This window comes from Eriocheir sinensis, chromosome 64 (genome assembly GCF_024679095.1).
Source record: "Eriocheir sinensis breed Jianghai 21 chromosome 64, ASM2467909v1, whole genome shotgun sequence".
Taxonomy (NCBI): domain Eukaryota; kingdom Metazoa; phylum Arthropoda; class Malacostraca; order Decapoda; family Varunidae; genus Eriocheir; species Eriocheir sinensis.
Window position 1 is genome coordinate 5,652,167 of NC_066572.1, and position 72,089 is coordinate 5,724,255.

A 72,089-nucleotide genomic window follows, 5' to 3' on the forward strand; every position below is an offset into this window, starting at 1 on the left:
CCATTGGCGAACCACAATGAAGGGAAACTGGTTTGCCATTAGAGTTATAGACCCGTGGAATAAGCTCTCAGATAATGTGGTATCTGCCCCTTCAATAGCCAGTTTCAAATTGCGGTATGACAGGCACTTGGATCAGGGGCATGAGGCTAACAGGTCTTAGAGGTGGGGAACACCAAAAGAAGTCGCTTCTTATTCCCCCACTATCCATTCATGGGTAGCCCGTCCACACCCTGGCCCTCCCCTCCTTCCTGTCCCAAGTACAGCCCGTCCACACCCTGGCCCTCCCCTCCTTCCTGTCCCAAGTGTAGCCCGTCCACACCCTGGCCCTCCCCTCCTTCCTGTCCCAAGTGTAGCCCGTCCACACCCTGGCCCTCCCCTCCTTCCTGTCCCAAGTGTGGCCCGTCCACACCCTGGCCCTCCCTCCTTCATGTCCCAAGTGTGGCCGTCCACACCCTGGCCCTACCCTCACTCCTGTCCCATGTGTAGCCCGTCCACACCCTGGCCCTCCCCTCCTTCCTGTCCCAAGTACAGCCCGTCCACACCCTGGCCCTACCCTCCTTCCTGTCCCAAGTACAGCCCGTCCACACCCTGGCCCTCCCCTCCTTCATGTCCCAAGTACAGCCCGTCCACACCCTGGCCCTCCCCTCCTTCCTGTCCCAAGTGTGGCCGTCCACACCCTGGCCTCCCTCCTTCCTGTCCCAAGTGTAGCCCGTCCACACCCTGGCCCTCCCCTCCTTCCTGTCCCAAGTGTAGCCCGTCCACACCCAGGCCCTCCCTCCTTCCTGTCCCAAGTGTAGCCCATCCACACCCTGGCCCTCCCTCCTTCATGTCCCAAGTGTAGCCAGTCCACACCCTGGCCCTCCCTCCTTCCTGCCCCAAGTGTAGGCCGTCCACACCCTGGCCCTCCCCTCCTTCCTGTCCCAAGTACAGCCCGTCCACACCCTGGCCCTCCCCTCCTTCCTGTCCCAAGTACAGCCCGTCCACACCCTGGCCCTCCCCTCCTTCCTGTCCCAAGTGCAGCCCGTCCACACCCTGGCCCTCCGCTCCTTCCTGTCCCAAGTGTAGCCCGTCCACACCTGGCCCTACCCTCCTTCCTGTCCCAAGTGTAGCCCGTCCACACCCTGGCCCTCCCCCTTCCTGTCCCAAGTGTGGCCCGTCCACACCCTGGCCCTCCCTCCTTCCTGTCCCAAGTGTAGCCCGTCCACACCTGGCCTCCCCTCCTTCCTGTCCCAAGTGTGGCCCGTCCACACCCTGGCCGTCGCCTCCTTCCTGTCCCAAGTACAGCCCGTCCACACCCTGGCCCTCCCTTCCTTCCTGTCCCAAGTACAGCCCGTCCACACCCTGGCCAACCCCTCCTTCCTGTCCCAAGTACAGCCCGTCCACACCCTGGCCCTCCCCTCCTTCCTGTCCCAAGTGTAGCCCGTCCACACCCTGGCCCTCCCTCCTTCCTGTCCCAAGTGTAGCCCGTCCACACCCTGGCCCTCCCTCCTTCCTGTCCCAAGTGTGGCCCGTCCACACCCTGGCCTCATCTCCTTCCTGTCCCAAGTGTGGCCCGTCCACACCTGGCCCTCCCTCCTTCCTGTCCCAAGTGTGTCCACACCCTGGCCCTCCCTCCTTCCTGTCCCAAGTACAGCCCGTCCACACCCTGGCCCTCCCTCCTTCCTGTCCCAAGTACAGCCCGTCCACACCCTGGCCCTCCTCCTTCCTGTCCCAAGTACAGCCCGTCCACACCCTGGCCCTCCCCTCCTTCCTGTCCCATGTGTAGCCCGTCCACACCCTGGCCCTCCCCTCCTTCCTGTCCCAAGTGTAGCCCGTCCACACCCTGGCCCTCCCCTCCTTCCTGTCCCAAGTGTAGCCCGTCCACACCCTGGCCCTCCCCTCCTTCCTGGGTATTATTGTAGGAGTACACCAGTCTAGAGATGGCTTTTCTTACCCTGACCATTAGAAAGAGCTCCGCATTCTGAGTAAATTCATCCCCATAAACACCCCTCGGAAATCATTTATAACGGAGGGAGGGAGGGAGGGCGGTCAAGGCCAGGACGTGACACACGACCGCTCTGATGGTTAGTTTTAGGTTAGGTTAGTGTTAGGTTAGGTTAGTTTTAGGTTAGGTTAGTGTTAGGTTAGGTTAGTTTTAGGTTAGGTTAGGTTAGGTTAGGTTAGGTTAGGTTAGTTTTAGGTTAGGTTAGGTTAGGTTAGTGTTAGGTTAGGTTAGGTTAGGTTAGTGTTAGGTTAGGTTAGTGTTAGGTTAGTTTTAGGTTAGGTTAGGTTAGGTTAGGGTTATGTTTAGTTTAAATGCACCTGTGTGGACGAAACTAGTTTTTTCTGGTAGATTTCGGTCTGTTTTGAATGAATGTGCTCTAAATTTTTTATCGCAAATCATTAGTCTCTTGGTTGGAAGGGGGGGGGGGGGGGTAAAAAAACCCACGTGATTTGCGATAGAAATGACACGCATATTCATTCAAAACAGGCCGAAAACTACCGAAAAAAACTAGTTTCGTTCGGAAATGCGAGACTGGTGAAGTGCTACAAATTTACACCGTCCACACCCTGGCCCTCCCCTCCTTCCTGTCCCAAGTGTAGCCCGTCCACACCCTGGCCCTCCCCTCCTTCCTGTCCCAAGTGTAGCCCGTCCACACCCTGGCCCTCCCCTCCTTCCTGTCCCAAGTGTAGCCCGTCCACACCCTGGCCCTCCCCTCCTTCCTGTCCCAAGTGTAGCCCGTCCACACCCTGGCCCTTCCCTCCTTCCTGTCCCAAGTGTAGCCCGTCCACACCCTGGCCCTCCCCTCCTTCCTGTCCCAAGTGTAGCCCGTCCACACCCTGGCCCTCCCCTCCTTCCTGTCCCAAGTGTAGCCCGTCCACACCCTGGCCCTCCACCACCCGCACACTCACCCTGGGGGCCTGCACGCCGAGGGGCTCCTCCTCCTCCACGAGAAACACTGCCAGGGCACTTCAGGGCACGCGGCGGACCTCGACCTTGATCTTGATGTCACAGGGGACTTGTTGGCTTCCTCCTCCTCTTCTTCTTCTCCTTCCTTTATAGCTTCTTGGCTCCTTCTTGATTGTTTCACTTTTCTGTCTCCCTATATTCAGACTTTCCTATTTTATCCTTTCCGATTGACCTATTTTCCCATTTCTTTATTTTATTTCCCTGTTTTCTTCTTTTCCCTTCTCCTCTTGTTTATCTGCAACAATAAACTATCAATCAATCAAATCTCCTCTTTGCACATCTTCTTAGGTCCTTCTTGATTCTTTATTTTTTCTGTGTACCTAGATTCAGATTTTCCTGTTTTCCTCTTCTGATTTAGTACATATTTTTTCCCATTTTTCTTTTATTTCCGTATTTTCTTCTTCTTTTGTGATGATCTGCTTCTTTTTTCTCTTCTTCACACTATATTCAGGTTTTCCTATTTTCCGATTTGCCTATTTTCCCTATTTTTTCTTCTTTTCTTTCTAATTGGAGACTTTTTATGCCCTAAGTTGTTGTCTTTTTATGCATTTTATTTATGGTCTTTTATTTCTTGTATTTTCTTTTCCTTACGCTTAGTTTTATCCTTGGAGGAATAATACATGGAGTGGCCCTCAGCGGGTCGCTCTCTTGGAGGAAGATTCTTCCTCCTCTTGAGCAGGCATTGCCTAACTTTGTAATAACTACCGATGAAGTCCTTAAAGCTCTACAGTCCCTTAAAACAAATACAAGCCCCGGACCTGACAACGTATATCCTATACTGCTTAACCCTAGAATGGAAACCGTTTGCCGTTTGGCACAAAATTAAGGGTTTTGAAACTCGCGCTCACTGTGGTTAACCTTGGCCGAATTTTTCAACTCATTCACGGGCATGTATTAGTGCGTCGGGTGCCCTGTTGAGGAGAGGGTATCACAGTCCTCTGCTCCTTCTCACTTCTCTGGTATGAGTGCCCGGTGTGCCATTCGGCACAGCGCGTTTCCAGTAACGTTATTTTTGTTGTCAAATGAAGTTTTGGAAGTACCCATTTTGACCCAGGTGTGACGACATGTAGGAATTTTTTTTGGGGGTGAGTATACATTAGCCTTTGTACTTCACAAAAACACTATATACAGAAGTTTTTTTTTATTCGGTGATGCGTGATAACGTCCATGTTACGAGACAGATCGTTCAGTGAGTATGACTTGGCAGCATTTCTTTGGTGTGAGGACGTGCTTTCATCACGTTGCCAGCAGGAGAATCGCCATTTTCCTTTGTCATTCGGTACATGGTTTCCTGGCGCCGTATGTTCAACCGGTCGTATCTCACCATTTGGTCCTAATTCCTCCATTGTGGTCGCATGTGCTGCTCCGTACGTGCGATGTTCAAACAAAGACTACATATAAAAGAAAGACAGGAAAGCTGAACGAAACTCTGTGAGCAGCTGGCGTCGGCTCGCTAGATGGCCTTGGTGTAATACGACAGCATCTCCTCCGAGGCAAACCCACTCCTAGATCTCGGGCGCTTTCCAATACACTCCTTGGCAGCTCGAAGAGTCACATTTGAAGGTATCCCACAGTTCTACAGGGTTCTCAAGGGAGCCGAGCACATTGAACTGATTTGAGACTGTCACTGCATAGTCTTGAGCACATGCCACGTCTTTCAGCCTTCTTGACCTGACATGAAGCTTGTGTGTTGCAACAACAAGCCTGTGGTCAGTTGCAAAGAACTCAGTAGCCTACTCCGGTAAACCCTGCAGTTCTGAAGGATCCTCCAACGAGTACTTACGAGGATGTGGTCAATCTCCTTAGCTACACCTACGGCATCGCTGTACCAAATCCAGCGGTGCAGCTCTGGGCCCGTATCCTCGAGAGCTATTAACTTTTACTCTTAAAGTTACTATCAAAGTTAATAGTGTTGTGCTGGAAGCTTCCCCCGGCGACCATAGGCCTCTAGAAGGCTCCCGGAGGAACGAGCAAAGGGGCGGGGAGCAAGGCGAGCCGTCCGCGCCCCACGGGGCGCGGCCAGGCGCCAGGCGGGAACTGTTGCCAACTCGCATATATTTTTGCTACATGTTCTTGTATGATCTGAAATATACTGTAATATTCTAGACTGTACTGTTCTGGATATATATAGGAGAAGAGGGCGAGAGAGGGCCAGTCCCAGTCATAGTAAGCTAGTGGAAAGTGAAGAGTCCGAGTGAAGTGTACTACTAAAGAAGAATATTAAACTACAGAAGCTGTGCAAAGTGTTTACATATCTCCCTCCCACGGAGTCTCCTGACGGCGACACGGAACCCAAGTAACACGTCCGGCATAACACTGGTGTCAGGAGTGTAGGCATTTCTTTTTCGCCATGGAGACTCGTTCCCAAGCTGCCCAGAGGGACGACATGTTGACTGAACTTTTGGAAGCCTTGAGACTACAGGGGGAGAAACAAGAAAGAGCACTCCAAGAACTCAAAGAACAACAAGAAAGAGCACAGCAACAACAAGAAGGAACACTCCAAGAACTCAAAGAACAACAAGAAAGAGCACAGCAACAACAAGAAGGAACACTCCAAGAACTCAAAGAACAACAAGAAAGAGCACACCAAGAACTCAAAGAACAACAAGAAAGAGCACAGCAACAACAAGAAAGAGCACAGCAACAACAAGAAGGAACACTCCAAGAACTCAAAGAACAGCTAGAAGATCGCTTCACAGGATTACAGCTACAGCTTAAAGCAGTACAAGATGGAAGTGAGTCAGTGCGAAGAGAAATGACTGATGTAACCACGAACTTGGGACAACGCCTGATAGAAGTGGAGAAAGAACACACAAATCTTCAACAAGAGATGGAGGTGGTACGGGAGACGACACACAAAGAAATATTAGAAGTGCAGGGAAAGGTGAACCGTACTGAACAGGCAGTTTGTGACGTAAGTGACAGAGTGAAGGCCCTTGAAGACTGCTTGGCTGGAAACGGACAGCCAGTGCCTGCAGGGGCTAGTTGTACCCAAGATGCTTCTCCTACGCAAGTCCGGGGTAGTTTGAGCCCTGTTTCGCCTGAGTTTATCCCGCAAGAAGTTCCGCCAGCCCCATGGGTCTGCTGGGTTCGCCTGTTAGAAAGAAGCCTCAGGAGTTTGATGGCAAGGTCTCCTGGGAGGCTTACCGCGCTCAGTTTGAGCTGTTGGCAGCTCGGAACGGATGGGATGACCAAGAGTGCGCGGTACAGCTGGCCACTAGCCTGAAAGGGGCGGCGCTGGAGGTCCTTGCTCAGCTCGACAATGCGACAAAGGGCAGCTACAGCGGGCTGGCACAGGCGCTGGAGCAACGATATGGGACCAAGCACCAGAACGAGCTCTTCAGGGTTAGGTTCAGAACCCGCAACAGGAGGCGCGGCGAGTCTCTTCAGGAACTCGCTCAGGACCTTGAGAGCATGGCGCACAAGGCATACCCAGGTGCCACCCCTGACCTGCTGACGGTTTTGCTGCGTGATCAATTCATCGATGCCCTGGACAGCCCTCAGCTGAAGATACAAGTGAACCAAGCTAAGCCAACATCAATGCAGGAAGCTCTGGCACGTGCCATGGAGTTTGAGTCCTTTGTTAGGTCTAGCTTGTCAAGCTTCAGGGATGACTCGACTTCTGGCTTTAGGGCACGAAAGGGCGCTGTCAGCGACACAGACAGGTTCCAAGGAACGTGCTGGTACTGCGAGAAGGTTGGGCACAAGGAGAACGAATGCTATAAGAGGAAGAAGGAATTATGAAGGTGCCGCTAAGAAGAAGCCCAGGGAAGGACCCAAGTGCTGGACCTGTGGAGAAAAGGGGCACTGGAAGAATGAGTGTCGGAAAAATGTACCAACGAGGACCACCACTCAGGAAACTAAGAAGGACTGGTTCACGGGGCAACGACCAGTCTGTCCTGTACATGCCCGAAGATATCAGTGTGCAGGAGAACCACCATGACAAGCTGCCAAGTGGAGGGCAAGGTTGACGGAGTGTTGTGGCCTGTGGTCGTCGACACAGGCTCGGAACGCACATTGGTGCGGCCTGACGTGGTGAGTCATCGTCGGCTTCCTAAGACGCCGCATCGACTGTGCGGAGTCACAGGACACTACGCAGAGCTCAGAGGCCCAGTGGACGTGAAGTTTGAGCTCGGAGGAAAGGAAGAGTTCCTCTCTGTATACGTGGCCGACATGGATGACCCCTGCATCCTAGGTATGGATTATCTTGTCTCCCACAGGTGCGAGCTGGACTTCCGCGCTAAGCAGCTGACTGTAAGAGGAAGGAGGGTGCCACTGACGACTGTGAACAAGGAAGACCTGCCAGTGACGGTCAAGCGCACCACCATTATTCCTCCGAGGTCGGAGATGCTGTTACCCTGTCATATTACGGGTGCCCCCAGCTAGCCTGTGTGTGGTAGAGAGTGAAGTCGATGCCCGGTAGAAAACGGGGTGATTGTAGGCAGTACTTTGGTAGACCCTGCTGCAGCGGAAGTGCCTGTCGTCGTGGCCAATGTCTCCTTCAGCCCAAAGAAAATAAAACAAGGGACCATGGTGGGGTTGTGCCAAGAGATCGACAGAAACCAAGAACCTGTGTCTGCAGGAGAACCCTGACGAAGCCCCAGGAGGAGCTGCCTGACTACCTGTGCGACCTGTTTGACAGGAGCTCCAAGTGTCTAGAGGAACCCCAAGTGGAACAGCTCAGGGAGCTTCTCGTGAGAAATGCAGATGTGTTTTCCACAGGAGACCTGGACTTGGGGTGTACGGACCTGGTAGAGCACCACATCGACACAGGTAGCCACCGCCCAGTGAAGCAAGCTCCTCGAAGGATGGCACCAGCCCGTCGCAAGGAGATGGATGAGGTAATGGATGATCTCCGGCAACAAGGGTTAATCGAGCGGTCCAGCAGCCCGTGGGCGTCTGCTGTAGTGCTCGTCAGGAAAAAGGACGGTTCCCTCAGGTGCTGCGTGGACTACCGAGCCCTCAACGATCTCACCATCAAGGATTCATACCCACTCCCACGGATCGACGACACGCTCGACGCCTTGGTGGGCTCCAAGTGGTTTTCAACACTGGATATGAAGTCTGGGTATCACCAAGTCAAAATGGCGGAACAGGACAAAGAGAAAACAGCCTTCTCCTACGGTCAAGGCCTGTGGCAGTTTAAGGTCATGCCCTTTGGCCTGTGCAACGCGCCGGCCACGTTTGAGCGGCTGATGGAGAGGGTGCTGGAGGGACTTCACTGGAAGACGGCACTCATCTACCTCGACGACGTGATTGTCTTTGGCCAGACCTTCGAGCAGGAGATGGAAAGGCTATCAGAGGTTTTCGCCCGGTTTAGAGTTGCACACCTTAAGCTCAGCCCGAAGAAATGCTGTCTGTTCCAAAAGGAGGTCCAATACTTGGGACACATCGTGAGCGAGTCTGGAGTACGCACTGATCCTGAGAAGGTGGCTGCGGTAAGGGACTGGCCGACACCCACCAACGTGAAGGAGCTGCGGAGCTTCCTCGGGTTGTGCTCATACTACCGCAGGTTTGTGAAAGGCTTCGCTACGATTGCTGCACCACTGCACCTCCTGACGAAGAAGGGGCGCAAGTTTGAGTGGACAGCGGAAACTCAGGTTGCCTTTGAGAAGCTCAAGGAGGCCCTCATCAGCTCGCCCTTACTCACCTACCCAGACCCCTCTAAGCCTTTTATACTGGATTGTGATGCCAGTGATGAGGGGATTGGTGGAGTGCTATCTCAGGCATGTGCCGACATGGAACAGGTTGTGGCCTTCTTCAGCAATAATCTCTACCCAGCCGAGAAAAACTATTGCGTGACCCGGAAAGAACTCCTGGCAGTAGTCAAGAGCCTTGACTTTTTCCATGCTTACCTGTACGGTGCAACTTTCACCATCCGCACGGATCACGCTGCATTGCGGTGGCTGAAGTCACTGAAAAACCCTGAGGGCCAGCTTGCTCGCTGGATAGGTAAACTAGAGCAGCATCACTACACTATTGTGCACCGATCTGGACTAACACACGGTAACGCGGACAGCTTGAGCTGGCGCCCATGCCTACCGGAGTGTCAACATTGCCTCCAGAGGGAAAGCGTCCAGAATATGTGCCGCCGCACTACAGTGGAACAGACAGCGGAGGTGCCATGGGAAGACTTGGGAAAACTGCAGCGGAGGACCGAGATCTGAGACCAATTATGGAGTGGCTGAGTCAGTCGTCAACGCGACCTGGGTGGGAAGTAATCTCGAGAGAAAGCCCTACCACCAAGAATTACTGGACTCAGTGGGACACTCTTCGGATAGACGACGGGGTGTTGCAGCGACGCTGGGTCTCTCATGATGGTCTTGACCACTACTGGTCCACGGTGTTACCTGTGAAGTCCCGGACGGCGTCTTGAAAGAAATGCACGACAGCATCACCAGCGGACACCTAGGGGTAAAGAAGACACTGAGTCGCCTGCGCCAAAGGTTCTACTGGGTTGGCATGAGGAAGGACGTGGAAGAATGGTGTCACGCGTGTGAGGTGTGCTGTGCAAAGAAGGGCCCCAAGAAACGTCACCGTGCCCCACTGCAACTATACCAGGTTGGAGCCCCCATGGAACGGGTGGCAGTGGATATAGCAGGACCCTTGCCTCTGACGACGAACGGAAATAGGTACATCTGTGTCACAATGGATTACTTCACCAAGTGGCCGGAAGCCTACGCCATCCCTGACCAGGAAGCCACTACCATCGCCAAGGTTTTGGTGGAGGAGTTCTTCTGTCGCTTCGGTGTGCCTAACGAGCTCCATTCCGACCAGGGAAGGAATTTTGAGTCAACAGTCCTTGCTGAGTGCTGCAAGCTTCTGGGTATCAAGAAGACCCGGACCACCCCTCTGCACCCACAGTCAGATGGAATGGTGGAGAGGTTTAATTGGACGCTGGGCCAGGAGTTGGCCAAGCAGTGCAACAATGATCAGTCTTCATGGGATCAGAAGCTGCCTGCGCTTCTCATGGCCTACAGGTCTGCCGCCCACGAGACTAAGGGGTGAAAAATAATCTCTGCTGTTTTTCAACAGAAATGGTTAGCAAATTCATTCAAAGCACAAAATTTACCAGAAAAAAATTGTGTGCCATTGTGAGTGGGTTCACTTGAGATTGGGCTCCAATACGCCTCCGTGGTCTAGTGGTCAGCATGCCTGGCTTCTACGCGGGCCCGGGTTTGAATCCCGGCCCGGGCAGTCGGAGTGCAGCTCACCCAGCTGATCATCCTCCCTCTCGGGCTGGTCGATAAATGACTACATGGGGAAACTGTGGTAACCCGGATGTCACACTGGCCCTGTGTCCCGGGGTAATGGGCTCCCTCCCACCACAGGCTCAAGGGCCAATGTTACGGAGATGAGCATTAGCTTATAACACCTTTAGGCACCGATCATATTTGCATTTTATGTAGTCTGTGATGCAGGCAGGATATTCATTAGCACCTAATTAGACTCATGCTGCTCTCCAGTGCTCTCTGATGAACTCACAATCAAAGATGTAGTATACCTATATGGTAGCATTGAGTAATCTTAGGTCACTTGGTAAAGTGTTCACCTAAGTCCGACCCAAGCTGACAACATAAACCTAAGCGTGTTTGCAAGCTGAGTGTTTAGAATATTGGCATAATAATAAAAGATGCTGAAAACTGGATTCCACTACTTTATTGAATATATGAATAATTATATACTGAATCTGTAATGGAGCCAAGATAAAAAAAGCTATGTTTTTCAGCGGTCATACCATAATCCCATGAAAATAATTAGGTTGACATATATAATTAATTACTACGTATTTTGGTATGATGACCATTGCACGTTAATACCATAGGTTTGCTAGCATTGAGTAATCTTAGGTCACTTGGTAAAGTGTTCACATAAGTCCGACCCAAGCTGACAACATAAACCTAAGCATGTTTGCAAGCTGAGTGCTTAGAATATTGGCATAATAATAAAAGATGCTGAAAACTAGATTCCACTAATAGAGTAATTATATACTGAATTTGTAATGGAGCCAAGATAAAAAGCTATGTTTTTCAGTGGTCATACCATGATCTCATGAAAATAAATAGGTTGACATATATAATTAATTACTACGTATTTTGTTATGATGACTATTGCACATTAATACCATAGCTTTGAATCCAATGATGAATATCTTCAAGCAAGACACAAATAACAACAGATTGGTCACCAATTCACTCAGTAAACACAATACTCCAGAAAAGTATACACTGAATTCACAGTAAAGTTGTTTTTCCACTTGGAACTTTGTAAACAGAAACCAAGTAACCTCGTTTTACTTCACTCATAAGTCATGATGTTCGCGATGTGGTCACCTCGACCTTTCGTTCCTCCTCCCTCACACTGGCAGACGTCTCTAACAAGCTTTCTTACCACCATTATCTCAATATGAATAACCGGCAGCAATAATTATAAATCATATTCTAAATGACATTTTAATGCAATTTTAATGTCATCTTTATCATTTGCATGTGTGTACCTGTCTGCTACAAATAAAGTTTTTTCCCATGTTCTGTTTTCCTTAACTCGAATATTTCACATTTTAATCAATAACAAAGGCATCAAACACTAATTGTATGTTCAAGCTATGTTTATTTTTTTTTTTTCTGTTGACATAAACTACATCGTTTTCCTTTGGTGCCATTATTTTCACATGGGTACAGTCTATCACTCCCACAACACCGGCAAGTTGGTAGAATTCTGCTTGCTTTACACGGATCTCCACCCTATCAAGGGGAGACTGGATAAACCTCCCGACTACCTACGGGTCACTGAGGGCGGCCAGAGTTTCCACAATCACCCTGCTTACACTACTCTGGCTTACCCCCTAACTCATCACTTGAACACTGCAGCATTTTTCCTGTAGCCAAGTATCTTTAAGTCAAAATCACTTTCAACCCCGGGGTGAGGGAATGCTCCCTTTGAACTGGATCTTGTAGCTCTCTTCTCACCAAATCAGTCACATACTCCATTCCTGCACGGTCTAATATGTATGTCTTGACAAGTTCACCATCGTTATACAGTTCCAAAGCGCCCTATCAAACTCTAAATTGCGGAGGCGGGCTGGACGAGGAAGCCCGGTGGCCATGTTGATATGGGTCTGGGTCTGGGATTCAATATTAACTTTACTATTAAGTGTTTAGAAGTCCTCGCCAGCACTCTCAAGTTAATACCAAAGTTAAGAGTAGGTATTAGGCTAATAGTTGTTGAGGATACACTTTGAGAGTGAAGTTAATACCAAAGTCGAAAGTTAATACCAAGTTTAGTATTAATAGTTGTCGAGGATACGGGCCCAGACCTTTCACAGGACCCACCAACCACATGAAGCCTGGGGTGGAAAGTGAATAACAGATCATGCCGTCACAGTCACCATTTGTTCCAATAGATGAATATTTTCTGTTCTCTGTGCTACACACAGCCCTGTAACACCACCACAACAAACACTTGCACTCACACACACAGCAGAACTGAATCAGCACAGCACCTCAGGAGAAGTGGACCTTCATGTGCCTGACAATCTCACCCTTAGTCATGAAACGTTTCCCACAAACATCGCACTTGAACCCTTTATGACCAGAGTGTCTGAAGACGTGCATGTTCAATATACTCTTCAGTTTGAACCTTTTCCCACAAACTTCACACTCATGACTTCTTGCATAAGTGTGTGTAACAAGGTGTAATTTGAGGGTACCCTTCTTACTGAAACATTTCCCACAAACTTCACACTCATGATTTCTTTCACCAGTGTGTGTAAGAGTGTGTACTTTGAGGTTACTCTTGTGATTGAAACATTTCCCACAAACTTCACACTCATGATTTCTTTCACCAGTGTGTGTAAGAGTGTGTAATTTGAGGGTGTCCTTCCGACTGAAACATTTTCCACAAACTTCACACTCATGATTTTTTTCACCAGTGTGTGTAAGAGTGTGTTTCTTGAGGGTACCCTTCTCAGTGAAACATTTTCCACAGATTTCACACTCATGATTTCTTTCACCAGTGTGTGTAAGAGTGTGTAATTTAAGGTTACCCTTCTGACTGAAACATTTCCCACATACTTCACACTCATGATTTCTTTCACCAGTGTGTGTAAGAGTGTGTAATTTGAGGGTACCCTTCCGACTGAAACATTTCCCACAAACTTCACACTCATGATTTCTTGCACCAGTGTGTGTAAGGGTGTGTGTGTTGAGGGTACCCTTCTGACTGAAACATTACCCACAAACTTCACACTCATAATTTCTTGCACTGGTGTATGTAAGGGTGTGTGTGTTGAGGTGACCCTTCTGACTGAAACATTTCCCACAAACTTCACACTCATGGTTTCTTGCACCAGTGTGTGTAAGGGTGTGATGTTTGGGGTTACTCCTATTACTAAACCTTTTGCCACACTCCCGACTTTCATGAGGTCTTACACCAGAGTGTGTGGGTGTATTTGTTGAGGTCATCCTTCCCTGCATGTCTTTTCTCACACTCTTGGCTTTGGTCAGTAAACTTGCTCTCATTCTCAGATCTTCTCACTCTTCTGAAATTCAAACTTCCCCCTTTGTGGATGAAGAGGCCAGCAGTTGTTGTTGTTGGTGGTGGTTGTGTTGGTGGTGTTTTTTATCACTCCTGAACCTCACACCAGTAGCAGTCTGCTCCTGCTGATCCCAGCCACTCCAGCTGCTGTCCCGCCTTGCAGCCTCCACTGCAACACTACTCTGGATGTGAGGAGTTGGCTGGCCTTGAGGAACCTCAGAGATGCTGGAGAAGGCGGCGAGGTTGCTTCAAAGCCACACTCAGTGACCAATTGAGCAGGCAAGGCGAGGGATGCACCAAGGAGTCCTGAAGTCAGCGGCAGCAGGGACGGAACAAGTACTGACCACAGCAACTGTCTCGATGCCTCACTTCAACACTAACACCAGTGGTGGACATTGGGACACAAAGTCATGTGCTGAAAAAAAAAAAAAAGAACATAAGAACATAAGAACGTAAGGAGTCTACAAGAGGCCGGTTGGCCTATACAAGGCAGCTCCTGTACACTCAACCCCACCTTACTTCACCATCCATGGCTTTATCTAACCTATTCTTGAATGTATCTATGGTATTGGCACCCACAACATGGCTCCCAAGCCTGTTCCATTCATCCACCACTCTATTGGTGAGCCAATTCTTGCCTATGTCTTTGTTGAATCTGAATTTGTCTAACTTAAAACCATTGCCACGCGTCCTACCTGGCTCTTTCACTCTCAAAATTTTATTGACATCCCCTTTATTAAATCCCTTCATCCATTTATAAACTTCGATCAAGTCTCCTCGCAACCTTCGCCTTTCTAGAGAGTGTAGATTTAACTGCTTCAGCCTGTCTTCATAAGGCAAGTTTCTCACCCCCTGAATCATCTTTGTCATCCTCCTCTGTACAGATTCTAACATCTTGATATCCATTCTATAATAGGGGGACCAGAACTGAACTGCATAATCGAGATGAGGTCTAACTAGTGCTAAGTAAAGTTTGAGGACGACTTCAGCGCTCCTATTGCTCACGCTCCTTGAGATGAAACCTAGTACGTACTCTGTTTGCCCGATTTTTAGCCTGAATGCATTGAGCCCTAGGACGGGGAAACTGAAGTTGGTGGGAGGGATCAGGGCGGCGGTGGGTGCACCGAAGGCAAGCCACAGGCCACCGGGTCAGGCAAATAGTGCATGTACTGATAATAAGCTAACGCAATAATATATTCATTGATAAATATGTCTTTTGAACTAACCTAAATAAATCTGAAGCGATATTCGTAACAATACTAAGACAGAACTACACGTAAATGGACAATATCCAGCGACCAAAGCTGCAAGCTTGATAGTTTTAAGGCCTGTTAACACATTAATCGCGTTTGGCAACTCAGCGCTCTTGCCTGCTCCGCGGAACTTTCACGGCGCCCACCACGCCAGTGTCCGTTGGACTTTTGCAGAGAAAGGAGTTATGTATCATGATGAGAGGATAGCCTGTATTATAGTGTAAAAATCCACGGTACAAATATAAACCAAATCGCGGACCACTAATATTTTTTCCCTCTGCCGCGTATTGGTGCACCAATGTACCAGGCATGGGTTGGCGCATATATGTACCAGTTCGCGAAGCACTGACGATATAGTCTTGTTTTGCTATTTGGTGCAGTTTTTATGATTATTATACGAGTTTGTGTTGATACAATATCTTACATTTTGATGAGCTGTACATAAAAAATCTATTAATAATGTTTTTTCCCTCCTTTTCAACAAAAATGAACCCGACCATCTTTTAAGGAGGGCGATCGGATACCTCATCTGGTGATTCAGATGATTCAGGTTTTTTGTCAGTTCAGATGACCCAGATGATGAGCTCTCCGAGGAAAGTGACAAGTTAGAAACAGATGAAGAGCAGGATGGGGAACATTATTTTCTTCTCTGTTATGAGCAAAATTTTAATTTATCAGGAAATTTTTTTTTTACGTTATTTGCGGAGTGGTATTTCCCTCTACAGTTCAGTAAAATACACTATAATAAATCAAACATTGGGATAATCTAATATTCCAAGTACTAGTAAGTAGTGATCTGGAGCATTATTTTTTCTGTTATGAAAGCAAGATTTTCATTTATTATGAATTTTTTTTTTTACGTTGTTTGATATGAGGGGCATTTGCCTCTACAGTTGATTACTGTTACATAATGAAATGCTTATATTTGGAAGCAAAATGGCACCAAACTTTAAATGTATTTTGGATGCCTTTACATAGCTATATATTTATTACCTTATCATTTTGAACTTATTACCTGGTACCATTGCAACACATCTGCAGTCATAATAAATACAAATTTACCCACAAATTGTTTATATACTCATGTTTGTAAAAGTTTATAGAAAGGGCTATTCGGGCCACAGATGTACCAATATGCAACAAGTGAAACATCTGCTCAGCACACTGGCGGCCCAGTAAGTGAACAAGGTATAAACAATCATATGTGAACATTTCATGACAATCAAATGAATACAAATGGCAAGACACATGAAATGGAAAAAAAAATTTAAGGAGCCAAAATCTTGAAAATTTGTTTTTTACACTTCAAAAAATTTCACAAAATCGACAAAACGTCTGACAGTCTTTTGTAAGGTATCAATATAATCTACAACTAAACGGCAATTTTTCTCATTTTGTACATTTTTTAAAATGTAAAAAGAAAACGGGAGAAAAAGTGGAGAAAATTATTAGTGAAAATAAATTTCAATTTTTTTTAACCCAGAACAAAAAATGAAAAAAATTACAAATTGATAAATGTAGATCTATACACAAAAGTTTCTATGGTATATTTTTTTCAACTAAAGTCTGTGAAAGAAAAATAAGATTTTATGCTTTGTTTGAGTCTCCTCTACACATTCACCCAAATTTCACAAAATTCACAGAATGTCATACACTTACACCAACAAACAACATACTAAAATTTCAAAGCCATAGGACATACTGTGTGCCCAGGAGGGACCCCCCCAGGCACCCTCCTTAAACCGAGAACGTGGGCAGACCCTTTTTTAGGCTTTCACGAGTCGTGGCTGTGGTACGGTGGACCCTAAAAAGGGCTCGCCATAAAACGCCTAATTCGAGCTAATTGTAGGCGGTGGTGGCATAGCGCAACCCTACGGTCTACGGCCTACGGGTTAATAAGGCAGTGAGGCCGCTGATCGGGTGAGCGCCGGCGATGACGTCATTGGACTCCCAGTGAATCACAAGCGTGTTTTCAGAGCTCAGCCAATCGTAGGGCTTCATCTGTGGCTTTAAAATGACCCGTTCTCTCTTTCTGTTTCCTTTCTTTTTTCACAGTACCAGGTGAAAGGTCAAGAAATTGCAGAGAACAGCTCCGTACATGACCTGGGGGTACTAGTTAGTAATGACTTTTCACCCACTGAGCACATTGACATCACAAGGACGGCCAGCAGGATGACAGGATGGATACTCTGCACCTTCAAGACGAGGGAACCCGAACACCTCCTCCCGCTCTGTAAGTCCCTGGTGTTGTCGAAAATGGAATACCTGTGCCATCTGTGGTCCCCACACAAAATGTACAATATCAAGCGACTGGAACAGACACAAAGGGTCTTCACAAGGAAGCTGAACTCAATGAAAAATCGGAGTTACTGGGACAGGCTCAAGACTCTGCAACTCTACTCCCTCCAAAGACGAAGAGATAGTACTACATAATTAACACTGAAGAAGCAAGTGCCTAACCCATCACCACAAACTGAAGGAGGGATAACACGCCAGACACACCCCCAATTTGGCCGCACCTGCCCCAGGACATCCATTGAAACAGTCAGTCAATGTCTTAGGTCCATACATGCTGCCAGCTTTACCAACGAGGGACCAAGACTATTCAACTGCCTGCCCAGGGACATCAGGGACACCTCAAACTGCAGCATGGAGACCTTCAGGAGAAAATTTGACCTGTTTCTGCAGGGGATCCCTCATGAGCCCCCTGTCCTACACACGACTACTCCAAGGGGGGCAGAGAGTAGCTCCCTCCCTGACCAGCTGAGGCACATTAGGGGCCGCTTTCACAGTCATTTTGTTTGTTTTTATCGTTACAAATGGCGGTGATTGCCGCTATAGTATTTCCACGTAAAACTGGCCTATGGGGTAGTGGAGGCTGCAGGTGAGCCCAGCCCGCACCTTACCACACACTCTCAACACCTCTCACCTCCTCTACCACTACCCCATAGGCCAGTTTCACGTGGAAAACTATGCGTTGATCACCGCCATTGGTAACGATCAAAACAAATAAAGTGAAAGCGGCCCTAGGAGTAGGGCACAGTGTTGGGGCGGTGGACTCCCAAGTCGCCCAAAGTGAACATCACCTACACTGCAACAAGACAAGACCCATAACTTAAAATACAGTTAGTTCCGTATTGGAGAGTAAGATGTTGGTATTTTCCTGAGGTCAGGGTGGCAACCCTACACACACGTGGCCCATCCACACCCTGGCCCTCCGCTCCTTCCTGTCCCAAGTGTACCCGTCCACACCCTGGCCCTCCCCTCCTTCCTGTCCCAAGTGTACCCGTCCACACCCTGGCCCCTCCTTCCTGTCCCAAGTGTAGCCCGTCCACACCTGGCCTCCCTCCTTCCTGTCCCAAGTGTGCCCGTCCACACCCTGGCCCTCCTCCTTCCTGTCCCAAGTGTAGCCGTCCACACCCTGGCCCTCCCTCCTTCCTGTCCCAAGTGTAGCCTGTCCACACCCTGGCCCTCCCTCCTTCCTGTCCCAAGTGTAGCCCGTCCACACCTGGCCCTCCCTCCTTCCTGTCCAAAGTGTAGCCCGTCCACACCCTGGCCCTCCCTTCCTTCCTGTCCCAAGTGTGGCCGTCCACACCCTGGCCCTCCCTCCTTCCTGTCCCAAGTGTGGCCGTCCACACCCTGGCCCTCCCTCCTTCCTGTCCCAAGTGTAGCCTGTCCACACCCTGGCCCTCCGTCCTTCCTGTCCCAAGTGTAGCCTGTCCACACCCTGGCCCTCCCGTCCTTCCTGTCCCAAGTGTAGCCTGTCCACACCCTGGCCCTCCCGTCCTTCCTGTCCCAAGTGTAGCCTGTCCACACCCTGGCCCTCCCCTCCTTCCTGTCCCAAGTGTAGCCTGTCCACACCTGGCCCTCCCCTCCTTCCTGTCCCAAGTGTAGCCTGTCCACACCCTGGCCCTCCCGTCCTTCCTGTCCCAAGTGTAGCCTGTCCACACCCTGGCCCTCCCCTCCTTCCTGTCCCAAGTGTAGCCTGTCCACACCCTGGCCCTCCCCTCCTTCCTGTCCCAAGTGTAGCCTGTCCACACCCTGGCCCTCCCGTCCTTCCTGTCCCAAGTGTAACCTGTCCACACCCTGGCCCTCCCCTCCTTCCTGTCCCAAGTGTAACCTGTCCACACCCTGGCCCTCCCCTCCTTCCTGTCCCAAGTGTAACCTGTCCACACCCTGGCCCTCCCCTCCTTCCTGTCCCAAGTGTAACCTGTCCACACCCTGGCCCTCCCGTCCTTCCTGTCCCAAGTGTAGCCTGTCCACACCCTGGCCCTCCACTCCTTCCGAGGACACTATGAAGGAGATATTCATTGTCCCAGTCCTTACCAAGAAAGAGAGAGAGGAGAATAACCAGCTGCGGGAAGAGCTCAGGAGAAGAAGAGAGGAAGGTGGGCAGTGGATCATCAGGAAGGGCAAGGTGGTAAGAGTTCAGAGGAGGGAGTGACGGGAAGGGAAGCATAATGACGTAAGTAGTACTAAGAATAAGGTATATAAGTATAATAATGGATTTGATCACATTGTGAATGTTAAACATGGTAATAGAAAAGAAGACAACTTCATCATTAAGGCTATTAACATTCAAGGCCTGACAAAGGTTAAAGTGAAGGAAATTGAAGACCTTATTGATGAGAATAGCATTATCTGCTTAAGTGAAACTCAGAAGAAAATAAGAGATGTAAGCTTCAGTAGTAGGGTCATTATAACAGAACAGATGAGAGAGTTGAAAGGCAAAAAAGGTGGAGGGTTGATGATTCTGCATAAATACAATAAGGATATACACTTTGATAAAATAACAACCAAATGTAAAGATATATTAGTAGTCAAAGGGAACATAAGGGGATGGGAAGTTCTAATTATAGTAGTTTATTTTAGTGTTACGGATGGAGAGAAAAACAAACTCATAAGAGCAGAAACAGAAAAGTTTGTGGAGAGTAGTACAGATGAACCAGTATTGATCATTGGAGATTTTAATGGCCATGTAGGATACAAAGGTGATCAAAGCCTAGATGCTAATGGGAAAATGATTTTAGACTGGCTAGAAAAGTATAAGCTCACAATGCTCAATGACGTTAAGTGTGAGGGGCTATATACATGGTCACGAGATAAACAGAAAAGTGTCATAGACTACGCCCTAGTGACAGATGAATTCTACAAAAAATATAGCAAAATGAGAATTGATGAGGAACAGGAAGAGTTTGATCTGACCGACCATAATCTAATGGAAATTCACCTAAGTGTGGGGCGGGAAAGGAAAAGGTATAACAGGAAATCATGGATAACAAGAGAGTATTATAAAACAGACAAAGCTTCACTAAAGATATATGGAGAAAAACTTACAGCCAGTGTGTTAGATGACAGAGTTAAGAACATGAGGGACCTAGAACAGAGGATAATCAAGACAGCCAATGGTTATCTCAAGGGCCATTACAGGCGGAAGAACATAGGGGTTGAAGAAGTCAGGGAAGGACCGGCATGGTTTACCAGAGAGATCCGGGAGGAGACAAAGGTGAGGAGAACGTACCATAGGAGGAGGAGGAATGCAAAGGAAGAAGAGGAAGCAGACAAGTGGAAACAAAAGTATATGGATCAAAAAGAAAACTACAATTATTAGTTAAAAGGGAGATGAGAATAAGTGATGAAAAGAAAGCAAGAGAAATAAAAGAGGACAAAAGTAATGGCAAGAACACTTGGAAGTATATAAGGATGTTACGGGGAGACAAAGAAAAGGAGACAGAAAAGTTGATAGATAATGTGTATAGCAGGGACAACAGAAAACTGGAAAGAGAAGAAGTAAGATTACAGGTTGAGACATACTGGAGAGACATATACGGGAAGCACCAAAACAACATCAACAAGGAGTGGAATGACAGGACTAAGGAGGAGTATGTAAAAAAGAGGGAGAATACTAAACTTGAGATGGTGAGGGGGAGACAATTTCAGGTCAAAAGTGGAGAGGAAGAAGGGAGAGATCTAGGGAAAAGTCCTATCCATATAGAAGCCTGTGCTACTGAAATAAGAGAACATATTGATATGGCTCTAGAAATAGGGGAGGGAGTGACATACCTATAAGATGAAATTATAACTGAAGAAAGAGTTAAAAGGTGCTTAATTAATCTAAGGAATAAAAAAGCTGCAGGCCCTGATGGAATAAAACCGGAGTTTTATAAAGTATTCCTAGAAGACAGGACATTGTTGGAAATGCTAATAGAAACATTCAAACACGCACTACAGACAGGGGAAATACCAGAGGAGTGGAAGGAGAGTGAAACAGTCATGATCCCCAAGGTAAGAAAACCAAAAGTAAATGAATATCGACCAATAGCTCTGACAAACATAGGATACAAGCTACTAATGGCTGTAATAAGGATGGGAATTGAAGAACAACTTAATAAAAATCACTGGGAAAAAGAAAATCAGGCAGGATTTACGGCTGGTGCGAGAATGGAGAACAATATTCTTATTCTGAGACATTGTGTAGAAAAGTCATTTATAAATAAAAAGCCACTAATAGTAATATCAATTGACTTTGCGAAAGCATTTGATAGTGTAAAAAGGGACTCAATGGTTAAAATGCTAATGGAATATAACATAAATGAGAAAGCTATTGACATAATCACAAAATTGTATGATGGGGACCTAACTAAGGTCAGGCTGGATGAAAAAGAAAAGCTGACGATAGAAGTCAGCAGCGGAATAAGACAAGGATGCACGGGCTCGACAACATTATTCAAATTAGTTACATATAAAATTATGCATCAGTTGGAGAAGCTGAACAAAGGGTACAGAGACGAGAACTTTAGCATAACATCACTCTTCTTTGCGGACGATGGAATGTTACTTGCAAGTAGTGTAGTAGATGCAGAAGAGGTGATAGAACAAGTATTGGCATCAGGGAGGGAATGTGGCCTAGAAATTAATAAGGAAAAAAGCAATATTATTATATTTAATATGAAAGAAAAACCCAATGAAATAGAAGGTATAAAGGTTAGCAACAAATTGAAATATCTAGGAATAACTGTTAATGACAGCAGAAACTTATTCAAAGAGCAAAAACAAATAATGCAGGAAAAAGCAGTAAAAATGGCCAACCTAACGTACTCTGTAATTGCTAGAAGTTGTGCAAGATTAACAATAGGAAAGGTGTATTGGAAAAGTATAGCCCTACCAGGAATCTTATATGGTGCAAATGTGATTGATTTTAGCAAAGAAGAAATACAAAAACTGCAAAGAATAGAAAACAGTGTGGGAAGGAAAATAATGGGAGCACCTAGCTACACACAAGAAGCGGCGTTAAGGGGAGAAATAGGAATCTCCAGCATGAAGGGAAGGATAATGGAGGGGCAGCTGAAATACTTGCAGCACATATTGAGAGGGGAAAGTAACAACCTCCAAGAGAGGGTGCTTGAGGAAATGAGATTGGAAAAGAGGAAGAATAAATGGATAAAGGGTTTGTTGGAGGACAGAAAATTAGCGGGGATCAGGGGAATGGCAGTAAGTAATGCTAAAGTTGGGGTAAATCCTAAGAATCACCACTCCACCCCCTCCACCACCCCAGCCCCCCCAATCCCCCAAGACAAGCCTGGGGAACTGTGGGGAACCGGGGTATTGGGGGGGGGAGCCCATATCACTGAAAAATGCCCTTCCAAAATTCCCCTAGAAAAATCCCTAAATCAGGAAAAATTCCCTAGTCTCGAAAGTAGGGAAAATCTCTACCGTATACTCACATGCGTGGGCTAATCGCTAACCAAGCATACCATCGCTAACCACCCCAAAACAGCCCTGAACCATGACTCAAGGTCATCCGGGACTCGGGCTGAACAGGCCCGGGCTATACCCGGCCCTCAGCATGGCAGCCGTTGGGCTACGTGTTCTAAAAAAATAAATAACCATGCGTGGTGGACCTGGTCTCACATGCGTGGGCTAGTCGCTAACCAAGCATACCATCGCTAACCAAGTGTACCATCGCTAACCAAGCGTACCATCGCTAACCAAGCGTACCATCGCTAACCAAGCGTACCATCGCTAACCAAGCGTACCATCGCTAACCAAGCATACCATCGCTAACCAAGCATACCATCGCTAACCAAGCGTACCATCGCTAACCAACCGTACCAACGCTAACCAAGCGTACCGTTGCCAACCAAGCGTACCATCGCTAACCAAACATTTGTAGAAAAAAAATATATGAAGAAGAGAAACACTGCCAGGGCACTTCAGGGCACGCGGCGGACCTCGACCTTGATCTTGATGTCACAGGGGACTTGTTTGCTTCCTCCTCCTCTTCTTCTTCTCCTTCCTTTATAGCTTCTTGGCTCCTTGATTGTTTCACTTTTCTGTCTCCCTATATTCAGACTTTTCTATTTTATCCTTTCCGATTGACCTTTTTTCCCATTTCTTTATTTTATTTCCCTGTTTTCTTCTTTTCCCTTCTCCTCTTGTTTATCTGCAACAATAAACTATCAATCAATCAAATCTCCTCTTTGCACATCTTCTTAGGTCCTTCTTGATTCTTTATTTTTTCTGTGTACCTAGATTCAGATTTTCCTGTTTTCCTCTTCTGATTTAGTACATATTTTTTCCCATTTTTCTTTTATTTCCGTATTTTCTTCTTCTTTTGTGATGATCTGCTTCTTTTTTCTCTTCTTCACACTATATTCAGGTTTTCCTATTTTCCGATTTGCCTATTTTCCCTATTTTTTCTTCTTTTCTTTCTAATTGGAGACTTTTTATGCCCTAAGTTGTTGTCTTTTTATGCATTTTATTTATGGTCTTTTATTTCTTTTATTTTCTTTTCCTTACGCTTAGTTTTATCCTTGGAGGAATAATACATGGAGTGGCCCTCAGCGGGTCGCTCTCTTGGAGGAAGATTCTTCCTCCTCTTGAGCAGGCATTGCCTAACTTTGTAATAACTACCGATGAAGTCCTTAAAGCTCTCCAGTCCCTTAAAACAAATACAAGCCCCGGACCTGACAACGTATAACGTATAAATCGGAATGGAGAAATGCTAGCTGAGTTTGTAAGTGAAATGAACTTAGAGAACCTGAATGAAACTCTGGCTGAGGGACGTGTGACCTGGAGTGCAAGAAATCAGGAGTCAGCGATTGATTATGTACTGGTAAATGGGAGAATGCGTGAATGTGTGTCTCGCATGTGGATAGATGAAGAGGGAATGATTGATAGTGTGTCTGACCATAATATGTTGACCGTGGAGTGCGGGCTGAACGGTAGAAATGAAATGAAAGAGAAGGACAGAAAGAAGTGGAGACTGAGAGATGTAGGGTGGGAAAATTTGTTGGTGGTAGCGAGTGTTCTAAGTGCTAATCGGTTCACGGATAGAGAAAGTCATATCCGCCAGGGTTACTTTATTGGACAGAACTTACACAGCTCATCACGACAAGGACAACACATATGATAGGTGTTTGTTTGTGTATGCTTTTATGTGAATGTTGTTTGTGTAGGTTAACATTTAAGTGTTGGTGTATGTGTGGAACAATGTGTGACGGTGGACAACAAGAGAACGTGGACGGACAGTCAAAGGTAAACGAATACAAGGAAAGTTAACGATGAAGACGCGACAAGACAGACTGGCAGACACAGTGACGATGGACATTACATGAAAACACTGAGAATCTTAAGTCTCTCTTTGCAGCACCCCATTTTCTTGTCACTGAGGGGAAGGAACACGGAATTTGAGCGGTGACTGCTACAGATTACTCCCCCCCAGTGACGAGGAAGGAGGAACGAAATCTTCCCCGGTGCTGGGGCGCTGTGGCAGACGGTGATGCGTTGCGATGAGTAGCGTTGTGTAGTTGTGTCGAGTAGTTCAGCTACGGTGAGTCGAGCTGGGGCGAGTAGTGCAGTGACAACAGCTACGGTGAGTCGAGCTGGAGTTAGTGCAGTGACAACAGCTACGGTAAGTCGAGCTGGAGTGAGTAGTGTAGTGACAACAGCTACGGTGAGTCGAGCTGGAGTGAGTAATGCGGTGACAACAGCTACGGTGAGTCGAGCTGGAGTGAGTAATGCGGTGACAACAGCTACGGTGAGTCGAGCTGGAGTGAGTAATGCGGTGACAACAGCTACGGTGAGTCGAGCTGGAGTGAGTAATGCGGTGACAACAGCTACGGTGAGTCGAGCTGAAGTGAGTAGCGCGTAGGAGACAGCTACGGTGAGTCGAGCTGAGATGAGTAGCGCAGTGAGGACAGCTACGGTAAGTCGAGCTGAAGTGTTGAGCAGCGATGAGTTGAGCAGCGAGGGGTTGAGCAGCGAGGAGTTGAGCAGCGAGGAGTTGAGCAGCGTGAGGTGGGCTGCATGAGGTGGGCTGCATGAGGTGGGCTGCGTAAGGTGGGCTGCGTAAGGTGGGCTGCGGTGAGTTGAGTGGTTGGCTGTTTAATAGATCCTGGAAGGCTTGAATCCGCACTCCCGAATCGCGAACCACGTAGACGGGTCCTGAGCAGAAGAGTGGTGCTCTGAAGGACACCGCCGTAGTAGAGGAAGAGTTGCATGTCGTCGTCAGGTATGGTGAAGTCGAGCGGCGTGGAGATGGGCAATAGGCACTGGCGTAAACGCGCCGGGGGCCACGGCAGTCAAAGAGTGCGTCGAGGGAACTGCGTGTGAAGGCGCTAGCTGACAGCGTGTCAGGGGCCTCGGCAGTCCGTGAGGGCGTCGTGATAAGGCGCTAGATGCCAGCGTGCCAGGGACCACAGCCGGTTGAGAATTGAGGGGCGCAAGCATATGCCAGGAGCCGCGGCAGTCGTGAGTGCGTCGAACGACTGCGTGGGAAGGCGCTAGATGCCAGCGAGCCGGGGGCCACAGCGAGTTGAAAAGTTAGGGGCGCTAGCATGTGCCAGGAGCCGCGGCAGTCCGTGAGAGTAAAACGAACTGCGTGTACTGTAGGCGCTGACACGTGCCAGGGGCCTCTGTGGCTCGGGGAGTGTACCAGTGTTCAAAAAGGCACTGTAACACAACACTGTACACTTAGTGGGTAGCACTGTGACACTAACTGTTGCTGGGGACGTGCTGCACTGAACTGTTGCTGGACACACTGCACTATATATGAAGATCCACAGGAGAGTAAGGTAATACAAGAGGGCGGTGGTAGATCCAGGAGGCGGTGGTTAATCCAGGGGGCAGCTAGTAGTCCCAGTGGGGTGTCACACTGTGTTTGCGTGTCTCTCTGAGTCTGTGTGGCGTGTGGCGGCGTATACACTGAGTCTGTATGGCGTGTACACTGAGTCTGTGTATGGCGTGTACACTGAGTGTGTGGCACTGTGTCTCAGTAATGTGTCGCACTGTGTTTGAGTGTTCACTGAGTCTGTGTAGTGTGTCACACGGTGTGCGTGTCTCAGTCGCCGGACCAGCAGAAAAGCAGGGAGGAGGAAGGGTGGGGGTGGGTGGGTGAACGCCGGGAGAAGCACCATGGGGCACAAAAGATGCCTGAAGGGCGCTGAAGATGCCTGGAGGAGGCGCACAGAGGGTGCCTGGAAGAGGCGCAAAGAGGGTGCCTGGAAGAGGCGCACAGAGGGTGCCTGGAAGAGGCGCACAGAGGGTGCCTGGAAGAGGCGCACAGAGGGAGCCTGGAAGAGGCGCACAGAGGGAGCCTGGAAGAGGCGCACAGAGGGAGCCTGGAAGAGGCGCACAGAGGGTGCCTGGAAGAGGCGCACAGAGGGTGCCTGGGGAAGGCACAGAGGGTGCCTGGGGAAGGCGCAGAAGGCGCCTAGGGGAGGGCGGGGGAAAACCCTGAAGGTGGCAACTACGCCTATGGCGTAATGTTTCTCCCGACCTGAGTGCTCAGCCCCACGAACCCCGAATGGAGGTGAGGATTTTTGCCCCAGGAGAGGGCGGACGAATGGACAAGTTACCCTGCCCAGGTCCTCCACTCTAGGAGAGAGTGCCCTTAAAACGGCACCGGCTATAAGCCACCTTGAACCATAGCAACACTCCAGGGTCACCAATTGTTGGTGGTAGCGAGTGTTCTAAGTGCTAATCGGTTCACGGATAGAGAAAGTCATATCCGCCAGGGTTACTTTATTGGACAGAACTTACACAGCTCATCACGACAAGGACAACACATATGATAGGTGTTTGTTTGTGTATGCTTTTGTGTGAATGTTGTTTGTGTAGGTTAACATTTAAGTGTTGGTGTATGTGTGGAACAATGTGTGACGGTGGACAACAAGAGAACGTGGACGGACAGTCAAAGGTAAACGAATACAAGGAAAGTTAACGATGAAGACGCGACAAGACAGACTGGCAGACACAGTGACGATGGACATTACATGAAAACACTGAGAATCTTAAGTCTCTCTTTGCAGCACCCCATTTTCTTGTCACTGAGGGGAAGGAACACGGAATTTGAGCGGTGACTGCTACAAATTTTCAGGTAGACTTGAGTGAAAGAAATTGGGAGCCGGGTAGTTTGAATGATGTGGACGCTTTGAATGAAAGGCTCATAGAGAATGTGAGAGGAGCTGCAGTCCAACATGTAGGGTATGTGAGAACAAATGGTAGAAAGCGTGTAAGGAAACCGTGGTGGAACGATGATATTAGGACAGCTAGGAAAGAACGAAAGAGACTAAATAGACTGTGTAGACGAATGAGGAGGAGGCAAGAAAGCGAAGAAGCTGAGGGTGAATACCAGAATGCATGGGAAAGCTATGTGAGACACCAACGACTGACAAAGCGGAAGATCATGAGTGCAAAGGTTCAGTGTGAAAGAAGTGTGATTCAGACCCTGAGAGAGAAAGGGCTTGAGTGAGGTCGTGAGTGGTATAGATTCCTGAGTGGTGAGAGGATGAGTAACAGTGAGAATGTGGAAAGTCTGAAGCTGAATGGTGAAAAAATTACAGATAAGGAGAAAATGAGGGAGTCAATTAGGGAGTTTTGGGAAGAAATAGGAGGAGTAGGGGAAGTATTTGGTGTGAGAGGAGGATGTGTGACTATGGAGAGGAAAGATGCAAATGAGCTGAATGAAAGGATCAGTAGGGAGGAAGTTGAGAGATGTGTGAAAAGACAGAAGAATGGTAAGGCTGCAGGACCAGATGAGATCCCGTATGAGTTGTATAAAAATGGAGGTGAGGCTGTGATTGAGAGGATGACTGAGTTATTCAACCAGGTATGGGAAGAAGAGAGAGTGCCAAGTAAATGGAATGAATGTAGAGTGACTCTGACCCACAAGGGCGGGCATAAGAGTAAGCAGGAATTAAAGAACTATAGGCCAATCTCTCTGGTAAACTCAATAGGAAAAATCTTTAGTGCTGTGTTGAATGAAAGGTTGTGTAAATGGATTGAGAGTGCCAGGGTGCTGGGTGAGGAGCAGAACGGATTCTGAGTGGACAGGCGAGCGGAAGATAATATGTTTGTTGTGAATGAGCTGATTGAAAGGAAAAAGAGAGAGGGAGGGAAACTGTACTTAGGCTTCCTAGATATAGAGAAAGCTTATGACAGGGTGAATAGAGATGTGTTATGCAGAGTGCTTGAAAAAGTTGGGCTGAGTGATAAGATTGTTCACATAATTAGAAGTATGTATGTTGGTACAAGAGCAAAGTATAGACTAGGTGATCTAGAGACAGGTTGGGTGAAGAGTGAAAGAGGAGTGAGACAAGGCTGTATATTATCACCAACATTATTTAGTCTTTTCACAGAGGAATTAGCAGTCAGAATGAGGAGAATGAATGCAGGAGTGAAAATTGGAGAGGATAAAGTATGTGTGTTGTTGTATGCGGATGATGTGGTGGTTATGAGTGAGTCTGCTGAAGAACTATAGAGTCTCCTAGATGTGGTAGGGGGTTATGGAAGGGATTTTGGGGTTAGGTTCAGTAGTGAGAAGAGCAAAGTAATGATAGTAAATAGGTCAGAGTACGAGAGAGAACAACTTGGAGACTGGAAGGGGATGAGTTGGAACAGACGGAAGAATACAAGTACCTAGGGGTGTGAATGGAGGTAAATGGATGCGGCAGGGCCAAGAATGTAAAGATAAGTATGGCAAACCAGTGGGTAGGCCGTTTAGGGAGTGCAGCGAGGATGAGAGCGAGCAAGTATGATGTCATCCGTGAGGTTTGGAAGAGTGTGGCTGTCCCGAGCATTATGTATGGAATGGATGTGATGACATGGAATGACAGTGAGATACAAAAATTGGAGGTGGGGCAGAATAGGGTAGCAAGAATGGCACTGAATGCACCAAGGTTTGCAGCAGTAGAGGCTCTTAGGGGTGACATGGGATGGAGCACGTTTAGGGAGAGACTAGTAAAGGCAACCTTGAGATATAAAGTGAGACTGGAACAAATGGAGGATGCAAGATTAGCAAGAAAAGTATACTTGTGGAATATAAGAGATGGCAAATGGGCAAATAAATGTGGGCGAATGATAGACAGGAATGTTATGCTAAGTAGGTGGGTGTACCGACCCTTTGAGGATAGGCAAAATGTGTTTGAATGGAGAGTAACAAACAGAAATGGAGAGGGTTTTGAGTGGGATGTAAGAAAGTGGAAGAATGTGATAGATATGGCAGTTAAAGATGAGGGATTGAGCAAGTGGAAGAATGAGATGGAAAGAAAGGAAACTCTCGACTGGTATAGGGAGAAAGAGGCCCCAAAGTGTGAGGTGTGGTATGAGGGAAGCCTGGGAGGTGATCTTCTTTTCCGTGCTAGAGCGCAGTGTCTGGATGTGAATGCAAGGAACTATAGATGGTCTGAGTCCCGCAGCAAAGTGTGCCAGATGTGTGACTGGGGTGTGGACGAGACTGTGCAGCATGTAGTGCTGGAATGCAAGAAGTATGACAGGTAGAGAACGAAGATGATGCATGTGTTTCTGAGTGAGATGGGACGTGGAGTGAACGGGAGGACGGCAAGGGGGTGGATGGTGCCGCTGCTGGGGCTCAGTGGAGAGATGAGTGGACGAGTGATTGAGGCAGTGAAAGAGTTCTTGGAAGGCATGTGGCGTGCAAGATGTAGGGAATGATATCTTGCCCCGAGAACATTGACTTCCCGCATGTTTTTTTGTTTTCTTTTCACAGGAGCTGCCGCTACAAAGGCCTGGCTGGGGAGAAATCCCGAACCACCTGTGACATCAAGATCAAGATCAAGTGTAGCCCGTCCACACCCTGGCCCTCCGCTCCTTCCTGTCCCAAGTGTAGCCCGTCCACACCCTGGCCCTCCCCTCCTTCCTGTCCCAAGTGTAGCCCGTCCACACCCTGGCCCTCCCCTCCTTCCTGTCCCAAGTGTAGCCCGTCCACACCCTGGCCCTCCCCTCCTTCCTGTCCCAAGTGTAGCCCGTCCACACCCTGGCCCTCCACCACCCGCACACTCACCCTGGGGGCCTGCACGCCGAGGGGCTCCTTCTCCTCCACGAGAAACACTGCCAGGGCACTTCAGGGCACGCGGCGGACCTCGACCTTGATCTTGATGTCACAGGGGACTTTTTTGCTTCCTCCTCTTCTTCTTCTCCTTCCTTTATAGCTTCTTGGGATTGTTTCACTTTTCTGTCTCCCTATATTCAGACTTTCCTATTTTATCCTTTCCGATTGACCTATTTTCCCATTTCTTTATTTTATTTCCCTGTTTTCTTCTTTTCCCTTCTCCTCTTGTTTATCTGCAACAATAAACTATCAATCAATCAAATCTCCTCTTTGCACATCTTCTTAGGTCCTTCTTGATTCTTTATTTTTTCTGTGTACCTAGATTCAGATTTTCCTGTTTTCCTCTTCTGATTTAGTACATATTTTTTCCCATTTTTCTTTTATTTCCGTATTTTCTTCTTTTTTGATTATATGGTTCTTTTTTCACTTCTTCACACTATATTCTCGTTTTGCTATTTTCCGATTTGCCTATTTTCCCTATTTTTTCTTTTCTTTCTAATTGGAGACTTTTTATGCATTTTATTTATGGTCTTTTATTTCTTGTATTTTCTTTTCCTTACGCTTAGTTTTATCCTTGGAGGAATAATACATGGAGTGGCCCTCAGCGGGTCGCTCTCTTGGAGGAAGATTCTTCCTCCTCTTGAGCAGGCATTGCCTAACTTTGTAATAACTACCGATGAAGTCCTTAAAGCTCTCCAGTCCCTTAAAACAAATACAAGCCCCGGACCTGACAACGTATATCCTATACTGCTTAACCCTAGAATGGAAACCGTTTGCCGTTTGGCACAAAAATTAAGGGGTTTTTGAAACTCGCGCTCACTGTGGTTAACCTTGGCCGAATTTTTCAACTCATTCACGGGCATGTATTAGTGCGTCGGGTGCCCTGTTGAGGAGAGGGTATCACAGTCCTTCTCACTTCTCTGGTATGAGTGCCCCGTGTGCCATTCGGCACAGCGTTTCCAGTAACGTTATTTTTGTTGTCAAATAAAGTTTTGGAAGTACCCATTTTGCCCTCTTTCGGATTCTATCCCTCTCTCTGTTCCTAAGGCTCTTCGTCTCATCAGCTCTCCTCCTCCTACTGATAGCCTTCTACCTCTTAAATTCCGCCGCGATGTTGCTTCTCTTTCTATCTTCTATCGATATTTCCACGCTGACTGCTCTTCTGAACTTGCTAACTGCATGCCTCCACCCCTCCCGCGGCCACGCTGCACACGACTTTCTGTTCATGCTCATCCCTACACTGTTCAAACCCCTTATGCAAGAGTTAAGCAGCATCTTCACTCTGTCATCCCTCACGCTGGTAAACTCTGGAACAACCTTCCTTCATCTGTATTTCCTCCTGCCTACGACTTGAACTCTTTCAAGAGGAGGGTATCAGGACACCTCTCCTCCCGAAATTGATCTTTCTTTCGGCCACCTCTTTTAATTCTTTTTTGGGAGCAGCGAGTAGCGGGCTTTTTTATTATTGTTTTCTTTTTTTGTGCCCTTGAGCTGCCTCCTTTGTTGTAAAAAAAAAAAAAAAAAAGCCCGACAACACCTGGGGAGGAACGATACAACAAGTCCTCGCAGGACAAGATGCGTTGTCGAACGGACCTTTGGGATCCTCAAGTCAGGGTGCAGGTGCCTACATAAGTCAGGAGGAAGTTTGCAGTATGACCCCAAGAAGACTATGAAGATTGCGACTTCTTGTATGCTCCTGTACAACTACTGAGTGGATCGCTGCAGAAGAAGTACCAGTTCAGCCTGTGAGAAACAACAGACAGATTCCTGGTCAAGTTGTCAGGCAGGAAATTATTAGAAACTTCTTTTCCTGAGTACAGGTAGGCATATATGTAGACCTTGCAGTTAGTAATAGATTACTTTCAAATGTAAATGTGCACAACTCACACTCGGAGGCATAAGACCAAAACAAGAAATCATAATGGCCACATGTTCGGCATTCTTGATCTTAATTTATATGGCGATTATTATTAATATGTAATTAATATCAGCTTACACCTGCAGATTGCGTATGGTGCACCGGTGGGAGTGGTCAGCGTGTGTACGTGGTGATCCAGAGGACTCGACTCCCACTGCAAGACTCTGAGAGTTTTCAACCATTGACAAGTGACGGAGGGTTACCAACATGCTGCCTAACAGATCTTCAGTCAACCCTAACTTCAGTGTCTTTGATCAAGAGGGGCACCACCTCCACACCACACATTCTTATCACCTAGTTTGATACCCTACTTGTCCATCTCACATGGCCCATGTATCTCAGCATTCTGCACTCTTGGCTCCATGTCATCCTCTTCAACTTGTTGCTTCGAATAGCATAACTGGCCTCACATACATAGAAGTGTTCAATATACCAAGGCTATAACATTATATTTAAGGACTCTAATACGAGGTATCGACCTAGACAGAGGTGTCGAAGTAAGTCTGTCTGATGGTAGGCCGGCTGACTCAAGGCAAGTATAGAGAAGGTATCGTCATACAGGCGGGAGGAAATCGCTCTTTGGCAACTCCTATAGCCTTCACCCTTGGCCACGCCCCATTCTCGCTGTCTGCCCAAACCGACGACTTCACACACCTCATTCCCACCCTGTTTCCTGACCCCAACATTATTTTTTACGAAAACCTGAGACCACCATCATCTTCCTGAGAAGATTCTACATCACACTAACATAAAATTGTAACAATAATGTAAAATTACACATACGAAAATCAGAGTTAAATGAAGTAGGGAATAAATATTGTCTTGCACTTATTTCCCTTCAACTCCTTAGTACTCAGCTGGTTTTCGTCGCATCACTTTTATAAGCACAGATTCTAAATCTGCATGCTTTTCTGCTTTTGATGGTGTGTGGTACGTCCCGAGGTAAAAATATACAGTCAGTCAGTACAGTCAGACTCAACGCTCAAGTGAGGTGAGCGGCGAGTCTGACTTGAGTAAACAAATGCCGAGGCGAATGAACTCCGTCACGGCTTGGCTTATGTTCGGAGGTGATTTTGACCCTCTGTATATTTTTACCTCGGGACATACCACACACCATCAGAAGCAGAAAAGCATGCAGATTTAGAATCTGTGCTTATAAAAGTGATGCGACGAAAACCAGCTGAGTACCATAGCTGGGCGTTATCGCAATAAGTTATCGCGATACTTTATCGCTGATAACAAAATCGGATTATCGACCATCCGCTACTTATTTAAATATATATCGGTATCTTCGTTACTTTTGTAACCAAACTAGCGATAATCGCTACTTTTTTTCCGCCTCTCATGAAAACTTTTTTGTCTCCTTACTGCGCATGCGTGGCCCGGTGTTGTATGAAAAAACTTCGCGGTATGAAATATCTTCGGTGATGAGATTTCATACTTAGGTCATGAAAATTAAAACACTAGGTTATTATTTTTTATGCTACTCAAAATTCAATATATCATAGAGAAAAATCATTTAACTTTGCCCCAAAAATGATTATTCACTGCCTCAAATTTGATATTCCATATTCGTTTGTGAGCATGTCATGGTATTGAAGGCACCCGGTGTTGTGTTATTTGGTGTCCCATCGTCAAAAGTTGGCTCTTTTGTGTACAAACACTGGTCTCTCGTGAACTGCGCATGCTCAGACCATTAAGTGTAGACCTGTACAGTCTCACAATGCTTTTTTAACACATTAAGAGTTGCTGGAAAGCTGAATCAAACATACAGTACCACCATCCTCGCTGTTTCTAGAACGACGTACACTCTGTACATATAAATACAACTCGTACAGAGTGTCGTCCTAGAAACAGCGAGGATGGTGGTAGTTGTACCATATGTCTGATTCAGCCTTCCAACAACTCTTACTTACGGTTTAAAAGCTTTGTGAGACTGTACAGGTCTACGCTTGCTGGTCTGAGCATGCACCGTTCACGAGAGACCAGTGTTTGTAAACAATTTTTGACGGTGGGGACGCCAAATAACACAACACCGGTTCAGGCATTTCTAGTATTAACGTCCATATGTACGTGTCAACGTGTGGTTTTAAGGTTTTGTAAGTTTCCTAAAATACAGATAATGAAAATTTGAATTGATCAATGTAGTTCTATCTGAAATATCAATATAATATCGTTTTCGCCATTTTACTTTGAGGACTATAGTGTTACGAATGTGCTGTATGTGAATGATTGTATGTGTAATGTGAGGAAATTGTAGCATGATGCAATGTTAGCTCAGCATGGTGCAACTCTACTTGTTGGGACAAGAGAGACAGAGGGGAGCCCGGGGCCTCCGGCCGCCGGGCAGGAAGTGCTGAGTCGGCAGAGTGGAGGGTGGCGAGCGAGAGGCGCTGAGGAGTTGTTGGAGAAGACGCGTTTCTGGGCTTGAGAGAGTGTTGAGCTGCTCCGCTCGCGAGCTGTGTGCATCCGGTGTGCGTGTCTGCCGTGCCCCTGTACTGTGCCTGATTAACTAACTGTTCTGTGCCTTTGAAAGTTGCTGTACTCTGTACTGTGTGAGGAACCTGTCATTAAACTAGAACTTAGTGTTGAACGTGTATCCTTTGTGCCCTGCCTCGTTCTCTCCTCCCCTCGGTGTTCGATGTGGGCCGCTGTGAGTGACCGGTGCCCGTGTGGTTGTTCTGGTGGGGATTACGCCACCTGCCTGCCCGTGGATGGTGTGTGTGGGGGGGTGGCGTAACACTTGGTGTCAAAGGAGTGGGATAAGTGAACAGTGAAGCGCGCCGAGTCGTCATGGCGTCCCCCAATGGTCGCCGTGAGGGTGAGGAGAAGGGCAAGGCCGAGGCTGACCCGGGTGAGGTGAAGCCGGGCCAGATGGAATTGTTCGCTGCCATGCTGGCCAGTATGAGGCAGGATTTGGATCAGAGGGCAGACGAGAGGGCACGCGAGCAGGCCCAGAGGGCAGAAGAGAGGGCTCGCGAGCAGGCTCAGAGGGCAGAAGAGAGGGCAGACGAGAGGGCACGCGAGCAGGCTCAGAGGGCAGAAGAGAGGGCAGACGAGAGGGCACGCGAGCAGGCTCAGAGGGCAGAAGAGAGGGCTCGCGAGCAGGCTCAGAGGGCAGAAGAGAGGGCACGCGAGCAGGCTCAGAGGGCAGAAGAGAGGGCAGACGAGCAGGCACGCCATCTTGCCGATATCCTCCAGAGCTGTTTCTCGTCGCTGAAGGTGGAAACCCAGCAGTACACCGACCAGGGCTGCGACAGCGCGAGGAGTGAACGGCTGGAGGAAGTGCGGACCCAGGAAGGCGAGGTCCGAGGCCTGAGGGAGGCGGAGGGGCAGCTGCGAGAGATGGCACCGTCGCACGCGGAGGAAGAAGGCTCAGTTCTGGCAGGAAGCGCCGGGGCGGTGGTCCTGCAGGGGCCTATCTGGGGCTCCTGGCAAGGACTCCTGGAGCCTGGTAGCGTCGTGGCGGAACCAGTAGCTGCCGCAGGAGGTCGGGGAGCCCCCGCCTCGTTGCCTCCCTCACCCCCTCCCTCTCCTCCATGCCAGCCGGCTCGCAGGTCACGTAGTCCGCTCTCTCTCCCATGGCAGCAGCGAGAGGTGGCAACGTGGTGCGGGGAGGAACAAGAAGTGTCACGTGTGCTGGCGGCGGGTGCACGGGTGGCGGACTGGCGGGGCTCCGCGTGGGGCCCCTGAAGCCTGGTGGCGTCGTGGCGGAGCCGGTGGAGGCTGCAGGAGGCTGGGGAGCCGTCGGAGTCGCTCCCTTGGGTCCAGCTGGTGCTGGAGTCGGACCCATTAACCCTGCCTCGTTGCCTCTCTCACCGCCTCCCTCTCCGCCATGCCGGCCGGCTTGCAGCCCACGTGGTCCGCCCGCTCCTCTCTGCGGCCCCTCGGCCTCCCCGCGCTCAGGGAGGCTTAAGCCAGCGGGGCACGACGGGAAGTTGGCGTGGAAGGCCCAGTTCAAGATGCCAGCTGCTGCCCAGGGCTGGGGCGAGGATGAGAAGGCGCTGCTGCTGACGACAGCGCTACGGGGCTCAGTGGACGGGCCCGGCCGCTTGGTGGGGAGCGCCGAGAGGACCTTGGGGCGGCCTGACATGCCGGCCGCTACACGACTCCAGGACGCTCCACAGAGGCTGTGTGGCGTCACGGGGCACTGCGTGCAGTCTGAGGGCCCAGTGGAGGCTCGTATCGGCGTAGGCAGCGCTGTGGAGCGCCGGCCGATGGACGTCGCCGATCGAGACGAGCCGTGCGTGCTGGGCCTCGACTACCTGCCGCAGGGCGAGGCCTGTGCCGACCTTGGACGGGAGCTGGAGAGGCTGCGCGGACAGGCGCCTCTGCTCCCGAAGGTCGGCTGTGCAGAGGTAGTCGCGGCGGAGCGACTGCACCTTGCCCCGGGAACGGAGGCCAGGGTCCTGTGTTGCCGGTCGGACGCGATGCCAGCGGAAGGCACGGTGGAGTCCACGGAGGGCCTGCAGCTGCCTGATGGTGTGGCAGCCGGACGGAGTCTCGAAGGAGCGGGGGAGGAGTCAGTCACGGTGCTGGTGGCTAACTCCTCCGACGAGGCTCGGAAAGTACCCGCTGGTGCCAAGCTGGGCACCTGTGAAGAGGTGGAGCAACAAGAGGAGGCGTCGGGGAGTGCGGGGTCGGCCGCTGTGAGGCCGCTGCCCGACTTCCTGGAGGATTCGGCGCACCGGAGCGCCGCTCACCTGACGGAGGCGCAGACGAAGGTGCGCCACACCCTGGCTCGGTGCGCGGACGTGTTCAGCGGGGGTGGATTGGACCTGCTGGGCTGCACGGGGTTGGTGAAGCACAACATCAGCACGGGAAATGGTGCGCCCACCAGGAGCCCGCCCCGACGTGTTGTGCCGGCCAGGCGGGAGGAACTGCAGTGCGCCGTCAACGAGCTGGCGGCGCAGGGGGTGATGGAGCGGACAGACAGTCCGTGGCCCTCAGCAGTCGTTCTGGGTATGAAGAAGAACGGCACGCAGCACTTCTGTGCGGACTGTCGGGCGCTGAGGGACGAGACTGACGAGGACTCTCACCCCCTGCCGTGGACCGACGACGCGCTGACGAGGGCCTTGGAGTTCGGGGCATTGACGACGATCAGCGGCCTAGCGGCGGCTGCCCCGCCCTGCCATGACTTCCGGGGCCGGATGGCGAAGGTGAAGATGAAGGCAGCGTCGATGAAGGCGAGCCCGGAGGGTCTCCGTGGCTCGTGCAGTCGGTGCCTGGGGGAGCGAAGGACGCGTTCCCTCGACCGGCTGAGCCCCGACGCCCTCCAGCCGCGCTGTAAGGACTGTGGCCAGTCAGGCCACCGCTTGAGTGCCTGTCCCAGGCCCAGGGACGCGGCGCGGGCGGGAAGCGCGGACGGGCTGGAGAAGGGAGCCGACCTCCAGCCGTCTCCCGCCCTCGGGCCCCGCCTTGTGTAAGCTGCCGCCGCCCGACCAGCGTGTTGCCAGTGGGAGGCTTAGCAGTTGTAGCCACGACGCGTGACAGTGGACACCGGGGGCTGAGGAGTGCTCGGCGCGGCCTGACCCGGGGTAGTGTGTGCTGCTGGAAGGGCCAGTGGAGGCTCGTATCGGCGTAGGCAGCGCTGTGGAGCGCCGGCCGATGGACGTCGCCGATCGAGACGAGCCGTGCTTGCTGGGCCTCGACTACCTGACGCAGGCCAGTAAGGCTCGTGGTGGCCTCGGACGGGAGCTGGAGAGGGTGACCGGAATGGTGCCCTTTGCTTCCAGAAGGTTTTCGAGCATGGCTGCGTGGGGAGGTAGTCACGGCTGAGCGAGGGCACCTTGCCCCGAGGGTGGAGGCCAGGAGCCGGTGTCGACTGTCCCGAGCGTCACGTGGAGTGGATGGTGTGGAAGAGCCCACTGAGGACTGACGGCTGGTCGACGGCGTGGCTGACAGGCGGAGCCCCTTGGGGGCGCGAGAAGAGACTGTGGAGAACGTGGTGGAGGACAGACTGATTTATGTGTATTGCATGTATTTTTCTGTGTTCAATGTTTGGCCGGGAGCTCAGGCTACCGGTGGATTTGGCCACGGGGCTGCCTCCCGACGTGAGCTTGCCCACCGTCACCTCTGGCTTCTCAGCGGCACTGCAGGAAAGCCTGGCTGAGGTGCACCGACGCCCGTGGGGCAAGCTCAAGGGGGCAGGCCAGGCCATGAAATGAAGGAGACATACGACCGGCGTAAGAGGGACGTGAGCCCCAGCAGCAGCGAAGGGGACGTGTCTGAGGTCGACCAAGGGGCGAACGAGAACATGGGCGGTGCGGGCGAAGCGGCAGATGTCAGTGACAACCCTGAGCAAGGACTTGGGGCTGACGACGCCGCTCTGGGTGCCACCGCCTGCCTGCCGCCGCCCGCATCCCAGCGGCGCCCTCGGCGAGAGAGACGTCGGCCGGGATGGTTAAGAGACTTTAGTGATGTCCCAGGGGACTGATTAGTTTGATTAATTTCATGTTTTGTTTGTTGAATGTTGGGGCAGCCGGGTCGACTGCCTTCTGAAGGGGGAGATAGTGTTACAAATGTGCTGTATGTGAATGATTGTATGTGTAATGTGAGGAAATTGTAGCATGATGCAATGTTAGCTCAGCATGGTGCAACTCTACTTGTTGGGACAAGAGAGACAGAGGGGAGCCCGGGGCCTCCGGCCGCCGGGCAGGAAGTGCTGAGTCGGTAGAGTGATGGGTGGCGAGCGAGAGGCGCTGAAGAGTTGTTGGAGAAGACGCGTGTCTGGGCTTGAGAGAGTGTTGAGCTGCTCCGCTCGCGAGCTGTGTGCATCCGGTGTGCGTGTCTGCCGTGCCCCTGTACTGTGCCTGATTAACTAACTGTTCTGTGCCTTTGAAAGTTGCTGTACTCTGTACTGTGTGAGGAACCTGTCATTAAACTAGAACTTAGTGTTGAACGTGTATCCTTTGTGCCCTGCCTCGTTCTCTCCTCCCCTCGGTGTTCGATGTGGGCCGCTGTGAGTGACCGGTGCCCGTGTGGTTGTTCTGGTGGGGATTACGCCACCTGCCTGCCCGTGGATGGTGTGTGTGGGGGGGTGGCGTAACAATAGTATTTACTCTATCTCTGTATTCATTCCCATCTAGTGCTTGGGCAATGTTCTCCATCCCCACATTTTATTGTTTTATTGTCCAGGGGGAGGTACCGCCCCCTCCCTTGATGTGCTTTCCTTCCTACCATTGTATCTTTTTAGTTTCATGGTGCTCCCTACACATGTATTAATAGTTGTATAATCACACTCTGTCCTGCCTGGGGGTTGGGATGGCATGTTCCTCCCTTCTCCCTTGTTGTTTACCTGCAACAATAAACTATCAATCAATCAATCAATCTATCGGACTTATCGCTAGCTAGTATCGGAATTGTGGATTTATATCGGGTATCGGTTATCGGTTATCGCCTATATTTGTGTCTCTAGTTAACGAATATCGGTTATCGCCGTTAAGGTTTTTCATTATCAGTTAACGGTTATCGGGAATAAGGTTTTCTGTTATCGTGCCCAGCTATGCTGAGTACTAAGGAGTTGAAGGGAAATAATTGCAAGAAAATATTTATTCCCTACTTCACTTAACTCTGATTTTCGTATGTGTAATTTTACATTATTGTTACAATTTTATGCTAGTGTGATGCAGAATTTTCTCAGGAAGATGATGGTGGTCTCAGTTTTTCGTAAAAAATAATGTTTGGGTCAGGAAACAGGGTGGGAGTGAGGTGTGTGAAGCCGTCGGTTTGGGCAGACAACGAGGATGGGGCGTGGCTTAATTAGGCTCGAGGAAGGGGCGGAGCTTATCGAGATGCCAGCCAATCATCGTCCAGGATGAGATGCCGTGAATATTTCTCTATATATTTTTTATTCACCGACAATTGCTTCATAGGGTATGTAACAAAAAATCCACATCTTATTTTATTTCATTGTAGTAGTTTATAACATTAAAAACATCCGAGAGGTCCTAATAAAAAAGCTCATTTCAAAATTTGGTTCTTCACGTTCTATGAGAGTGACGATACCTCTCTATACTTGCCTTGGGCTGACTGCTGTCGGGACCCAAGCCAGCATGCCCTGGGGGTTGTGTGCGGGAGGAGGAAAGAGGGTAAAGGACAAATGGTGTGTGTGTCATTATCAGGGGTAACCACGGTGGAGCGCAAACACTCGGTAGTTGTAGTCAAGGCTTAATTAAGTTGATGAGTGACGTTAGACTGAGTGAGCAGGTTTTTTACCACGTTAGTGGAAACACTTGATAGGTTTTCTTCGTGTGTTGGTGCTACTTGTTTCTTGTGTTTATGTTAGTTTATAATTAGACTAAGTTCTAAGTGTTATGAGCGACAATTTAGTCTTGTATGGCTGAATCCTGTCCCTTGACCCTTAGTTCATCATCAGAATCTCTAAACAAATATATTTACCTTAAGTAATAGTGTTAAAGTCACGCTACCCATATTATTTGGCAGATGATAATCCTGTGTGCGATAACGGTGCCTTATTAGACTTGGTAAATGAACTACTAATTTTACTCTCTGCTTTAAGTGATCAACAATTAATTCTACTTTGAGGTATAATTAACCAACATTATTAAGGAGTGCCCATGCCAGGCACGACATTAAGAATATTTTTCTGTTGACCAGCAGACTTACTATAGTCAAACCATTTCCAATAGTCTGTTGAGGCAGTGGCTTCTGCAGGTCCTTTCCTCCCTTCTGCTTTGCCACACAGTTCCAGTTACCTATTTCCTCCGTTTCCTGTCCCGTCTTTCACAAACTGGGCACCTGTAATGCACCACTACTTGATTTACATTTCTCAGCCCTGAGCATCTCTTTGTGGCACCACTTATCACCCCCTGTGCACAGGGCAGAGTTAGTAGCCATTTCTCTTCCACACCAACTACCTTCCTGTATAGATGATTTCTCAGTAATTACTTATTTGTTGTGCTGTATCAGCTGTTACGTGCTACATCAAGCTGTAATACTCAAACTGCAGGTTAATCCAATAAAAAAGTGAATGACTAAGTCATGTGTTATTATTCCCAAGCTCCATTGGCAATGGCGAGTACACATTATATAACTGAAGCATATTACACATTCATTGAACACAATTAAAACTAACTACCCTAATCAAATTAAATGTAACCTAACTTCATCTGACCTCATTAAACTAAATATAAGGTAACCTAACATAACATGGCCTTTATGCCTGCTCCCAAAATGAAATAAATGGAAATAAATATGATATTAATTTGAAAAATATATCTGAGGAGCAAAAAGAGGGAAAATGACAAGAATTGAACTATGAAACAAGAATTGTTGGCTTCAAGATGACCTCAACTGACTAAGAATGACAAGATCTATGCAATGTGACAGGTCAGAATTGAGTCTTGAAAATGATTTCTGATGATTAAGAATGACATGATCTACTGAATGACAACAATTGTCTGCTTTGAAAATGACCCCAGCTGAAATAATATTGCATGCATTTAACCTTTTTACATCCCTCTCCAACATCCTATTCCATTCAGTCACAACTGTTACCATAATCCCCTTTTCTCTTATATACATACAACACTCAAGTAGCATGAGCACAATCATATCGTCACCACTCTTTCACACCAACATGAATGTCACACCTTGGGACTAACAACTTGACACCATCTGCAAGAGGATGTCCTCCTCCCGGCACCACCACACTGCACTCAACCTCCCACCACTATCATTCCAACCTCCCACTGATGTGTTAGATCCCTGAACCCCTACCTACTGTTCTTACAATGTGTTTATAATGTGTACATTTTAGCTTAGCGGCTGGTAAGACCAAATACACTATATTATTACTATTAACACACACACACTTGACCAATAAGCCCAGGCCACAACAGCCAGCCCAGCACAGTCACCAAAAAGATCAGACCTTTCACAGGACCCACCAACCACATGAAGCCTGGGGTGGAAAGTGAATAACAGATCATGCCGTCACAGTCACCATTTGTTCCAACAGATGAATATTTTCTGTTCTCTGTGCTACACACAGCCCTGTAACACCACCACAACAAACACTTGCACTCACACACACAGCAGAACTGAATCAACACAGCACCTCAGGAGAAGTGGACCTTCATGTGCCTGACAATCTCACCCTTAGTCATGAAACGTTTCCCACAAACATCGCACTTGAACCCTTTATGACCAGAGTGTCTGAAGACGTGCATGTCCAATATGCTCTTCAGTTTGAATCTTTTCCCACAAACTTCACACTCATGACTTCTTGCATCAGTGTGTGTAACAAGGTGTAATTTGAGGTTACCCTTCTGACTGAAACATTTCCCACAAACTTCACACTCATGCTTTCTTTCACCAGTGTGTGTAAGAGTGTGTAATATGAGGGTACTCTTCTGACTGAAACATTTCCCACAAACTTCACACTCATGATTTCTTTCACCAGTGTGTGTAAGAGTGTGTAATTTGAGGGTACCCTTCCGACTGAAACATTTTCCACAAACTTCACACTCATGATTTCTTTCACCAGTGTGTGTAAGAGTGTGTAATTTGAGGGTACCCTTCTGACTGAAACATTTTCCACAAACTTCACACATATAATTTTTTTCACCAGTGTGTGTAAGAGTGTGTTTCTTGAGGGTACCCTTCTCAGTGAAACATTTTCCACAGATTTCACACTCATGATTTCTTTCACCAGTGTGTGTAAGAGTGTGTAATTTGAGGTGACCCTTCCGATTGAAACATTTCCCACAAACTTCACACTCATGATTTCTTTCACCAGTGTGTGTAAGAATGTGTAATTTGAGGTGACCCTTCCGATTGAAACATTTCCCACAAACTTCACACTCATGATTTCTTGCACTGGTGTGTGTAAGGCTGTGTGTGTTGAGGTGACCCTTCTGACTGAAACATTTCCCACAAACTTCACACTCATGGTTTCTTTCACCAGTGTGTGTAAGAGTGTGTAATTTGAGGGTACCCTTCTGATTGAAACATTTCCCACAAACTTCACACTCATGGTTTCTTGCACCAGTGTGTGTAAGGGTGTGATGTTTGGGGTTACTCCTATTACTAAACCTTTTGCCACACTCCCGACTTTCATGAGGTCTTACACCAGAGTGTGTGGGTGTATTTGTTGAGGTCATCCTTCCCTGCATGTCTTTTCTCACTCTTGGCTTTGGTCAGTAAACTTGCTCTCATTCTCAGATCTTCTCACACTTCTGAAATTCAAACTTCCCCCTTTGTGGATGAAGAGGCCAGCAGTTGTTGTTGTTGTTGGTGGTTGTGTTGGTGGTGTTTTTTATCACTCCTGAACCTCACACCAGTAGCAGTCTGCTCCTGCTGATCCCAGCCACTCCAGCTGCTGTCCCGCCTTGCAGCCTCCACTGCAACACTACTCTGGATGTGAGGAGTTGGCTGGCCTTGAGGAACCTCAGAGATGCTGGAGAAGGCGGCAAGGTTGCTTCAAAGCCACACTCAGTGACCAATTGAGCAGGCAAGGCAAGGGATGCACCAAGGAGTCCTGAAGTCAGCGGCAGCAGGGACGGAACAAGTACTGACCACAGCAACTGTCTCGATGCCTCACTTCAACACTAACACCAGTGGTGGACATTGGGACACAAAGTCATGTGCTGAAAAAAAAAAAAAAAAAAAAGACTGGTAAGGAAACTGAAGTTGGTGGGAGGGATCAGGGCGGTGGTGGGTGCACCGAAGGCAAGCCACAGGCCACCGGGTCAGGCAAATAGTGCGTGTACTGATAATAAGCTAATGCAATAATATATTCATTGATAAATATGTCTTTTGAACTAACCTAAATAAATCTGAAGCGATATTCGTAACAATACTAAGTCAGAACTACACGTAAATGGACAATATCCAGCGACCAAAGCTGCAAGCTTGATAGTTTTAAGGCCTGTTAACACATTAATAGTGTAACATACCTGCCAGCATACCAACACCGTGGACGCCAGTTAAAAGCCAGCTGGGAAAATTGGGAATACCCCCTTGTACTTGGCCATGGTTATTTACCGGATCCAGTTTCTCCTCAGCCAAAACAATACCCGTAGCGGTTAATATGTTATAAGTAGGTAAGGGAAGAGAACGAGAAATACGAACCACAGCTTGAGTTGGCACCCCTGATATAAATCCACTCTAACCATATATTTTTATATATTTATACGTTACGTCTTAGAAAATAAGGGAAAATTAAGTTTAGAATCAACACACAAAAAGACAACCTCAGAAAGGCAGAGGAAGGATAGATTAATGTACCAAGCTGAAAGGCGAGAAGGAAAAGTGTTAGAACCTGGGGAAGGCCACGTCAGAGGGAAAGGTAGCGAGGCAACCGCTCCGGCTGGCATGATTCATTCTAGACTTAACCTTCCCGCACGGCGGAGGTAAGCTCACAGCTCGCTAGAGTACGGCTGCCTGGGAGTGAGAGATAGCCCTAGCCGACGTTCATTAGTGATTCATTCTAGACTTAATCTTCCCGCACGGCGCAGGTGGCGAGAGACAGCTGAAGGCCGGTGTCCAGGGGTAGGGAAGGCGAGTGCCCGCCATCTTGAAGCCGCCCAATTGAGTCGGGAATGGACCCAGACGCCAGTGGTTGACAAGGGTCATGCCCTCAGTCATGAGTGCCTGAACTGAGCAAAGGTAAGGGCGAGACACTCCAGTCCCTGCCGCCCCCCGGGAGACCAGCAGGCTTGTGATGGGAGTAAACGGCTCCACAACCCCCCCTGTAGGCAAGGCACGACAGCATATTGTGTAGCTCTCAGGCCTCCACCAGCCAAGGAAATTGTGTCAAATGGGTAAGGGGCACCCGCTGTGTGGACGAGGGGCTAACAGTGACCTCACCCCCCCCCCGTTAGCTGTAACAGTCTGATCTTTCCCTCATACTAAACTCTTTTCTTCCTATTTTTTTATGAGTGTTTTTTGGTGTGTGTGCACGCCGATGCAGGAAGTTGATATCGGATTGTCTAGCCAATCGGGCGGTAGCCCTGTGATATATACCTACATATGTTCATCTCTCTCGTGAGTAGCATTTATCCATAAGAATGTTAGGGATTAGAAGAAAGGTTTTCACAGTTATAAACAAAACATGCTACACTTCCCTCGTCTAGTGAGGATTATTGTTAGGGGGAAGGAAACTTGGGAAACAAACCAATAAATTGTATTCTGCCTATGTCCTGTATTAATGCATACAGCCTTCCTAGCCTACGGTGCAGTCTCGCAATCTCCCCCACCACGACCTCCGAAGGTAACCACGACCCCACACTACCAAACTTTGGACTGAGGATACCATCTACCTCAAGGAACAACCCATAGTAAGCTGGGGAGCGACGGACACTATCTACCAGGTGGGACAGTTGTTAAGGTCAAGTGTTACCTGGCCTGCAAGGGCAGGGAGAGTCTGGGTACTAAACAGTTAGATTATTTCCGTCCAACCTGGTTCATAGAACTGCCGTTCCTCGCTTACAGGCTTTGGGGGTTGTGCCATATTACAACCTCCTGGTGGCAGCTTACAGAGAGAGAACAGCAGGGAATCAAACCCAGCCGTACACTCTCTGTGAGGCTGAGGAATAATAGCGTCACTATTCTTCCTCTTCCTTCCCTTTTTTTATTTTTCAACCTGTTATGACCAGGGGTCGAACCTGGGACTGTTACAATAGCGTTTGGCAACTCAGCGCTCTTGCCTGCTCCGCGGAACTTTCACGGCGCCCACCACGCCAGTGTCCGTTGGACTTTTGCAGAGAGAGGAGTTATGTATCATTATGAGAGGATAGCCTGTAGTATAGTGTAAAAATCCACGGTACAAATATATACCAAATCGCGGACCACTAATATTTTTTCCCTCTGCCGCGCATTGGTGCACCAATGTACCAGGTATGGGTTGGCGCATATACTGTATGTACCAGTTCGCGAAGCACTGACGATAAAGTCTTGTTCTGCTATTTGGTGTAGTTTTTATGATTATTATACGAGTTTGTGTCGATACAATATCTTACATTCTGATGAGCTGTACATAAAAAAAACTATTAATAATGTTTTTTTTTACCCTCCTTTTCAACAGAAATGAACCCGACCGTCTTTTAAGGAGGGCGATCGGATACCTCATCTGGTGATTCAGATGATTCAGGTTTTTTGTCAGTTCAGATGACCCAGATGATGAGCTCTCCGAGGAAAGTGACGAGTTAGAAACAGATGAAGAGCAGGATGGGGAACATTATTTTCTTCTCTGTTATGAACAAAATTCTAATTTATCAGGAATTTTTTTTTTTTTTACGTTATTTGCAGAGTGGTATTTCCCTCTACAGTTCAGTAAATTACACTATAATAAATCAACCATTGGGATAATCTAATATTCCAAGTACTAGTAAGTAGTGATCTGGAGCATTATTTTTTTGTTATGAAAGCAAAATTTTCATTTATCAGGATTTTTTTTTTTTTTTACGTTGTTTGATACATTTGCCTCTACAGTTGATTACTGTTACATAATGAAATGCTTATATTTGGAAGCAAAATGTCACCAAACTTTAAATGTATTTTGGATGCCTTTACATAGCTACTATATATTTATTACCTTATCATTTTCAACTTATTACCTGGTACCATTGCAACACATCTGCAGTCATAATAAATACAAATTTACCCACAAATTGTTTATATATTCATATTTGTAAAAGTTTATAGAAAGGGCTATTCGGGCCACAGATGTACCAATATGCAACAAGTGAAACATCTGCTCAGCACACTGGCGGCCCAGTAAGTGAACAAGGTATAAACAATCATATGTGAACATTTCATGACAATCAAATGAATACAAATGGCAAGACACATGAAATGGAAAAAAAAATCTCAAGGAGACAAAATCTTGAAAAGTTGTTTTTTACACTTCAAAAAATTTCACAAAATCGACAAAACGTCTGACAGTCTTTTGTAAGGTATCAATATAATCTACAACTAAACGGCAATTTTTCTCATTTTGTACATTTTTTTAAAATGTAAAAGAGAACGGAGAAAAAGTGGAGAAAATTATTAGTGAAAATGAATTTCAATTTTTTTAAGCACGAACAAAAAATGAAAAAAATTACAAATTGATAAATGTAGATCTATACACAAAGTTTCTATGGTATATTTTTTTCAACTAAAGTCTGTGAAACAAAAATAAGATTTTATGCTTTGTTTGAGTCTCCTCTACACATTCACCCAAATTTCACAGAATGTCATACACTTACACCAACAAACAACATACTAAAATTTCAAAGCCATAGGATATACTGTGTGCCCAGGAGGGACCCCCCCGGGCGCCCTCTTTAACCCGAGAACGTGGGCAGACCCTTTTTTAGGCTTCCACGAGTCGTGGCTGTGGTATGGTGGACCCTAAAAAGGGCTCGCCATAAAACCCCTAATTCGAGCTAATTGTAGGCAGTGGTGGCATAGCGCAACCCACCATGAATGCCCTAGGTCAATGTGGTGGGTGGGTGATCTTGAGGTGGGCTTTTTTGTCATAGGTATTGTCATTGTCATAGTATGTGTAAATAAGGCGACGCAATGTCCCTCCCCCTTCCTCCACCAGCAGTGGGCAGCGGCTGTCAGTCATGGCAGGCCACAGAAATTTTAGGGCTGGGTTAGGTTAGGTTAGGACAACAACATGTCTTTGAACAAAAATAAATTTGAATTAATAAGATATGGGGAAAATGGCCACCTCAAGATCACAGTACCAGGTGAAAGGTCAAGAAATTGCAGAGAAGAGCTCCGTACATGACCTGGGGGTACTAGTTAGTAATGGCTTTTCACCCACTGAGCACATTGACATCACAAGGGCAAGAGCAAACTACGAGGGGCTTCGAAGACATCTTGAAGGGGTAAACTGGGATAATTTAGGGAGTCATGAGGGCCAGAACTGCGGATTGGAGAGCCAGGAGAACCAGGTAGAAATGTCTTACAATAATTTAGTTAGAGTAATAGTAGAGGGGCAAGAACAGCATATACCACAGCGAACACTTAGAAAAGAAAACAATGATCCTAAGTGGATGACTCGTGGACTAAAACACGAGATTGGGTTAAAGAAGGGAATTTATCAGAAAATAAAGAATGGGGAAACGCATCTCAGGGGCTGGTACGTCGAACTATCTAGATTAGTTAAGAAAAACACCAGGATAGCAAAAAAGAACTATGAGATCAAAGTAGCAAATGAGGCGAAAAGTAATCCTAAGGGCTTCTTTCAGATGTATAGAACAAAAACACGGGAGAAAATTGGACCGCTGAAAACAAACACAGGGAGCTAGTAGAAAATTACGAAAATATGAGCACATTGTTGAACGACTACTTCCTTTCAGTATTCACACAGGAGGATCGAACGACTATACCGGAAAGAGTTCAGGTGTACGAGGGCGGTAATGGCGATAAATTGTGGGATATAATCATTACCAGGCAAGTAGTTCAGGATGAGATAGATAAGCTTAAGAAGAACAAGTCGCCAGGTCCTGACGGGATATTTCCGAGGGTATTAAAGGAGTTAGGTGATGTAATCAGTGACCCACTAACCGACATCTTTAAGATGTCGGTAAATACTGGCTATGTGCCGAGCCTATGGAAAGTAGCTAATGTGACGCCGATTTTTAAAAAGGGGGACAGGTCAGTTGCCTCAAACTATCGCCCAATTAGCTTAACATCGGTTATAGGGAAGATGCTGGAGTCCATAATAGCCAGGAACATTCGGGAGCATTTAGAGAAACATAGCTTAATTCACGACTCGCAGCATGGGTTCACAAAAGGTAGGTCATGCCTCACCAATCTCTTGTCCTTTTACAATAAAGTATTTGAGGCGGTTGACAGAGATGAAAATTATGATGTAATCTATCTTGATTTTAGTAAAGCGTTTGACAAAGTTCCTCACCATCGACTGTTGCTTAAATTACAGGCTCACGGAGTAGAGGGTAAAGTTTTCAACTGGGTCAAGGCATGGCTTATCAATAGGAAGCAAAGAGTGCAAATCAATGGTAAAAGATCTGACTGGGGATGTGTTACGAGTGGGGTCCCACAAGGTTCGGTATTAGGTCCACTTTTGTTTATTATTTATATCAATGACTTAGACACAGGAATTAGTAGTGATGTTAGTAAATTTGCAGATGATACCAAGATCGGTAGAGTAATCGAGTCGGATCAGGACACTAGTATTCTCCAAGGTGAACTCAACAGATTATATGACTGGGCGGATAAATGGCAGATGGAGTTCAATGTAGGGAAGTGCAGTATTCTGAGTGTAGGTAGGAACAACCCCTCACATAACTATTGCTTAAATGACACTCTCATAAGTAGGTCTGGGTGCGAGAGGGATTTAGGGGTCTTAGTGAGCTCTGATCTCCATCCAAGGGCACAATGCATTCAAGCTAGAAATCGAGCTAATAGGGTACTGGGATTTATTTCAAGGAGCGTAAGCAACAGAAGCCCCGAAGTCTTCCTCAAACTATATTTAGCATTAGTTAGACCTCATCTTGACTATGCGGTTCAGTTCCGGTCACCCTACTATAGAATGGATATCAAAATGTTAGAATCGGTGCAGAGGAGGATGACTAAGATGATTCAGGGGTTGAGAAACTTGCCATACGAGGAAAGACCCAAACAGTTAAACTTGCATTCTCTAGAAAGGCGAAGGGTGCGTGGAGACATGATTGAGGTTTATAAATGGATGAAGGGCTTTAATAAGGGAGACATTCATAAGGTTTTGTTGGTAAGAGAACCGGGTAGGACACGAAGTAACGGGTTTAAACTGGATAAATTCAGATTCAACAGGGACATAGGCAAAAATTGGTTTACTAACAGGGTGGTGGATAAGTGGAATAGGCTTAGCAGTCATGTGGTGAGTGCCAATACAATTGTCACATTCAAAAATAGACTAGATAAATTCATGGACAGCGATATTAGGTGGGGTTAGATACACGGGAGCTTAGGGTCAAAGGAGCTGCCTCGTACAGGCCTACCGGCCTCTTGCAGACTCCTGCGTTCTTATGTTCTTATGTAGGACGGCCAGCAGGATGACAGGATGGATACTCTGCACCTTCAAGACAAGGGAACCCGAACACCTCCTCCCGCTCTGTAAGTCCCTGGTGTTGTCGAAAATGGAATACCTGTGCCATCTGTGGTTCCCACACAAAATGTACAATATCAAGCGACTGGAACAGACACAAAGGGTCTTCACAAGGAAGCTGAACTCAATCAAAAATCTGAGTTACTGGGACAGGCTCAAGACTCTGCAACCCTACTCCCTCCAAAGACGAAGAGATAGTACTACATAATTAACACTGAAGAAGCAAGTGCCTAGCCCATCACCACAAACTGAAGGAGGGATAACATGCCAGACACACCCCCAATTTGTCTGCACCTGCCCCAGGACATCCATTGAAACAGTCAGTCAATGTCTTAGGTCCATACCATATCAAAATAGCTACTAACAATTATTTAACAGCAAGTTAAATCATTCTTAAGCTGCTGGAGAGCAAAATAAAGCCCTGGGCAAAAAAATACAAAACCTCCAAGCTAGTATTTTGTCTGTTTGGGCTGCTCAGGAGACTGCGGCCCCCGGCACATTTGCCCCTCAGTGGTCACACACACCACACACAGATGCAACCTTAAAACCTTACCAGCAAAGGGTAAATACATTTTTTTTCTACCAGCAGGTACCACGTTTGGACATTTGGCTCCAAACGACAGCCAGTATTATTTTTTCCCGAAATAGAAAAGAGGATCAGAGTTAAGTCAAAACAGTACTTGTCTCTGAGTCACCACCAGAGAGCCAATATGGTCCCTTGAGCTATGAAAAGAATACAGGACATTAGGTTCATTCTGTTTCCTGTTTTATTAATTTTTCACAGATAATGACAATTTTTCTTGGCAAAATGAAGAAATAGTTGAGGAAAAGTATCAAAAATAATGTTTTCCTGCATGAGTTGAGGGAGATATTTTTTTCAGGAGTACAGTGCATCAATTACGCTATAAAAAGGATGCGGAATTTAGAGCGAGATTCCCATGTGTGTGTTTGTGTGTGTGTTTACCTAGTTGTAAGGAAAAGAGCCATACTTAGCCTCATGCTGTCATCCCGTCTATATCTTTTTCTATCCAACTTTGTCTTAAATTCATGTATTGTTTTTGCACACACAATCTCATGAAGTTCATTTCAAGCTGTTATACTTCTATGTGGAAAACTGTGTGTTTCTTTGTCTTTTCTGAATGTCGTCTTTTTCAGTTTCTTGCTATGCCCTCTTCTACCACTTAACGTCCTTCGTCACTAGGTCTTCTCTATCAATCTTCTCCATATCCTGTGTGTGTGTGTGTGTGTGTGTGTGTGTGTGTGTGTGTGTGTGTAGAGGGAGAGATGTATCTCACCATGATGCTGTGATTTGTCTGTTGTATAGTATAGAGGGAGAGATGTATCTTACCATGATGCTGTGATTTGTCTGTTGTATAGTATAGAGGGAGAGATGTATCTCACCATGATGCTGTGATTTGTCTGTTGTATAGTATAGAGGGAGAGATGTATCTCACCATGATGCTGTGATTTGTCTGTTTCATAGTATAGAGGAGAGATGTATCTCACCATGATGCTGTGATTTGTCTGTTGTATAGTATAGAGGAGAGATGTATCTCACCATGATGCTGTGATTTGTCTGTTGTATAGTATAGAAGGAGAGATGTATCTTACCATGATGCTGTGATTTGTCTGTTGTATAGTATAGAGGGAGAGATGTATCTCACCATGATGCTGTGATTTGTCTGTTGTATAGTATAGAGGGAGAGATGTATCTCACCATGATGCTGTGATTTGCTTTTGATTTCTTATGGAAAGAATATATTTTGCATCATATAATGATTATCGTCTTATTTATAGCACTTATATGACACATTCTAGCAGTAAATTAGCTCACACTTTGCCAATCTTAAATCTTGCCAGTGTAAGACATATCAAGGTCAAACAGCACCATGTCAAGCAAAGTTGAAAGGTTGAGTGCTTGATATGAAGCAGCAAAATTACATTTTAGTATTTGAGTTGCATTTTTCATGTTGATCCTTAGGTCTGACAATCTTTGGGTTCACGGATGTTATAATTTGCATTCATTTATTTTTCATGGATGCTTGCAATATGTGTCCAGTCATATAACCACCATTATTGAATGTGGTCAAAGTTACTATGCAACATAGATCATTTTTTGGCCTCATTATTTAATAATATACTATTGTATTATCAAAGATCTAAAATGATCCAAAGAAAATGGATGACAAATTATAGCATCTGTTAGAACCCTAACACTTGAAAATCCAGAATACTGGCATAATATGATTTGATAATCCCATTTCAGTGTTGTGTTTGCAGTTATTTGTTGTCTGGATTTCATTGTGATTTTAACTGTTCTCAATACCACCCCGCTTTGGAGCTGTGATTTTCCTTTTGCCTTCTTGAAGCTTCATCTCATTGACTGTGTATGTCATTAGAAAACAATGTTATGGAGGAACAGCGTCTGTTACTTCATAAGGTCTTCTTCTGATGACATACATAGTCAATGAGATGAAGCTTTGAGAAGGCAAAAGGAAAATCACAGCTGCAAAGCGGGGTGGTAATGGAAACAGTTGGTCCATGTTGGCCTGCAACCGGCTCAGAATTGGCCCGGCATTGGTATTAATAGAAGGCTGCATAGGCCCAGTATTGGCTGCAGTATGGTTACGGAATGCCAATATAGATCTGTTTCTGGCCCGCAGCGTAACCGATTCAGGCCCGGGGTGCAAACATATATCGGCAAGTAAATGGCCCGCTGTTGGGCCCATTACTACGTGATGGCTTACCGATTCAAAACCGATTTGGTTTATGATGACTTGCCAGCACTGGCAAGATGCAGGCCCGGCATAACCATGTTTGCTGGGTCCTTCCTGTCCCAAGTACAGCCCGTCCACACCCTGGCCCTCCCCTCCTTCCTGTCCCAAGTGTAGCCCGTCCACACCCTGGCCCTCCGCTCCTTCCTGTCCCAAGTGTAGCCCGTCCACACCCTGGCCCTCCCCTCCTTCCTGTCCCAAGTGTAGCCCGTCCACACCCTGGCCCTCCGCTCCTTCCTGTCCCAAGTGTACATCTTAGTATTTGTAAGGAATTTCCCTACATCTAGGGTATTTTTCAACCCCTCATAACTCAAAAACTATGCATTTGCAACGCATTTCATGTTTACCACCGCATTCCCCGAAGTCTCAATGGCCCCCTAGCCAATTTTGGTTGCGAGGGGTGAGTATGGGCAAACACTAGAATAATACCCCCAAGTGTAGCCCGTCCACACCCTGGCCCTCCCCTCCTTCCTGTCAAATGTGGAGCCTGTCCACACGCTGGCCCTCCCGTCCTTCCTGTCCCAAGTGTAGCCTGTCCACACCCTAGCCCTCCCCTCCTTCCTGTCCCAAGTGTAGCCTGTCCACACCCTGGCCCTCCCTCCTTCCTGTCCCAAGTGTAGCCTGTCCACACCCTGGCCCTCCCTCCTTCCTGTCCCAAGTGTAGCCTGTCCACACCCTGGCCCTCCCTCCTTCCTGTCCCAAGTGTAGCCTGTCCACACCCTAGCCCTCCCTCCTTCCTGTCCCAAGTGTAGCCTGTCCACACCCTGGCCCTCCCTCCTTCCTGTCCCAAGTGTAGCCTGTCCACACCCTGGCCCTCCCTCCTTCCTGTCCCAAGTGTAGCCTGTCCACACCCTGGCCCTCCCTCCTTCCTGTCCCAAGTGTAGCCTGTCCACACCCTGGCCCTCCACCACCTGCACACTCACCCTGGGGGCCTGCACGCCGAGGGGCTCCTCCTCCACGAGAAACACTGCCAGGGCACTTCAGGGCACGCGTAGTACATCGACCTTGATCTTGATGTCACAGGGGACTTGTTTGGTTCGTCTGCCTCTTCTTCTTCTCCTTCCTTTATAGCTTCTTGGCTCCTTCTTGATTGTTTCACTTTTCTGTCTCCCTATATTCAGACTTTCCTATTTTATCCTTTCCGATTGACCTATTTTCCCATTTCTTTATTTTATTTACATGTTTTATTATTTTCAATTCTCCTCTTGTTTATATGCAACAATAAACTATCAATAAATCAAATCTCCTCTTTGCACATATTCTTAGGTCATTATTGATTCTTTATTTTTTATGTTTACATAGAGTCAGATTTTCATGTTTTCCTATTCTTATTTAGTAAATATTTTTTCCCATTTTTCTTTTATTTCCGTATTTTCTTCTTCTTTTGTGATGATCTGCTTCTTTTTTCTCTTCTTCACACTATATTCAGGCTTTCCTATTTTCCGATTTGCCTATTTTCCCTATTTTTTCTTCTTTTCTTTCTAATTGGAGACTTTTTATGCCCTAAGTTGTTGTCTTTTATGCATTTTATTTATGGTCTTTTATTTCTTGTATTTTCTTTTCCTTACGCTTAGTTTTATCCTTGGAGGAATAATACATGGAGTGGCCTCAGCGGGTCGCTCTCGTGGAGGAAGATTCTTCCTCCTCTTGAGCAGGCATTGCCTAACTTTGTAATAACTACCGATGAAGTCCTTAAAGCTCTCCAGTCCCTTAAAACAAATACAAGCCCCGGACCTGACAACGTATATCCTATACTGCTTAACCCTAGAATGGACACCGTTTGCCGGTTGGCACAAAAATTAAGGGTTTTGAAACTCGCGCTCACTGTGGTTAACCTTGGCCGAATTTTTCAACTCATTCACGGGCATGTATTAGTGCGTCGGTGCCCTGTTGAGGAGAGGGTATCACAGTCCTCTGCTCCTTCTCACTTCTCTGGTATGAGTGCCCCGTGTGCCATTCGGCACAGCGTTTCCAGTAACGTTATTTTGTTGTCAAATAAAGTTTTGAAGTACCCATTTTGCCCTCTTTCGGATTCTATCCTCTCTCTGTTCCTAAGGCTCTTCGTCTCATCAGTTCTCCTCCTCCTACTGATGGCCTTCTACCTCTTAAATTCCGCCGCGATGTTGCCTTTCTTTCTATCTTCTATCGATATTTCCACGCTGACTGCTCTTCTGAACTTGCTAACTGCATGCCTCCCCCCCTCCCGCGGCCACGCTGCACACGACTTTCTGTTCATGCTCATCCCTACACTGTCCAAACCCCTTATGCAAGAGTTAACCAGCATCTTCACTCTGTCATCCCTCACGCTGGTAAACTCTGGAACAACCTTCCTTCATCTGTATTTCCTCCTGCCTACGACTTGAACTCTTTCAAGAGGAGGGTATCAGGACACCTCTCCTCCCGAAATTGATCTTTCTTTCGGCCACCTCTTTTAATTATTTTTTGGGAGCAGCGAGTAGCGGGCTTTTTTATTATTGTTTTCTTTTTTTGTGCCCTTGAGCTGCCTCCTCTGTTGTAAAAAAAAAAAAAAAAGCCTGACAACACCTGGGGAGGAACGATACAACAAGTCCTCGCAGGACAAGATGCGTTGTCGAACGGACCTTTGGGATCCTCAAGTCAAGGTGCAAGTGCCTACATAAGTCAGGAGGAAGTTTGCAGTATGACCCCAAGAAGACTATGAAGATTGCGACTTCTTGTATGCTCCTGTACAACTACTGAGCGGATCGCTGCAGAAGAAGTACCAGTTCAGCCTGTGAGAAACAACAGACAGATTCCTGGTCAAGTTGTCAGGCAGGAAATTATTAGAAACTTCTTTTCCTGAGAAAAGGTAGGCATATATGTAGACCTTGCAGTTAGTAATAGATTACTTTCAAATGTAAATGTGCACAACTCACAGTCGGAGGCATAAGAACAAAACAACGTGGTGATCCAGAGGACTTGACTCCCACTGCAAGACGTTGAGAGTTTTCAACCATTGACAAGTGGCGGAGGGTTACCAACATGCTGCCTAACAGATCTTCAAGAGGGGCACCACCTCCACACCACACATTCTTATCACCTAGTTTGATACCCTACTTGTCCATCTCACATGGCCCATGTATTTCAGCATTCTGCACTCTTGGCTCCATGTCATCCTCTTCAACTTGTTGCTTCGAATACCATAACTGGCCTCACATACATAGAAGTGTTCAATATACCTAGGCTATAATATTATATTTAAGGACTCCTATACGAGGTATCGCCCCAGACAGAGGTGTCGAAGTAAGTGTGTCTGATGGTAGGCTGGCTGACTGCTGTCGGGACCCAAGCCAGCATGCCCTGGGGGTTGTGTGCGGGAGGAGGAAAGAGGGTAAAGGACAAATGGTGTGTGTGTCATTATCAGGGGTAACCACGGTGGAGCGCAAACACTCGGTAGTTGTAGTCAAGGCTTAATTAAGTTGATGAGTGATGTTAGACTGAGTGAGCAGGTTTTTTACCACATGTTAGTGGGAACACTTGATAGTGTTGTGCTGGAAGCTTCCCCCGGGGTCTATGGGACTCCGGAAGGCTCCGGGAGGAGCGAGTAGAGGGGCGGGGAGCAAGGCCCCACCCGCGCCCCGCGGCCAGGCGCCAGGCGGGAAGTGTTGCCAACTCGCACATATTTTTGCTACATGTTCTTGTATAATCTAATATATACTGTAACGTTCTAGACTGTACTGTTCGGTATATATAGGAGAAGAGGGCGAGAGGAGTTAGTCCCAGTCATAGTAAGCTAGTGGTCAGTGAAGAGTCAAGAGTGAATTGTACAACTAAGGAAGAATATTAAACTACAGAAGCTGTGCAAGGTGTTTCCATATCTCCCTCCCACGGAGTCTCCTGACGGCGACACGGAACCCAAGTAACACGTCCGGCATAACAATAGGTTTTCTTCGTGTGTTGGTGCTACTTGTTTCTTGTGTTTACATGTTAGTTTATAATTAGACTAAGTTCTAAGTGTTATGAGCGACAATTTAGTCTTGTATGGCTGAATCCTGTCCCTTGACCCTTAGTTCATCATCAGAATCTCTAAACAAATATATTTACCTTAAGTAATAGTGTTAAAGTCACGCTACCCATATTATTTGGCAGATGATAATCCTGTGTGCGATAACAGTGCCTTATTAGACTTGGTAAATGAACTACTAATTTTACTCTCTGGTTTAAGTGATCAACAATTAATTCTACTTTGAGGTATAATTAACCAACATTATTAAGGAGTGCCCATGCCAGGCACGACATTAAGAATATTTTTCTGTTGACCAGCAGACTTACTATAGTCAAACCATTTCCAATAGTCTGTTGAGGCAGTGGCTTCTGCAGGTCCTTTCCTCCCTTCTGCTTTGCCACACAGTTCCAGTTACCTATTTCCTCCGTTTCCTGTCCCGTCTTTCACAAACTGGGCACCTGTAATGCACCACTACTTGATTTACATTTCTCAGCCCTGAGCATCTCTTTGTGGCACCACTTATCACCCCCTGTGCACAGGGCAGAGTTAGTAGCCATTTCTTCCACACCAACTACCTTCCTGTATAGATGATTTCTCAGTAATTACTTATTTGTTGTGCTGTATCAGCTGTTACGTGCTACATCAAGCTGTAATACTCAAACTGCAGGTTAATCCAATAAAAAAAAGTGAATGACTAAGTCATGTGTTATTATTCCCAAGCTCCATTGGCAATGGCGAGTACACATTATATAACTGAAGCATATTACACATTCATTGAACACAATTAAAACTAACTACCCTAATCAAATTAAATGTAACCTAACCTCATCTGACCTAATTAAACTAAATATAAGGTAACCTAACATAACCTGGCCTTTATGCCTGCTCCCAAAATTAAATAAATGGAAATAAATATGATATTAATTTGAAAAATATATCTGAGGAACAAAAAGAGGGAAAATGACAAGAATTGAACTATGAAACAAGAATTGTTGGCTTCAAGATGACCTCAACTGACTATGAATGACAAGATCTACGCAATGTGACAGGTCAGAATTGAGTCTTGAAAATGATTTCTGATGATTAAGAATGACATGATCTACTGAATGACAACAATTGTCTGCTTTGAAAATGACCTCAGCTGAAATAATATTGCATGCATTTAACCTTTTTACATCCCTCTCCAACATCCTATTCCATTCAGTCACAACTGTTACCATAATCCCCTTTTCTCTCTTATATACATACATCACTCAAGTAGCATGTGCTCAATCATATCGTCACCCCATGTCACACCTTGGGACTAACACCTTGCCACCATCTGGAAGAGGATGTCCTCCCCCTCCCCGGCACCACCACACTGCACTCAACCCTCCCACCACTATCATTCCAACCTCCCACTGATGTGTTAGATCCCTGAACCCCTACCTACTGTTCTTTACAATGTGTTTATAATGTGTAAATTTTTAGCTTAGCGACTGGCAAGACCAAATACACTAAATTATTACTATTAACACACACACACTTGACCAATAAGCCCAGGCCACAACAGCCAGCCCAGCACAGTCACCAAAAAGATCAGACCTTTCACAGGACCCACCAACCACATGAAGCCTGGGGTGGAAAGTGAATAACAGATCATGCCGTCACAGTCACCATTTGTTCCAACAGATGAATATTTTCTGTTCTCTGTGCTACACACAGCCCTGTAACACCACAACAACAAACACTTGCACTCACACACACAGCAGAACTGAATCAGCACAGCACCTCAGGAGAAGTGGACCTTCATGTGCCTGACAATCTCATACTTAGTCGTGAAACATTTCCCACAAACATCGCACTTGAACCCTTTATGACCAGAGTGTCTGAAGAGGTGCCTGTCCAATATACTCTTCAGTTTGAATCTTTTCCCACAAACTTCACACTCATGACTCCTTGCATCAGTGTGTGTAAGAGTGTGTAATTTGAGGGTACCCTTCTGACTGAAACATTTCCCACAAACTTCACACTCATGATTTCTTTCACCAGTGTGTGTAAGAGTGTGTAATTTGAGGGTACCCTTCTGACTGAAACATTTCCCACAAACTTCACACTCATGATTTCTTTCACCAGTGTGTGTAAGAGTGTGTAATTTGAGGTTACCCTTCTGACTGAAACATTTCCCACAAACTTCACACTCATGATTTCTTTCACCAGTGTGTGTAAGAGTGTGTAATTTGAGGTTACCCTTCTCAGTGAAACATTTTCCACAGATTTCACACTCATGATTTCTTTCACCAGTGTGTGTAAGAGTGTGTAATTTGAGGGTACCCTTCTGACTGAAACATTTCCCACAAACTTCACACTCATGATTTCTTTCACCAGTGTGTGTAAGAGTGTGTAATTTGAGGGTACCCTTCTGACTGAAACATTTCCCACAAATTTCACACTCATGATTTCTTTCACCAGTGTGTGTAAGAGTGTGTGTGTTGAGGTTACCCTTCTGACTGAAACATTTCCCACAAACTTCACACTCATGATTTCTTGCACTGGTGTGTGTAAGGGTGTGTGTGTTGAGGGTACCCTTCTGACTGAAACATTTCCCACAAACTTCACACTCATGATTTCTTGCACCAGTGTGTGTAAGGGTGTGTTTGTTGAGGGTACCCTTCTGATTGAAATATTTCCCACAAACTTCACACTCATGATTTCTTGCACTGGTGTGTGTAAGAGTGTGTTTCTTGAGGTTACCCTTCAGACTGAAACATTTCCCACAAACTTCACACTCATGGTTTCTTGCACCAGTGTGTGTAAGGGTGTGTGTGTTGAGGTGACCCTTATGATTGAAACATTTCCCACAGACTTCACACTCATGGTTTCTTGCACCAGTGTGTGTAAGGGTGTGATGTTTGGGGTTACTCCTATTACTAAACCTTTTGCCACACTCCCGACTTTCATGAGGTCTTACACCAGAGTGTGTGGGTGTATTTGTTGAGGTCATCCTTCCCTGCATGTCTTTTCTCACACTCTTGGCTTTGGTCAGTAAACTTGCTCTCATTCTCAGATCTTCTCACACTTCTGAAATTCAAACTTCCCCCTTTGTGGATGAAGAGGCCAGCAGTTGTTGTTGTTGTTGGTTGTTGTGTTGGTGGTGTTTTTTATCACTCCTGAACCTCACACCAGTAGCAGTCTGCTCCTGCTGATCCCAGCCACTCCAGCTGCTGTCCCGCCTTGCAGCCTCCACTGCAACACTACTCTGGATGTGAGGAGTTGGCTGGCCTTGAGGAACCTCAGAGATGCTGGAGAAGGCGGCGAGGTTGCTTCAAAGCCACACTCAGTGACCAATTGAGCAGGCAAGGCGAGGGATGCACCAAGGAGTCCTGAAGTCAGCGGCAGCAGGGACGGAACAAGTACTGACCACAGCAACTGTCTCGATGCCTCACTTCAACACTAACACCAGTGGTGGACATTGGGACACAAAGTCATGTGCTGAAAAAAAAAAAAAATAAATAAATAAATAAATAAATAAAGACTGGTAAGGAAACTGAAGTTGGTGGGAGGGATCAGGGCGGTGGTGGGTGCACCGAAGGCAAGCCACAGGCCACCGGATCAGGCAAATAGTGCGTGTACTAATAATAAACTAATGCAATAATATATTCATTGATAAATATGTCTTTTGAACTAACCTAAATAAATCTGAAGCGATATCCGTAACAATACTAAGTCAGAGCTACACGTAAATGGACAATATCCAGCGACCAAAGCTGCAAGCTTGATAGTTTTAAGGCTTGTTAACACATTAATAGTGTAACATACCTGCCAGCATACCAACACCGTGGACGCCAGTTAAAAGCCAGCTGGGAAAATTGGGAATACCCCCTTGTACTTGGCCATGGTTATTTACTGGATCCAGTTTCTCCTCAGCCAAAACAATACCCGTAGCGGTTAATATGTTATAAGTAGGTAAGGGAAGAGAACGAGAAATACGAACCACAGCTTGAGTTGGCACCCCTGATATAAATCCTCTCTAACCATATATTTTTATATATTTATACGTTACGTTAAGGGAAAATTAAGTTTAGAATCAACACACAAAAAGACAACCTCAGAAAGGCAGAGGAAGGATAGATTAATGTACCAAGCTGAAAGGCGAGAAGGAAAAGTGTTAGAACCTGGGGAAGGCCACGTCAGAGGGAAAGGTAGCGAGGCAACCGCTCCGGCTGGCATGATTCATTCTAGACTTAACCTTCCCGCACGGCGGAGGTAAGCTCACAGCTCGCTAGAGTACGGCGGCCTGGGAGTGAGAGATAGCCCTAGCCGACGTTCATTAGTGATTCATTCTAGACTTAATCTTCCGTGCGGCAGGTGGCGAGAGACAGCTGAAGGCCGGTGTCCAGGGGTAGGGAAGGCGAGTGCCCGCCATCTTGAAGCCGCCCAATTGAGTCGGGAATGGACCCAGACGCCAGTGGTTGACAAGGGTCATGCCCTCAGTCATGAGTGCCTGAACTGAGCAAAGGTAAGGGCGAGACACTCCAGTCCCTGCCGCCCCCCGGGAGACCAGCAGGCTTGTGATGGGAGTAAACGGCTCCACAACCCCCCCTGTAGGCAAGGCACGACAGCATATTGTGTAGCTCTCAGGCCTCCACCAGCCAAGGAAATTGTGTCAAATGGGTAAGGGGCACCCGCTGTGTGGACGAGGGGCTAACAGTGACCCCCCCCCCCCCCCCGTTAGCTGTAACGGTCTGATCTTTCCCTCATACTAAACTCTTTTCTTCCTATTTTTTTATGAGTGTTTTTTGGTGTGTGCACGCCGATGCAGGAAGTTGATATCGGATTGTCTAGCCAATCGGGCGGTAGCCCTGTGATATATACCTACATATGTTCATCTCTCGTGTGTAGCATTTATCCATAAGAATGTTAGGGATTAGAAGAAAGGTTTTCACAGTTATAAACAAAACATGCTACACTTCCCTCGTCTAGTGAGGATTATTGTTAGGGGGAAGGGAACTTGGGAAACAAACCAATAAATTGTATTCTGCCTATGTCCTGTATTAATGCATACAGCCTTCCTAGCCTACGGTGCAGTCTAGCAATCTCCCCCACCACGACCTCCGAAGGTAACCACGACCCCACACTACCAAACTTTGGACTGAGGATACCATCTACCTCAAGGAACAACCCATAGTAAGCTAGGGAGCGACGGACACTATCTACCAGGTGGGACAGTTGTTAAGGTCAAGTGTTACCTGGCCTGCAAGGGCAGGGAGAGTCTGGGGACTAACCAGTTAGTTTAGTTCCGTCCCACCTGGTTCATAGAACTGCCGTTCCTCGCTTACAGGCTTTGGGGGTTGTGCCATATTACAACCTCCTGGTGGCAGCTTACAGAGAGAGAACAGCAGGGAATCGAACCCAGCCGTACACTCTCTGTGAGGCTGAGGAATAATAGCGTCACTATTCTTCCTCTTCCTCCCCTTTTTTTATTTTTCAACCTGTTATGACCAGGGGTCGAACCTGGGACTGTTACAATAGCGTTTGGCAACTCAGCGCTCTTGCCTGCTCCGCGGAACTTTCACGGTGCCCACCACGCCAGTGTCCGTTGGACTTTTGCAGAGAGAGGAGTTATGTACCATTATGAGAGGATAGCCTGTAGTATAGTGTAAAAATCCACGGTACAAATATATACCAAATCGCGGACCACTAATATTTTTTCCCTCTGCCGCGTATTGGTGCACCAATGTACCAGGCATGGGTTGGCGCATATATGTACCAGTCCGCGACGCACTGACGATATAGTCTTGTTCTGCTATTTGGTGTAGTTTTTATGATTATTATACGAGTTTGTGTCGATACAATATCTTACATTCTGATGAGCTGTACATAAAAAACTATTAATGTGTTTTTTCCCTTTTCAACAGAAATGAACCCGACCGTCTTTTAAGGAGGGCGATCGGATACCTCATTTGGTGATTCAGATGATTCAGGTTTTTTGTCAGTTCAGATGACCCAGATGATGAGCTCTCCGAGGAAAGTGACGAGTTAGAAACAGATGAAGAGCAGGATGGGGAACATTATTTTCTTCTCTGTTATGAGCAAAATTTTAATTTATAAGGATTTTTTTTTTTTTTACGTTATTTGCGGAGTGGTATTTCCCTCTACAGTTCAGTAAAATACACTATAATAAATCAACCATTGGGATAATCTAATATTCCAAGTACTAGTAAGTAGTGATCTGGAGCATTATTTTTTTGTTATGAAGCAAGATTTTCATTTATTAGGATTTTTTTTTTACGTTGTTTGATATGAGGGGCATTTGCCTCTACAGTTGATTACTGTTACATAATGAAATGCTTATATTTGGAAGCAAAATGTCACCAAACTTTAAATGTATTTTGGATGCCTTTACATAGCTATATATTTATTACCTTATCATTTTCAACTTATTACCTGGTACCATTGCAACACATCTGCAGTCATAATAAATACAAATTTACCCACAAATTGTTTATATACTCATGTTTGTAAAAGTTTATAGAAAGGGCTATTCGGGCCACAGATGTACCAATATGCAACAAGTGAAACATCTGCTCAGCACACTGGCGGCCCAGTAAGTGAACAAGGTATAAACAATCATATGTGAACATTTCATGACAATCAAATGAATACAAATGGCAAGACACATGAAATGGAAAAAAAAATCTTAAGGAGCCAAAATCTTGAAAATTTGTTTTTTACACTTCAAAAAATTTCACAAAATCGACAAAACGTCTGACAGTCTTTTGTAAGGTATCAATATAATCTACAACTAAACGGCAATTTTTCTCATTTTGTACATTTTTTAAAAATGTAAAAAGAAAACGGGAGAAAAAATGGAGAAAATTATTAATGAAAATGAATTTCAATTTTTTTAAGCCAGAACAAAAAATGAAAAAAATTACAAAATGATAAATGTAGATCTATACACAAAGTTTCTTTGGTATATTTTTTTCAACTAAAGTCTGTGAAACAAAAATAAGATTTTATGCTTTGTTTGAGTCTCCTCTACACATTCACCCAAATTTCACAAAATTCACAGAATGTCATACACTTACACCAACAAACAACATACTAAAATTTCAAAGCCATAGGACATACTGTGTGCCCAGGAGGGACCCCCCCGGGCGCCCTCCTTAACCCGAGAACGTGGGCAGACCCTTTTTTAGGCTTCCACGAGTCGTGGCTGTGGTACGGTGGACCCTAAAAAGGGCTCGCCATAAAACCCCTAATTCGAGCTAATTGTAGGCGGTGGTGGCATAGCGCAACCCACCATGAATGCCCTAGGTCAATGTGGTGGGTGGGTGATCTTGAGGTGGGCTTTTTTGTCATAGGTATTGTCATTGTCATAGTATGTGTAAATAAGGCGACGCAATGTCCCTCCCCCTTCCTCCACCAGCAGTGGGCAGCGGCTGTCAGTCATGGCAGGCCACAGAAATTTTAGGGCTGGGTTAGGTTAGGTTAGGACAACAACATGTCTTTGAACAAAAATAAATTTGAATTAATAAGATATGGGGAAAATGGCCACCTCAAGATCACAGTACCAGGTGAAAGGTCAAGAAATTGCAGAGAAGAGCTCCGTACATGACCTGGGGGTACTAGTTAGTAATGACTTTTCACCCACTGAGCACATTGACATCACAAGGACGGCCAGCAGGATGACAGGATGGATACTCTGCACCTTCAAGACGAGGGAACCCGAACACCTCCTCCCGCTCTGTAAGTCCCTGGTGTTGTCGAAAATGGAATACCTGTGCCATCTGTGGTCCCCACACAAAATGTACAATATCAAGCGACTGGAACAGACACAAAGGGTCTTCACAAGGAAGCTGAACTCAATGAAAAATCTGAGTTACTGGGACAGGCTCAAGACTCTGCAACTCTACTCCCTCCAAAGACGAAGAGATAGTACTACATAATTAACACTGAAGAAGCAAGTGCCTAACCCATCACCACAAACTGAAGGAGGGATAACACGCCAGACACACCCCCAATTTGGCCGCACCTGCCCCAGGACATCCATTGAAACAGTCAGTCAATGTCTTAGGTCCATACATGCTGCCAGCTTTACCAACGAGGGACCAAGACTATTCAACTGCCTGCCCAGGGACATCAGGGACACCTCAAACTGCAGCATGGAGACCTTCAGGAGAAAATTTGACCTGTTTCTGCAGGGGATCCCTGATGAGCCCCCTGTCCTACACACGACTACTCCAAGGGGGGCAGAGAGTAGCTCCCTCCCTGACCAGCTGAGGCAGGTACACAGGTACACAGTACACTCAACCCTCGATTTGCCGGACCTCCATTTGCCGGATTTCGGATTTGCCGGACAAGAGTCCGTGGGGTAAAAAAAAAAAAAAAAAAAAAAAAAAGTCCGGGACAAGTCGATTTCAAACTACCGCGCCAGACAAAGTTCGCAAATCGGGCACTAGATGGCAGCGCGGGCGGACATACACGTCTAGTACTGGACTGTACACAAGTCTGCCGCGTCACACGAGTGTTGTGCTTACGTGCTTGTCGTGGATACACCTCTTCTTCACAACGATGCCACCCAAAAACCCACCAAAGAAAGTAACCAAGCGTACAGCTAAACCTGTGCACCTTTCTGTGTCGCAAAAACTGCGAGGTGTAGTCCGGGGGTGGGTTGTGTTTCCCGGACATATATAGGGTAAAGTCCGGCAAGGGGGTAGACCCCCGGACATTTTCCATTGCCGGACATTTGCCATTCCCGGACAAGCCTTCCCCCCTTTTAGTCCGGCAAATCGAGGGTTGAGTGTAATTTTGTTTGTTTTTATCGTTACAAATGGCGGTGATTGCCGCTATAGTATTTCCACATAAAACTGGCCTATGGGGTAGTGGCGGCTGCGGGGTGAGCCCAGCCCCGCACCTTACCACACACTCTCAACACCTCCTCTACCACTACCCCATAGGCCAGTTTCACGTGGAAAACTATGCGTTGATCACCGCCATTGGTAACGATCAAAACAAATAAAGTGAAAGCGGCCCTAGGAGTAGGGCACAGTGTTGGGGCGGTGGACTCCCAAGTCGCCCAAAGTGAACATCACCTACACTGCAACAAGACAAGACCCATAACTTAAAATACAGTTAGTTCCGTATTGGAGAGTAAGATGTTGGTATTTTCCTGAGGTCAGGGTGGCAACCCTACACACGCGTGGCCCATCCACACCCTGGCCCTCCGCTCCTTCCTGTCCCAAGTGTACCCGTCCACACCCTGGCCCTCCCCTCCTTCCTGTCCCAAGCGTACCCGTCCACACCCTGGCCCTCCCCTCCTTCCTGTCCCAAGTGTACCCGTCCACACCCTGGCCCTCCGCTAATTCCTGTTCCAAGTGTACCCGTCCACACCCTGGCCCTCTCCTCCTTCCTGTCCCAAGTGTACCCGTCCACACCCTGGCCCTCCCCTCCTTCCTGTCCCAAGTGTACCCGTCCACACCCTGGCCCTCCCCTCCTTCCTGTCCCAATTACAGCCCATCCACACCCTGGCCCTCCGCTCCTTCCTGTCCCAAGTGTACCCGTCCACACCCTGGCCCTCTCCTCCTTCCTGTCCCAATTACAGCCCATCCACACCCTGGCCCTCCGCTCCTTCCTGTCCCAAGTGTACCCGTCCACACCCTGGCCCTCTCCTCCTTCCTGTCCCAAGTGTACCCGTCCACACCCTGGCCCTCCCCTCCTTCCTGTCCCAAGTGTACCCGTCCACACCCTGGCCCTCTCCTCCTTCCTGTCCCAAGTGTACCCGTCCACACCCTGGCCCTCCCCTCCTTCCTGTCCCAAGTGTACCCGTCCACACCCTGGCCCTCCGCTCCTTCCTGTCCCAAGTGTACCCGTCCACACCCTGGCCCTCTCCTCCTTCCTGTCCCAATTACAGCCCATCAACACCTTGGGCCTCCCCTCCTTCCTGTCCCAAGTGTAGCCCGTCCACACCCTGGCCCTCCCCTCCTTCCTGTCCCAAGTGTACCCGTCCACACCCTGGCCCTTCCCTCCTTCCTGTCCCACGTGTACCCGTCCACACCCTGGCCCTCCCCTCCTTCCTGTCCCAAGTGTACCCATCCACACCCTGGCCCGCCCCACCCTCCTGTCCCAAGTGTACCCATCCACACCCTGGCCTCCATCCTTCCTGTCCCAAGTGTACCCCTCCACACCCTGGCCCTCCCCTCCTTCCTGTCCCAAGTGTACCCCTCCACACCCTGGCCCTCCCCTCCTTCCTGTCCCAAGTGTACCCCTCCACACCCTGGCCCTCCCCTCCTTCCTGTCCCAAGTGTACCCGTCCACACCCTGGCCCTCCCCTCCTTCCTGTCCCAAGTGTACCCGTCCACACCCTGGCCCTCCCCTCCTTCCTGTCCCAATTACAGCCCGTCCACACCCTGGCCCTCTGCTCCCCAGCAAACATGGGGTTATTGGGCCAGCATCGGCTACTGTCGGGGTCGTGTCGGCAGCGGCGGCTGAGTGACTGTTGCAGCAAACCGCTTCGTTAGCGGTGTCGGCCTTACATCAGTAAATGTTAATTGAACCAATTAATACTAAAACCAAATTGGCCCGATACAGTTTGCCTCATATTTGCCTCAATCATGAGCTAATGTATAACACTGCATTTATGCAAACATACAAAAAAATGGATTATCCGTTTTCCGATCGGGATTACAGGCAGCGAACGTTCAAGATCAAGATCAAGTTCAACTTTTCCCGCTTAAATATTGTTTACGTTGTAAAACGGCTCATCCAAGAAGCCGTCCCGTCATCGTTGAACAATTTACCACTCTACACACAAGTGGTGAGTTATCTTTGATAAATCTTTGAAAGATGAAGTCTTCAAAGTGGACATTAGCCCACATAGCGAAGAGAAAATGTTGTCAGTATCCATATACAAGCCATCCCAAACACGCCCAACGATCTATCCCTCGTCAATGTGTCAATCTTGCACACACTACTACTGACTCTGGGTGATGGTGATGATGATGTGATATTGTCATGTGAAGGGAAGCAGGATGTAGATTGTGGAGCTCAGCAGGTGTTAAATACAGATGATCACAAAAGAAAGCAAACTGAAATTTGTTCTTCACTTAGTAATGAAGTAAAAGTATTTGATAGTGACTGTGAAATCACAATTCATCCAAAAGTACCTCCAGTTGTGTCAGAAAATGCACAAAGCCAGCTGCTACAATGGGCTGTTGATAATCAAATAACTCACACAGCTATTAATTCATTGTTAACCATTCTAAAACTAAATTATGATGCGTCCCTTCCTTCAGAGGCTCGCACACTGCTCAAAACTCCAGTCAACCAAACATCACTTATTACACAAAAATGTGGAGGCCAGTATTACCATTTTGGTTTGCTCAAAACTATTGATAAATATGAAACAAGACATACATCTAAAGAGTCCATTCAGCTACTTGTACACAATGGTTTGTCTTTGAAAATAAACTGTGATGGCATACCATTACATCGGAGCTATAGAGCACAATTTTGGACAATACTGATTAATTTTCAGTGTGAAGGACTTAAACCCAACTGTTCTCCAGAAGTTGTACGAATATTTTATGGCATGTCAAAATCTAATGATGTTGATGAATTTTTGAAAGATTTCATTGATGAATTGAAACTTGTATCTAATGGGTATAAGCTTGGTGAGCATCTTATCCCAGTCCACACAGCCTCCTTTATTTGTGATGCCCCAGCACGACAGTTCTTTAAAAGAATCACATCTCACAATGGTTACTCAGGATGTGAGAGGTGTCAACAGGTGGGGGAATATGAGGCTGGAACTGTGGTATTTCCAGAATTGAATTCTCTACCACGATCAGATGAAAATTTTCTTGCTCAAAGTCACAGTAATCACCACCGAGGTATATCCCCTCTTGCAAAGCTGAATATGACAAATTGTTTAGTGTCAAAATTTGTATTGGATCCTATGCACTTAGTGTATTTGGGTGTTATGAGAAAACTTCTCAATCTTTGGCTCAAAGGACCCTTAAATGTAAGGATAGGCTCTCACAAGAAAAACTGAATATCTAAAAACCTGGTCAATGTAGCAAAATTCATGCCTGTGGAATTCAACCGTAAACCAAGGTCGCTAGATGAACTTGATAGATTCAAAGCAAATGAGTCAAGAAGTTTTCTTCTATATACAGGCCCTGTGGTTTTGAAAGATACCACTGACATCAACATATATAACAATTTCATGTTGCTGTTCAGTGCAGTCAATCTCTTGTCCAGAAAAGATATTCCAAATTCTGTTGAGTATGCAAAAGACTATTTACTCAAGTTCACTGAGCACTTTATCCAGATATATGGGAAAAGATATGCTGTTTACAATGTTCGTAATTTGTGGCATCTACCTGATGATGTCGCAAAACATGGTACTCTTGATAGTTTTTCGGCATTTGAATTTGAAAACTTTTTGGGAGTCATAAAAATCTCTTGAGGAAACCCAACTTCCCTTTATCTCAAGTTATCAATAGGATTTCAGAAAGAAATATAAGTATGGATGTGGAAGAACATATCTATCCTGTCCTGAAAAAGATTCACGCACAAGGCCCTTTAGTTGATGAAATGGTATGCCAGCAGTACAAGGAATTATACTTGGAAAATACTGTTTTAAAGTCACACCTGCTGATCAAGGAGTAATGATTAACAATGAAATTGGATGCATTCAAAATATTATTTCAAATAAATGTGAGCCTAATAATATAAGTATAATATATCAAGTATATCAGGTTAAGGAAATTGTTTTTCATTTCCCATTATCATCTGCAAATTTAGGAATTTACAAAGTTAAAACACTGCAAAAAGATTTGAAGATATCTTCTTACATGGCAATCCAAAGAAAATATTTGCTGATACAATTATCACAAAATTCATTTGCTGCTTTTCCACTTGTTCACAGCCTTCAGCCACAGTGATTCAATCAATCAGCATGACTTCCAAAGAGTTTTGTGTAGTTGTGTTTGTTGAAACACAAGAGGTGGATGTTGCTCCAAGCATTTGGCTTTCAAAAATTGAAAGAAAATGTAGATGGCCTCCATACAGAGACTCCCAGAAAACTCAAAAGGCTATCAAGGACCAAGTCATGCCTGGGGAAAGTTGGCCTACCTATCCAGTGTGAGTACTTGGCTTTTAGGGTGAGTATTTTTCTTCCTGTTGAGGTATTATTTGGCCTCATGTAGGCTCATACTGTCCCCTGATTTCCTATGGTACACATTCAATCACAGACAAGTTGGGGATTGCAGTTAGTTAATCTTTGAAGTTGCACCTTTGATAGGATGTTAATTCAAAGGTGTTGAAATTATTATTCAGGATTTATCATTACAGATTGAAGCGTAAAACACTTTATGAAGACACAGACTGCTCTGACTCTTCAGGAGATACATCAACTATGCAGCCAAGCCCAAGCACAATTCCAGAACCCCCTCGTGTTTCTGGTTTCCCATCTCTTCAAAGAAGTAATGCTTTTTGCATCCCTAAGGTTGACAGAGACACGCATTCTCACCGTAAGTGATGCTGCTAACTTTGCATAAACATTTTGGGTGTAACTGTAATATCTTACATTTATCTTTTAACTTTTTTGCAATATTGATAAAAGCTTAATTTGTATACATTGGTTATCATGTTTCATATAAGTAATTTAGATATTCAATTAGTCTACCTCATGAAATAATTCTAGTTAAATAGTAGTGAAACTGGAATTTTTTCAAGCTTCATACATGACATCATTGTTTAAAAGACTTACTGAACCTATACACTCTAATCAGAGTACCTGTAGACCAGAATGATTGCATGCAAATCTATTCCAGGAACTGATGGACATAGTTGAATTTATCACACTGGTCACAAATCAAATCTACACACGGCCATTCCAGCACTACAGTAATGTTAACATTACAGTCTGGCATGTACACAAGTATATCCTAAGGCACCTGATAGACATAGGTCACACTGGTTACAGATTACACTTATATCTATAGCCATTCTAACGCTACAGTAACCTTAACATGCACTTTACACAAGATACATGGGCTTACCAATGTGGACTAAGCCACCATGGTAAGGTATGGTCTGGAGTTAAAGGCTGACTAACAACAAAATCACTGTGTGATATTTCATTACATACTATTCTACATACTATTCTGCTTGTTCTAGTGACTTAGAAATCTGAATCTGAAATTTATATGGCAACTTTTTCTTTCAGAATTGAAGACTATTCTACTTGCTTTAGCAAGATGTGAGACACGCATGGAAGATCAAACTAAACTGCTTCAACAACTAATGGCAACGCAGAAGGATATGCTACACCAGCTGTTGACAATGCAGTCGGTATCATCATCATCACAGGAATATGACTTTACTGCTGTTGATGATGTACTACCAATTGAAACACTTCAGGGATTTGATGCTCTTGAAGGAAGACTGACATCTGATCAAGAATTTAAAGAGCTTATGGTAAGTAAAATTAATAATTTTATTAACACTTTATTTGAATGATGTTACGTGTAGCGATCCATGCTATTTTTATGATATTTACTTGTGTCTGTCTGTGTGTATGTATGTCCTACAACTATATCATTGTGTGTCCAGTATCTTGTTTCCGTCTATTTATGTCTCAACTTGTGTCTTGTTGTGCCCCTTTAGCCCTACGGCATCATGTCAACAACACGTGTCCTGCAGCTGCTCCGTCCATCCCAGTCTCCTCCCCTCACCCGTTCATAGAAAACATGTTTGTTTGTTTTGCTTTTTTCCTTAACTCCTCCCATACCCTTCTCCTGAGCCACTCACAGAAAACTATCCATGTTTGGGTGTGACCTACAATGACCTCCATACACTGCCCATACCCTGTTATGGTGTCCACTCACTTCTCCGCCCACTAATTGTGACCAATCCCTGCCCTAAATTATGTGTAAAATAAGGTTTTGTTCCACCCCTTTGTGTTTCTTTCCCTCCCTCTTTTGAATTGTATAAAAAGTCCTTCTCTTGCCTTCACTTCACTTCAGCATTCCAGGTGCCTTGGTCCCTCCCTTCCCCTACCGCTCCTCTCTAGTCTTGTGTAAGTACAACATAATGTGAATTTCCCCAGTAACTTAGTGTGTGTGTGTGTCTGCGGGTTAGGTGTTATGTTGTAGGATTTATTTGTGTCTTCATATTTGTGATTTTATTTATTTACCGTACTTTACTGTTGTGCTTATTTTATCTTAAAGTACTAACTGGACTTATCTTTTGGAACTTGTAAATATTTCACTTTCAGTTTTGTT

The 72,089-nt window shown here is 46.6% G+C and overlaps 1 protein-coding gene across 1 annotated transcript; it reads right to left on the reverse strand.

Annotated features, from left to right (window-relative positions):
- Positions 1-11,540: 11,540 nt before the first annotated feature.
- Positions 11,541-59,857, reverse strand: LOC126987332 (zinc finger protein OZF-like). Its single transcript, XM_050844302.1, has 2 exons — positions 58,588-59,857; positions 11,541-12,452 (listed from the first exon to the last, which is right to left on the reverse strand). The coding sequence occupies exon 1, from the start codon at positions 59,855-59,857 to the stop codon at positions 58,589-58,591; it is 1,269 nt and encodes a 422-aa protein (XP_050700259.1). The 3' UTR covers positions 11,541-12,452; position 58,588.
- Positions 59,858-72,089: the final 12,232 nt, after the last annotated feature.

Coding starts and splice junctions, on each gene's coding strand:
- LOC126987332 (XM_050844302.1), bottom strand. CDS start 59,857: ATGAGAGCAAGTTTACTGACCAAAGCCAAGAGTGTGAGAAAAGACATG.